The 71,743-nt window shown below is 33.9% G+C and overlaps 6 protein-coding genes, 1 long non-coding RNA gene and 1 pseudogene across 12 annotated transcripts in view; 3 read left to right on the forward strand and 5 right to left on the reverse strand.

Moving 5' to 3' along the window:
- Positions 1-5,844: 5,844 nt before the first annotated feature.
- Positions 5,845-7,514, forward strand: LOC106365769 (transcription termination factor MTERF4, chloroplastic-like). The gene has a single exon (XM_013805255.3). The coding sequence runs from the start codon at positions 6,042-6,044 to the stop codon at positions 7,353-7,355; it is 1,314 nt and encodes a 437-aa protein (XP_013660709.1). The 5' UTR covers positions 5,845-6,041; the 3' UTR covers positions 7,356-7,514.
- LOC106365770 (FK506-binding protein 4) lies at positions 7,481-8,654 on the reverse strand. The gene is made up of 2 exons (XM_013805256.3): positions 8,499-8,654; positions 7,481-8,260 (listed from the first exon to the last, which is right to left on the reverse strand). Exons 1-2 carry the CDS (start codon positions 8,511-8,513, stop codon positions 7,637-7,639), a joined length of 639 nt encoding a protein of 212 aa, XP_013660710.1. The 5' UTR covers positions 8,514-8,654; the 3' UTR covers positions 7,481-7,636.
- A 905-nt stretch (positions 8,655-9,559) lies between these two features.
- LOC125593437 lies at positions 9,560-10,638 on the reverse strand. The gene is made up of 2 exons (XR_007329341.1): positions 10,206-10,638; positions 9,560-9,817 (listed from the first exon to the last, which is right to left on the reverse strand). It is a non-coding gene; the product is annotated as an uncharacterized LOC125593437 (long non-coding RNA).
- Positions 10,639-19,143: 8,505 nt separating this feature from the next.
- Positions 19,144-21,229, reverse strand: LOC106363959 (probable potassium channel AKT5). 2 transcript variants are annotated; one of them, XM_013803608.3, is made up of 4 exons: positions 20,752-21,229; positions 20,098-20,346; positions 19,957-20,014; positions 19,144-19,690 (listed from the first exon to the last, which is right to left on the reverse strand). In XM_013803608.3, the coding sequence occupies exons 1-4, from the start codon at positions 20,976-20,978 to the stop codon at positions 19,310-19,312; spliced, it is 915 nt and encodes a 304-aa protein (XP_013659062.1). In that variant the 5' UTR covers positions 20,979-21,229; the 3' UTR covers positions 19,144-19,309. The 2 variants fall into 2 exon arrangements, with proteins under 2 accessions (XP_013659062.1, XP_013659063.1); XM_013803609.3 differs by having other exon boundaries at positions 19,144-19,786; positions 20,752-21,162.
- A 6,078-nt stretch (positions 21,230-27,307) lies between these two features.
- On the reverse strand, positions 27,308-30,211 carry LOC106362579 (annotated as a pseudogene).
- A 5,946-nt stretch (positions 30,212-36,157) lies between these two features.
- Positions 36,158-41,190, forward strand: LOC106362580 (rho GDP-dissociation inhibitor 1-like). Its single transcript, XM_048770058.1, has 5 exons — positions 36,158-36,541; positions 37,919-37,985; positions 38,181-38,405; positions 38,499-38,623; positions 38,747-41,190. Exons 1-5 carry the CDS (start codon positions 36,356-36,358, stop codon positions 38,816-38,818), a joined length of 675 nt encoding a protein of 224 aa, XP_048626015.1. The 5' UTR covers positions 36,158-36,355; the 3' UTR covers positions 38,819-41,190.
- A 2,215-nt stretch (positions 41,191-43,405) lies between these two features.
- LOC106365772 (leucine-rich repeat extensin-like protein 2) lies at positions 43,406-46,294 on the reverse strand. Of its 2 annotated transcripts, XM_048770059.1 has the most exons (2): positions 44,167-46,294; positions 43,406-44,127 (listed from the first exon to the last, which is right to left on the reverse strand). In XM_048770059.1, the coding sequence occupies exons 1-2, from the start codon at positions 46,133-46,135 to the stop codon at positions 43,592-43,594; spliced, it is 2,505 nt and encodes an 834-aa protein (XP_048626016.1). In that variant the 5' UTR covers positions 46,136-46,294; the 3' UTR covers positions 43,406-43,591. The 2 variants fall into 2 exon arrangements, with proteins under 2 accessions (XP_048626016.1, XP_013660711.2); XM_013805257.3 differs by having other exon boundaries at positions 43,406-46,292.
- Positions 46,295-59,214: 12,920 nt separating this feature from the next.
- Positions 59,215-71,743, forward strand: part of LOC106365775 (phosphatidate cytidylyltransferase 1) — a 15,396-nt gene continuing 2,867 nt past the window's right edge. Inside the window, exons 1-12 of one of the 4 annotated variants that reach the window (XM_048770061.1) lie at positions 59,249-59,463; positions 59,644-59,803; positions 60,259-60,509; positions 60,588-60,739; positions 60,855-60,996; positions 61,196-61,352; positions 61,442-61,489; positions 61,616-61,702; positions 61,832-61,960; positions 62,075-62,131; positions 62,216-62,218; positions 64,261-64,669. In XM_048770061.1, coding sequence (XP_048626018.1) covers positions 59,720-59,803; positions 60,259-60,509; positions 60,588-60,739; positions 60,855-60,996; positions 61,196-61,352; positions 61,442-61,489; positions 61,616-61,702; positions 61,832-61,960; positions 62,075-62,131; positions 62,216-62,218; positions 64,261-64,338 — 1,188 coding nt within the window. In that variant the 5' untranslated portion in view covers positions 59,249-59,463; positions 59,644-59,719 and the 3' untranslated portion in view covers positions 64,339-64,669. Of the gene's footprint in view, positions 59,464-59,643; positions 59,804-60,258; positions 60,510-60,587; positions 60,740-60,854; positions 60,997-61,195; positions 61,353-61,441; positions 61,490-61,615; positions 61,703-61,831; positions 61,961-62,074; positions 62,132-62,215; positions 62,274-63,826; positions 64,181-64,260; positions 65,420-65,490; positions 66,821-71,743 lie in introns of those variants that run through there. The other 3 variants (XM_013805261.3, XM_048770062.1, XM_048770060.1) reach the window with 3 other exon arrangements.

The following is a 71,743-nucleotide window of genomic DNA, read 5'->3' on the forward strand; positions in this document are numbered from 1 at the left end:
TTAGATTGAAGTCGTCCGCGTCTTCTCCGCTAGTTTTTAGTCTTTTACGTTAGTTTTTGAATAACTTGTATTTTTAAGAGTGATAAGTAACTTCAAGATATGTAAAACTCATATTTACAAAATATGTTCTCTCCCTTAGTTTTACTAAATTTGACTAAGTTTTTCAACGCAAACTTATAAAAAAATATGATATGCTTTGACTAGTTACTATTGTTTGTTTCCATCTCTTAAGTATTATTGTTATAGACAATAATGATGACTATTGTTATGAGTTGGAAGAAGGGTTAAATGCTTCTTAAAATGTTGTATCAATATGAAGCTACCAACATTCGTGTTTATTAAGATGAGAAAAGGCCATTGGAGTTTATTATTGCATATGAGAGATCCAAAGATAAGAAAAAGGCTACTGAAGTCTATTATTTCATTGGTTTGTAAATATGTAAACACATTGTTAGCACATTTAATACATCTTGGAAAACATTATTACTGATTTTACAAAAAATTCACAACTAAAAGAGTAGACATGCAATTCACAAAACAGACCACAAACAAAACTATTATAGATCATTCCTCTACAAAGACAAGCTTGGATTCCACTTGAGTAGACAAGCTTGGGAGTCCAGACGACTTTGTCAGAAGACTTTTAGGAAGTTCAGACGACTTCCAGACGACTTTATAGGAAGTCCAGACGACTTTCAGACGACTTTCAGACGACTTCCAGACGACTTCCAGATGACTTCCAGACGACTAACAAGTAAGTCGTCCCAGAAGTCTTCCAGATCTGAAAAACCTGCATATTAAATTCAGATCTTAAAAACCTGCATATTCAAAAACGTTCAAATGGCTTAAAAACAGAAAAAATGAGTGGAAGACTAGATAAATCTACCTTTACAGAACACACAAAAATACATATCTAAAAATAATAGATCTACCTTTAAATTAGTGGAAGATGAGTACCATCTAATTAAAAACCTGTAAAAAAGATAGATTAGTAAGAAAGACATGAGACAAAACTGAAAATTCATATAAAGTTTTGGTGTTTTCAAGTCAAAGAGATTAGAGTGGGTTTGGAGAGTTTTATTTTGGGAAAAAAGTAAGAACTTTATACAACAAGAAGTTACCAAATGAAGAAAAATCAGACATAAGAACTTACCAAAACGCTCAGAAAAATCCAGACGATTTCCTGGAAGTCCAGACGACTTTGTCAGAAGACTTCCAAGAAGTCTAGACGACTTCCAGACGACTTCCAGACGACTAACAAGTAAGTCGTCTCAGAAGTCTTCCAGATCTGAAAAACCTGCATATCAAATCCAGATCTGAAAAACCTGCATATCCAAAAACGTTCAAATGACTTAAAAATAGAGAAAATGAGTGGAAGATTAGATAAATCTACATTTATAGAACACACAAAAATACATATCTAAAATTAATAGATCTCCCTTTAAATTAGTGGAAGATGAGTACCATTTGATTAAAAACCTACAAAAGAGATAGATCAGTAAGAAATACATGAGACAAAACTGAAAAATTCATATAAAGTTTGGTGTTTTCAAGTCAAAGAGATTAGAGAGAGGTTGGAGAGTTTTAAAATGATGAACATTACATTTTTGTTGCAGCCATTTGAGAGGAGGAGAGAGAATGTGTAAATTTTTCTTTATAGAGGGAGACAAAAAATCCAATTAGGTTAAATATTTTTGACTCAGACGACTTCCTAGACGACTTACATTTCAGTCGTCTGTTGAAGAAATTAAAACAGACGACTTACATGTAAGTCGTCCAGAAGAGTTTAATATTTTTAGTGGGAAATTAAATATTTTTAGCGGGAAAGTAAAATAGAAGACTTCGTCTGGTTTAAATTATTCAAGCGGGAAAATAATTTTAAAAAAAAAATTTATTCGGGAATATTTGGGCGACTGAATTATAAGTCGTCTATTTTAATTTCTTCACCAGACGACTGAAATGTAAGTCGTCCGAGTAAAATGATTCGGTTAGGTTAAAACGTACATTGGTAAAATTAAAGGTTCGGTACGATGTGGACGACTGAAATATGCGTCGTCCGGGTAAATTATTCAACAGACGACTGAAATATAAGTCGTCCACACCCTAAACATAACCCCTAAACTTAATTATCTAGTTAAACACTTCATAAAACCAAATCAAACTTGAAAAGTGTTTATTATACACAGAAATAAACACATATAGGTGAAAACTAATTTTTGAAAAAAACATTTTAGTTTTCCAAAATCTAACCCTAACAATACATACAATACTACAACATATGTTTGCCAAACTCCTAAACCAAAGTATTTCATGATTCACTACTTCCACTCATCTATCTTCAAAACAAATCAATTTTATCATATCTTAATTTATATCACTTAAAACTGTTTATAATTACTTGATTTTTATTTTTCACGCATCAAAATATTTTTTTACAAGATTTATAAATTATTTTTAAAATAAGCTGGTACCAGACGACTTACACTTCAGTCGTCCAGACGACTTCTAACATCTCAGACGACTCGGACGATTTACTGGGGCTATATTCGTAAAAATGGCTTTTGTTTTTTTGTTTGGTCACAAGAGGTTGAACTGTAATTTCACTAGGCTTTTAGGTTAGTTTCGCATTTGATTCAAGTTTGGGTATATGTTTGGGATTAAAATCAAGTTGTGGATTAGTTTTGGCAAAAACCCCATGAAATTATTGAAATATTGGTTACTGAGATGAAAGTTATGATTATACAAAAGATACATGCATTGAAGTATTTCTCCACAATTCTTGATTGTACTCCGAATACTATTCGCAAAGAACAAATTACTTTAGTTATCCGATGTGGATGTTATTCAATATCAACAAAGATTGAGAAATTATTTTGACATTTTGATTGTAAAAAATAAATAAAGAAAATAGTCTTTTTGTTTTTTTCTTCACTCTAAAATGTATTGGTTGAATTAGAGTTCTAAAATGCATTGGTTGAATTAGAGTTAGAGTTAGAGTTAGAGTTAGGTGATGTGAATGGATTTAATATAAAATGAAATAATAAATGAGTTCAAAAGAAGTTACTAGAAATCAATGCAAATATTAATTTTCAACAAAAAGTGTTTTTCTTTGTAACGCCCAAAAAATTCTATAAGAAAATTAGACACCAAAAAACTATAAAATACTAAAATGTTAAAATCTCATAAAACAAAAATGACAAATAAAAATGATTCCAACACACTAAGAAAGTTACCACGTCTCCCGTTACGATTAAATTATTGACTTTAAACATCAGCTAAGTGTTATTCTTTCTATTTGTCGCCTGCACTGAAATTAGAACTTATATGAGCTAAAAAAAATCAATAGGTCTGATACCGCACAAAAGAAGTGTTCAAGTGTTTGCACCAACATCATAAATTTCAATTTTTAACTACATATTGTCACATTATTAGATTTATCATCAGAAAATAGAGTAACATCATCAGAAAAGAACGATCATGTATTTAGCAATGCAACATCGGAATGGTACAACTCCAACATTAGTTGACCCAAACTAAATACTACAGAATAGGTACACAATATACATGATAGTGATGCAGTATTGGAATCACGAACATATGTAATCTGCATTCTGAAATTATTTAAGCAGTATTGGAATCAGTTTATGTTGTAAACCATACTTTGTGTTTACCTTTCTAAGGGCCAGCATCACTGTAATGTTTTTTTTTTTGGTTCTAAAAAAACATGATAGTGATGTTGACCCTTAGAGCATCTCTAAAAAGAAACTCTATTTTGAAGTTTCTAAAATTCTATATTTGAAGTTTAAAGCTATTATTCTCCAAAAGCAAAACTTCAAACTCAACTTCAAAACTATTTGTATTTTATAATATGGTCCTTATATTTGTCATAACTAATTTGAATTCATAAAATTTTTATAAATAACTAGCACATATATAAACATATCACAACAATATTAATTAATGAAATATTCTATAAAATATAAAAATTTAAATAAAAATAACTTAATTAATATTAAACTTCAAGCAAAATACCATATTATTCCATAAATGATTTTCGTAATGCATATATGATATATTAGTGTATTTCGAAGTAAAAATGACTCTCCTCATTTTTACTTTGTTGAAATTGGGTGATATTGATACTTGTAAATATATTAGATAAGAACAAGAAAGTAAAATAGAAACATAAAATATTGCTAAAATACTTAATTTTTTTCGATGATATTAATACTCATGAATATATTGGATATGAACAAAAAAAAATTGTACGAAAAAGACATCAAAAACAACAACAACAATCATCTTCGGTTGCACAAAAAAAAGTAATAATATTTGAAAATTTTGAAGGTTCCGGATCAAACTTACCTGGCTACTAGTGTTGTTGTAATATTTAAATTTGTGTAATAGTTATGTCTTCATCTAATTTTTTAAAATATTTTTTGTTAAGTTTCTTTTGTATATTATTGTTTTCCTAGTTAAAATATTTTAAATCTTATTTTAAAGTTTTATTTAATTTTATGTGTAAAATTTAAATTCTGTAAACAAAATTTAAAATATTTATGAGATATAATTTTTTAAGGATTAAAACAATAAACAAAAAAATATTTATGGATCATAAAGGTGATGTGTGATTGTATGGACTAAAATGCAAATAAAAGTTTGAAATTTTGAGTAGTGAAACTTTAATATAGAGTTTCACTCCTTGAAACTTCAAATTTGAAGTTTTGAAGTTTCTTTTTGGAGAGCAAAAAACTCCATATTTGAAGTTATAAAGTGTCTTTTGGAGATGTTGTTAGAAAGCTAAACATAAAGTATGGTTTACAACATAAACTGATTCCAATACTGCTTAAATAATTTCAGAATGCAGATTACATATGTTCGTGATTCCGGCCACAACAAATTGCTCAATAGAACTAACTAAAATAGAATAGCATATTAATACTAGTCTTAACAGAGTGCCTTATCATCATCAGAATCATATCAATAACCATACTAAATAAACAAATTACTATTCAAATCTGAATTCAAATAAGAAGTTTTCTCATTTTATTCTTAAAGTATTATTAACTTTTATAATAACTAACTAGTATGATATAATTCAGTAATAATTTTCAGATCAAGATGTGACATATTGAAATTATACAATGGTCCACAAACACCAATTAATTCATCTCATAAATTCTGAGCAACACCGATCTCTGTTTGATATCTGTGGCGTTTTTTTTGTGTGAACAAGAAGTTTCTAACAATGTATCAAACGAAGGTTAACTCTCCCAAATACTGTGACCAAAGGCTAATCTCGACAAGAAACAAAGCAGTAAAACACAAGCAACCAAAGTCTCAAATTGACAAAAGAATCGGATTGTTTTTTTTTTTTATAACCGTGGAGATACCAAAGGTTTTCGAAACCAAAAACGTTTCGAAACCCTATCTAAACCCCCAAAGAATCCTGAAATCGATTTATCCCCAAATATTTTTGAAACCCTAATTTGAAAATTTTCTCAAATCGGTCGAAATCCGAGAACCAAACCCTTAATACAGAACAAACAAGATGGAGAGTGATCTCTAATCGATAAATCTACGAGTTAAAGCTTCGATTTACCTTACACAAGCCGAGGAAGAGAGATCGAGCAAAATCGTCTCGAAATCGCCTTTCTCTCGAGAAGAAATTTTTTTTTCAGTTTGGCTCGAGAATGATTTTTTTTTTTGACCCTACACAAACCAAAGACAAAATCGACCCACTCACCACGTGACACGTTGCTAAGGATTGAATCCTTAAGTCCGCTGCGACGGACCAATCCTTCGTCGATTTATCGCTAATAATAGTATTTAATTACAATTATGTTTAAGGATTTGTCTTATGGACCGGGTGAAATCCGCCGTTGGACATGGTCTTATTGCTTTGCTAGGAAGGACTCATCTCATCTGTCATTAGCAGATAGGTTCTTTCACAAGGCCCATCCATGTTCTTAATCGTCGTATACGAGAGATTAGGGTTTATCAAGTAAAAACTTACAACAAACATTTGCTCTGTTTCTGTCATGTATTCTCTGATTCTCCGTGGAAGAAGGTTGCAGAAATGTAGACTCTCACTGAATCTCACTCCCTTCTCCTCTGCTGCTCGCAAAGGTCAGAACTTTACAGTCTCTTACCTCGTTGATTCACTGGGTTTCACCCCAAAACTTGCAGAATCAATCTCAAAGAAAGTCAGCTTCAACAACAAGTGTAACCCTGATTCAGTTCTGAATCTCTTGAGAACTCACGGCTTCACAGATTCTCAAATCTCCACCATCATTACAGATTACCCACTGCTCCTTACACTAGATGCTGACAAGTCTCTTGCTCCAAAGCTTCAAGCTTTACATTCAAAAGTATCTTCAGCCTCAGAGCTAACTGAAACCATCTCGAAAGTTCCAAAGATCTTGTCAAAGGACAGGTCTTTAAGCGTGTACTACGACTTCGTCAAAGAGGTCATGGAAGCGGATAAGAGCTCAAAGTTGGAAACTTTATCCCCACAGAGGGGTAAACAGGAGAATAAAATCAGAAATGTGTTGGCTTTGAGAGGTATTGGTGTGCCTCAGAGGTTGCTGTTCCCTTTGCTAATCTCAGAGTGCCCACATATCTGTGGGAAAGAGACGTTTCAGGAGTCTCTCAAGAAGGTTCTTGAGATGGGTTTTGATCCAACTACGCCTAAGTTTCTTGAAGCTCTGAGAGTTGTCAAGGGGCTGAACAAGGAAGCAATGGAGGAGAAAGTGAACGTCTATAAGCGTTTAGGGTTTGCTGTGGAAGATATATGGGTAATGTTCAAGAAGTTTCCGACTTTCTTGACACTCTCTGAGAGGAAGATAACTCTGAACTTCGAGACCATGAGAAAGTGTGGACTATTGGAAGACGAGGTCCGGTTAGTGGTGAAGAGGTTTCCTCAGTGCATTGGTGTTTCAGAGAAGAATATATTGAACTCTGTTGAGACATTCATAGGCTTAGGTTTCAGCAGAGAGGATGTTGCTATGATGGTCAAGCGTCTTCCTCCGTGCATTGGGTATTCTGTGGAGACGGTGAAGAAGAAGATCGAGTTTGTTGTGAAGGAGATGGGTTGGCCACTAAAGGCTGTGGCTTCGTACCCTCAGGTGCTTGGATACAGCATGGAGAAGAGGATGGTACCTAGGTGTAATGTAATCAAAGCTCTTATTGCCAAAGGGTTGATCAAAAGTGAACTCCCTCCAGTGTCAACTGTTTTGGTATGTACAGATCAGGATTTCTTGAAAAGGTATGTGAGGAAACATGATGATGATGATGATGATGAGGAGCTTGTGGCTGAGTTGATGGGTATATTCGCTGGAGAGACAAGAACATAAAGATAGAAGCTTCTGAAACTTTTTTGTAAGTTTTTTTTTTGCTTAGATATGAATCTTAGATATTAGTTCTAAGTGATGATTCTAGGACCAAACGGTTACTTGTATTGTAGTGAGCAAGAGATGAGTTTCGTTTATTTAAAGAGGATTCATTATATTAAACATTGAAAGTAGGAATAAAGAGAGGGAGATGATGCAAAAGGGGCCACCAAGAGTGACAGACTCAGAACAACAAAGCAAAGACGCAACGTACTTATAAAGTAGCAAACTTCTTTCTTTCAGATTTACTCATCAGCCTTCTCCACGGCAACTCCCACCGGAGCTGCGGCGGCTTCCTCGGCTGCTACTTCAGTGGGGTTCTCCTCCTCTGCTTCTGGCTTCTTCTTTTCCTCCACAACAGCTGGAGTATCCTCTGTCTTCACTTCTTCCTCCACTTTCTTGGGCTCTACGACTTCCTCTGTTTTGCTCTCTTCCTCCACAACCACCGGAGCTTCTTCCTCTTTCTTAGGCTCTACGACTTCCTCTGCTTTGCTCTCTTCCTCCACAACCGGAGCTTCTTCCTCTTTCTTGATCTCCTCCGCCTCTGTCTTGATTTCCTCTGTTTCTTCGACGGGGAGGTCTTTAGTGGTTACTTCCACGGGAGCTTCTTCCTCTTTCTTGAACTCTTCAGTTTCTGTTTTGGTCTCCTCTGTTTCTTCCACGGGGAGGTCTTTAGTGGTTACTTCGACGGGAGCTTCTTCCTCTTTCGTCTCGGTTTTGGTTTCCTCTGTTTCTTCCACGGGAGCTTCAGTTTCTGTTACCGGAGCTGGAGCAGACTCAGTCACAACGGCGACTGTTTCCTCAGGCTCTACTGTCTTTGGTGGTGTCATCTCGACGTGCTCAGCTGCGGCTGGAGTCACTTGTTCAACCTGCAAAACCATTGTCACATATAAGATCAATTCAAAACTGCATGAGGTTTTTGTTTGGTATAGTTACAGAATATATAATATTTTCTCATGTTGTGGATCATGTATATATTGTGTAAACTTAAGCATCTAAGTGGATTAAGACAAGTGAAAAACATTGAATCTAGAACTGGATCGCTAATCAAACTTTAGACTAATGAGAAATGGGTTTGAAAAAAATTAAGAACATATGTATGCATACATCAGCAGTGGCCATTTGAATGTGTAGAAGAGAGGAAAAGATCAAAGAAGAGAAGAGAAAATGTGTATTTGTGTGTGTGATGCTTTGATGTGTGAAGAGTGTTGCTCGAGGAGATGGCTTATTTATAGTAGAAACAAATACTAAAAAAGCAGTACTATAGAATCTTCTCTTTTAAATATCTGTAAGGGAAAAATATTTTATAAAAGAAAATAAGTATTAGTTTAATTAATATTCTCTTGCAATCATAATTCATGAGATGAAAAGAAGCTTTTGGTGATATTTGTTTGAGAAAGAAATATCATGTACAGTTTGTCTTAATGATAGACACCACTTGCGATTAACGTCTAGTTGTAAATATTTAAGACAAATCCTTTTTTGTTATGTAATATAAATCTTTTATCAGTATCATCAGTTCGACTGAAAAATCATCATATATAAAACTTAAATGTTGTAGAATTGAATTACAAAACTAATATCACATGTTGTGGTCTTAGGTATGAAGGATCCCGGATTTCCTCCATCTCTTCTTGGTAATCCAAACCATTTTTATATCAGATTTTATACATTTTGGAAGAAAGTGATGATGGACGAGGAGAAATTATATACATGTAAATGGTGGGATTATATCTAGTGTAACACAGTTGAATGATCCGTGCACTGGATTTTTTATACCATAAAATCTGAAATTAAATTTTGAAAAGTTTATACAAAATCGGATTGCTATATAGGTGGGGGTGTATCACGAAACAATATTATGACATAAATACCGAGAACATAGTCACCTCGGTTAGACGACCCGTCCAATGTTAACACTGTTAAACATAGTTAACTAAAATCTCTCAAATGGATTGGTAATGGTCAGAGCGGCTTTCATAGCGATTGTATGATAATTCCAAGGTATCCCAAAAAAACGAAGGAATCTAAAGGTCCTAAACTGAGTGGCACATTATTTGATAAGCGTTACTTTTTTGAAAGAAAGAAAAAAGGAGAGAGATGAGCGTTACTATATGTGAAAAGTTTTGTTACCTCTGCTTTTGAACGACCTCTAGAAGTTATCGGACTTAAGAAACATTTTATAAAATCCATGACTTCAAGTTTAATATACATTGCATGAGGTAGACTGATATGCATGCGGCATGCCTGAAGCGATATAAAACCGCTGAGCATGCTGGTCGAGTTGTTTTGTTTTACTTATTAAAAATACGACCTGCAATCTTAAAAAACCGCCGAGCATGCTGGTCGATTCGTATTCTGTTGGGAAAGCGGACACGAAGCGCAGCGGAATGTAGCAATCGTGTTTCCCCTGACCTTGTGAGAATCTGAGAGAAAAATACTTCGACGATATCAGGATATAATATAAGCAATAACTAAATGAGACAAACACTTTTTACGTGGAAAACCTCGAGAAGGAAAAACCACTGGACCGTAGTACACTCAACAATCCACTATATAAATGTATGTGAGTACAACCACGTCCTCCCTGTTCAACAACCTGAACAGAACATAGACTCAAGCTACAAAGAGCTATCTCCAACACAAGAACAACAACAACAAGAGAGCAACACAAAGCTTCAAAACCAGCAGAAACCAAACGACCTCAGCTCACAAGGATTTCGGCAACCAGAGACTAATCGCACCATACAAATCTAAGATAAACCAGTCAACAACACCTCTACCAAATTTCAGCTCAATCAGAGAAGATCTCACCGTCGGATTTACCAATCACTCAAGACAGCACTGCTGAAGAACTGTGACGACCAGCTTCACTAAAACCCAGACAACAGAAGATCCAACCGTTGAAATCTAAATCCCTTCGGTGAACCTTTAACTCACTGACTGAAGAAGCTTCCCACAAAATATCAGTCCGATCAGGATCCGTTTGACCCTCCAAATCTGCTTTGACAAATCCAGACGAAATTCTGTCTCCTTTCTTTTTTTCTCTCTTTTGTTTTTTTTATTCTTGTAAGTCTCTACATAAAAAATTAGGTCAAGAGACTATATATATGTGTTTCACTAACCCTAAAGGTCCAATACTAATCTCATGGACCAGAAGGAACCCAACATATTCATGATATATGTTTTAAAGTAAATCTATCAAAAACTTTAAGCCCGGTAACTTGTCAACTTAGCAGCACTATTTATAAGTTTAAACCGTCTGAACACACGAGCCACCGTTATGCGCTACTCCTGAAGTTTTCTTCAAGTTCTGTCAAATCATTTTCATCAATTCTTCTCACTGAAATCATACCAAAATTTCGGATCATACATAGTTAATCTAATGTTTAGCAACTTAGTTTTATCCTAACGATTATTATTTAAAAAAAATATTGGTGGTGACCTTAAGGGTCAGAGTATCCTAATAAGACACTGCAACTGTATTCACAAGAGTCCCCATTAATTCTTTGTATTACTATCAGATTATATCATCAATTTTGTCACTTAGAAAAGTTGATCCCTAAAACAATTGATGAAAAAGGTGGTTGGAATTAATATTATTCATAATAGATTAGATGCTTGGTATAAGGTTGGTACTGTTATTAAAATGTTGAAGTAATCGATGAGAACTCTTCTTATATTGTTGTTATATATAGATCGTTTATGCTGACAAAAAAAATATAGATCGTTTATATTTATAATCTATTTTTTTGTTTGAATTGAGATATATTGCACGATATTAGAAAAGGAACGTCATTATAAACTCTAGTATTTGGACTTTTGCGTTTGCTTAACATTGTACAAAGTAAATTATTTACTGATTCAGATAAGATATCACATGTAATGTCAAAAGCACAAGGTCAAATAGTACATATATATGTTTATATCCTGTGAACATGATTTGGCTTCATATGTGTTCATAACACCTGGTAGATCTAGGTATACTAGGAGTTGTTCAAAAAAAAAAAACTATGAGTTAGGACACAATGAAGTGAAATATTTGATTTTACATACAAATATGGTTGTTCTTTTAGCTAAACGTTTCTTCATAAGGGAATATGGAATCGTTTACTTAAATCTTATTTTGGGTTGAAAATGACATTTTTAGTAGACTGAATATTTTGGCAGTGAATAACTGAATATCAGCATAATTTGTTTGCTAACTACCTTTTTCGTTTTACTGATAATCTTAAATTTTAGTTAGTATTGAATTATTGATGTTCTAATTAAAGCTCTTTCCTTCACAAATTTGTTTTTAACGAGTTTCGTGTTAAAATATACTTCTAGCCATCATCGTTGTATTTGCTCAAAAAAAAAAAAAAGCCATCATCGTCGTACATGGCTGGTAGCTTCGGAACCGGAATACGTTTAGTCATCATCGTTATATATTATGTTAAGTAACTCTTGTATAATTAAAGTTCAAAAAAAAAAACTCTTGTATAATCTGAATAATACTTTCAAGTCATAATGATAAAAAGTTATTCATAGTAGACGTAGCAACAAATAAACAATGTTAACTTTTTGCGTTTTATTCACCTGTTTCACTTTATATTCTCGCATCTATTATAACAATTTTTTTTTTGCTTAAATTATTATAACAAATATAATCCGATGTATTATTAAATCATTCAGTTGTTACTTTGTAGAAAATATCACCCAGTTGTTTTTCATTTTTATTTCTAACCGATAACATGGAAAACAATTTGTTTATTTACTTTTGTTGTTATAAATGTAAAAAGAAAAGGTTCTTCGAGTTTTCTATTTCTTTACCCAACAATAAGCGTTATCGTTTTTGTTTTCACTTTTTATTTAATCTACGTGGATTATTGACGACAAGTATAGGCCGGTGGGTGGGACCAATAAATGCAAAAATATGGGTCCCATGTATTGACTGATAATGACATGGCGACAAGTTACTTCGATTGATTTCATTGTGCATGTGTCCGATCGCTGACACTTGAGTGTATGCCAGGTAGGATTCCACTTGAAAATGGGCCCACATATCTGTCGCCACGTCAGATCAAATCTTCACCCCCACCTTTTTTTTTTGTTCAATTGCTTCTTTGTTTTAAACAAAAGATTAAAGAAGTTTTCGGTATATATATTATAATTAAAAATTCCTTCATAGATTTTTTTTGTATTTTTTGACAACATGTTTTTGTATCATGTAAGTTGCAACCATAACCCCTTTTTTTTTTGCGAACTTGTGTCAATATTTTTCACTAGAAATGGTATGAATAGTGTGCATACTTAAAATGTTCCTCAAATTTTAAAGAAAATTAGTTTAGAAATGCTAATTATGAAAATTCTAATCCAGAAAACTAAGAAAAGAAAGGAAGATATGTGACTTAATTCCGAAAGCAAGAAAAATTAGTCAAATCTTAATCGAAATAATACTTAACCAACATGAAAAAGTTAATAACTTTTGAATATATTATCATTTTTTAAAAATGGCTTCTACATCAAAAAGAACGGATCATATTGTCTGCGCCATTAGAAGTTGGAGTATCAATTTATCAAACTATAATTATCGCATAAAAAAAAAACTACAATTATCGCTATTTTTTTTAATTGTAATCAGATTTCTGTTTTTTCAGTAGATGGGCACGGACACGTAATCACCACCTGTAAAGGTCGGCCAGCAGAAAAGCTTATTAAAGAAAAAAAGGTTGGACGGCTAAGATGGCCATGAGTGTGGGACCCACTGTTTTATTTTATTATGGAAAAGGTGTAAATTATCAATACGTCAATAAATAGGGAAATCTGTTTTTTTAGAGCAAAAAAATGGTAACTATATCCCTTTAGACTAATTTATACTACTTTATGTCTTATCAGACTAATTTTTTCTAAAATGGCAGTAATGCCCTTAAAATTGTAATTTTTTTAAAAAGATATATATTGAGTTCGACAAGGGGGATCGATCGATCCCACTTTACAAGTTATAGTGGATCGATCGATCCCGATCATTATTCAGAACAAAAAAAACGCGAAATATATACTGATCGACCTGGTCCATTTCTCTCGATCGGCGAAGGTCGATTTACACAGATCGACCGATCTGTAAGAATAGATCGATCGATCCCGTGCCGAGGAAAGAATCCCAAATCGATTTTTTTGGTTTTGTATGATTATATCCGGATTGATTCCCACTTGATTTGAACCGACCAAGCATGATTTCAACTCTTTAAACTCGATTTCTCTGGGATGAAACCCATAATTTCCCATTCACGAATAAAGGGAGACAAAATCAAATTCTCACCCAAGTTCATTAACCCTAACTCACTCAATTTCACTCTGATTTGAACGATTATTTGGCCTAACCCATACGATTTCGTGAGCTTTTTACGAATCTATCACTCATAGACATGAATCATGGTAGAAATATTGTGAAAATTTTGTGAAAATTTTGTGAACAATCAATGGAATATAGAAGACGGCGAAGAAGGTTGCCAAGGTTTTTTTTGTCGCTTTTTTTTTGTTCCTTTTTCGTTTTTTTTTTTTTTAAAGAATCGATTTTTTTTTAAAATATAAAAGTGAATATTCTCAAATATTTTGTTTCCATATTTTTAGGAACTGATTTCTTATCCGTAGAATACAACTAATATGTAGAAATCAGTTTCTACAGTTTTTTAGAATTATAGTAATGTTTAGAATTTGATTTCTACATGTTTTAGATTTATAGTAAATCTGTAGAAGACGGTTTCTACATGTTTTAGAATAAGATTAATGTGTAGATTTCGATTTCTAAATTTTTTATAATGGTAGGTTAAGCGCAGAATGTGTATTCTACATATTTGTAGAATACTCCTATTTACGTAGATCATGTATTCTAAACATTGTAGATTCAATGAAAAAAGTAGATTTCGTTTTCTACTTCGTAGAATGCCATTTCTACTTCGTAGAATGTCATTTCTAATTTTTTTAGAACATAATCTGAAATTTATAATTTTAACTTTTTTATAACTGGAAAATATACCATTAAGTTCATATAGGTATTTTAACAAATGTTACTATTTTTCCAAAATTTTTTTGTTTGTAAAACTATTTATTAAAATTATTTTCATAAATATTAAAGGGTATTATAGGAAAATATGACACAAAATATAGATTAGTCTAAAAGGACATAGTTACTATTTTTTTGCTCTAAAAAACAGTTTTAATCCCATATGTATATTAACCCCGAACCCTTACGGCATGTTTTCATAGTCATATCTCATCACGATAAAGATTCTTACAATTGTTAGAAAAATAAGTTGATCCATATAAACATATATTATGAATTTTATTAAACTAACTATCAAATTAAATATTTTTTCTTTCCTTAAATAAAAGTTACGGAATTATCTAATACGGTTAACATATATATGACAATTAATGATTATGAATAATACATATTTGATAACAATGTTTCTAACCCCTCTTTTTTTTTGTTTAATTTTATACTATTAAAATAAATTAAACAATCACATTAATCATATAATAAAAAAATTAGCTTTTTTCTTATATGTTATATTTTGAATTTTAAAAAAACGACTATAAATTAATAAAAAAGGTAAAAATCTCACACTGAAAATTTTGTGATCAATGGTTTAACTTTTTTTTGTTCAAGCAAGCTACAAATGATCATATATCGTAGGGATGGCGTTCAGATACACGTTCGGGTTCGTATCAGATATTTCAATAAAAATGTATAGAACTCGTTCGGATATTTCTACATTTCGAGTCGGGTTCTGGTATTTTATGTTCGGGTTCGGATATTTTGGGCCAGTTCGGATATTTAAATTTTGAAGAAAATAAATCAATTATTCATTGTTTAAGTTTTTTGTATTTAAAATATATTTTAACTTAACTGGTTTTCTAATTTTTAAAAGATTAAAATATTAATAGGTTTGGAAATAACACTTTAAAAATAGAAAGACACTAATTTACTTGTTGTTTTGAAATTTTAGATGCAACTTTTGTTAATGCAAGAAACACGAGTTTGATATGTATTTTTAGTGAGTAGTAAATGATTTTGTACATAATTATATGAATATTATCTAATTTTGAGCAATAAGCATCATTAATATAAATATTTTGAATAAAATAAGAGAAGTAAACTAGAAATATAGGGTTAAATATACTTAAGTTTGGTTATCTTCGGATATCCATTCGGATTCGGATATTACCTGTTTGGATTCAGATATTATCTGAACTGGTGAAATAAGTAATTTGTTTTATTGTTCAAAAATTAGATGATTTTTAGACCGAGCTAGTGAATATATACTAGACAGACAATTATATTTCGTGTCTGCACTTATATTCTATAATAGCTTAATATATTAGATTTGAACGCTAACCTGTTAATATAGTTTGCCAATGATTTTTTTTTCAAAATTTTGATTCTTAGATATGTATTTGGAGTGAAACTAATTTTTAGAGATGTCCAACTTTTAAAATTGACACTTATGTAATTCACCGAATTCATAGAAGAAGTTAAAAAAAAAAACTTAACTCATATCAATGAAACAAAGAAGAGAACGAAAGCACAATTTTATAGAGGTAGAAAATGAAATCATTTATGGAGAGTCAATAGTAAACAAATCGATAGGAGAAAATCTAATTCTCTTTCGTCATATACAATCGATGTTGCCTATTTAGTTTTGGTGATTTGTGTCACCCGCAAAACTTAATTTCTTTTTATGCATATGAAATCTTAAAAATAATTAAAATGAGATGTACTATGTTAACAATTTAACAACGATAATATATTTAAAAGACCAACATTTTTATTTGTCATTTTATAATCGATAAAGATTGTAGTGTTGCAAACTGTTAAAATCATTTAATAAACAAACATTATTATAAAAACGTATCATGCGCATGAGCGCAGATTATCATCTAGTCATTAGATAGTCAGAATACTTTAATTAGTAACAGAAGAAAGGACTTATATCCGATATAAATAACGTTACAACTACAAATCAAACGTGCATAATAAAATAACTATATTATAAAAAAAATTGTTTTCAGTATATTTCTTATAATAAATAGATACTTTTTGTAAAGAGAATTATAGAGAAAATATAATCTTATTTCTATTTTTTCAATTACAGAGAAAAATTATATTATATAAGCATATAATATAGAAAAATCCTTTTTGTGCAGTTTTTCTATTTCTTATAAAAATATAAATGTAGATTGAAGATGTTCTCAGAGCCGCACCTGGGTCTAAGCAGATGAAATGCTTCCCGCCACCAACATAATAACTATTTTACCGGCCATATTTGTCTAAAAACTCCTTGTGGTCTAGGGGTCAAATGTGGCCACATTTGTCTAAAAACTCCTTGTGGTCTAGGGATCAAATGTGCTCTGATTCTCTAAGGGAAGGCTGGTTCGAACCCCCAATATTAATTATTTTTTTCAGCCATTATTTTTATTTTGGGTTTGTGGCTCTGAAATGTCTAGGTCCCGGATGTTCTAATACGAAGAAAAAATAATTTTAATTTTATGTATGAAAATATAAATGTAGATTGGAAAAGGCTTGGTCTTCCTCTTACACTTTAAATTAAATTATGATTTTATATTATTATTTCAGATCTAAAGAAAAGGTCGAAATAATTCACTTTTGGCATCGGAATTATGTGAAACGACCCCATGCGGGCATGCCTTGAATATGTGTAATCCTAAAGTCGGACAATATAAGCATAATTATCTCGTAATCCTTGAATATGTGTTAATTCTTAATCGTTAAATTAAGCACTAATTTAGATCAGCGGTCAAAACTTTACCAGGTCGGCCACATGTTAAGATTGGTACCATAATTAAATGTTCTTTTCGGTCCCATCTGGTTAGAATCTCTTCGTCAGCAAATAGTTGGCCACCACAGCTAAAACTCAAGAATAAAAGATCGAATATTTTTATGTTTTCTAATTTTTTTTTGTTGAGAAAATTGATTTTCTTTCTTGATATGATCTGTTCTATTAAGTTGTTTGTGAATCCTAAGCTGATTGTATATCTGTTCTAATATACATTGTCATAATATATTTGTAAGAGGTGTAAATTGATAATCTTGACAAACAATACGTAAGCAGATTATCAACATTTTTTTAGAAATTAGTTATGGTTGAATAAAACGGTGTTATTGTTCTCCCACTGATACGATTTATATAAATAAATAGTGAAATTACAATGTTTTTTTTGAAAAATTACAATGTTTTTTTTTGAAAAATTACAATGTTTTTTTGAACATAAAAATTACAATGTTTATTGATAATTTTGGAAGATATTAACTAAATTCAACATTACAATCGAGTATCACGATGTAGTTTCAAGATATGTTTTTAAAAACTAAAGACAGTATTGTGATACAAGAGAATATATTATTGTCGGTGAATATCCTAGATTTGGATGATACCAAAATACTGTGGATAAAAAAGATGAGATATAAAGACATTCACTGTTGTCTGTAGACTATAGTAAAAAACTTTTAACCAAAAAAAGTTATAGACGTTCAAATACTATTTACCATGCTATATATATTTTTGATTATTTTCTCACACGCAAAACGTAGGAGTCGAACTTACAATGTCAGCATAGTGGTCTTTGCCTCCTAGCTGTGAGTATTATTTATAAAATGGATACTCTTTACTGTTTGAAGCCTAAAATCGAATTAAGGGTTTACTATTTTTTCAATGTTTATTTCTTTGAATGTCCATATATACGTGCAAAAGAATACTGACACCATTCATAACATGAATTTGACTTTATCTTGATTTTTCATGTGTGCTTAATTTAATTAATCTATAATATTTTGAAATTAGATAAATTTGTAGACGTTAGAAATACTATGTTAGTATAAATACTTCTGGAAAGGGCTCGCTAGTCTCTACTTCTCATTGTTATTAGTTATGATTTCTTTAACTAAAGCAAATTCTATTTTCTTGCATCATTCACAACAAATTTGGCAACTAAAATGGTCCCTATAGAAAAGTAATATTACACATGCACAAATGTTGATGATAGGATTCTGAGTCCTTTCGTTCTGCACCGATGACGCCTTAAAGTATTTTTTTTTCCTTTTTTACATCCGGGAAGCTCGGGGCCAATACAACGGGATCAGTGGACTGATAAATAGCATGAGAGCATTATTAACCTAGAGACCCATTTAACATCTCTTAATTTTTTTTAATAGTAAATGCAAGTTAAGAGACTCCGTTAAAAGACTCCGCTAAGAGACGGTAACATTTATGTGTTCCAATGCAAGTATCTTAATTAAAGGTTTTTAAAAATAATTATTAAACAGTTTTTTTTTTAAAATAAAATTTATTTATTAAATAAAACATAGTAAAAGATAAAATTTTAAACATTAATATTTAAATAAAAACATAAAAACAAATATTAGTAAAATAAACGAGATTGTTGTAGAATATTTCATGAGCTCGTTTCAAAACATCATTCTCATTTTGCCCGCTAGTTTTCTCTCGAGTTGCGGTTTCAAACACGCCACAAAACTTGCAGACGAGGTCATTTATTTTGTGCCATGGCAAAGCGAACTTGTAAGACTCCAAAAGCACGCCCGACATCTTTTCGGAAGAACACGAGAAATGAAGAACATGCGTTTGATTTTTTACATGGTTTAGTTTGATCCGGTTTTTAATTCGGTTTATGCCGATTGATCACTTGGACATTTCGACCTTTATGTGGATATAATGTAACCGAACAGACAAAGGATGTAACCATATGTGAAAGACATTGAAGAGTCGAAATATACACAACGAACTTTAACCACTCTCTACCAAAATGTAAATTGTTATGTATGTAGCCTGAAATTCAAAAGGGATTTTTTTTACCGTCTACTTCTTACAAAATGTATACTACTATCAAATTTCACATTATTAAATCCCAGTGAAAGATACTTTACCAAATCCAAGATGACCAATTTGATACAACTCTAACCACACTCTCTCTGCTTCATCTCTTGCACTTGTTCTCGACTCTTCACTCCCACTAACCGACGTCGTTTTATCTTCCTCCATCGTTAAACTTCCATCTCTCTCCACCACAAACCGGTGATCATCATCATCATCTTCTTCTCCCCCTCCCCCCCCACCACATTTCTCTTCTTCCACTGCCATCTCAAACTGACGGTGTTGGTTATTCTGATGATGAAACCCATCTTCAATATTGATTTTCCCTCCCATCTTCAATATTGATTTTCCCGCAGCGTTGTGTTTTGTGTGGCCTCCGCTTGTTCTTCTTCTTGTATGAATTCGTGTCTGAAGGGAAACAAAACTTCGTTTAGTTAATGGCTTGTGTTAGTCTCCAATAGTTTCCCTGTCGCATTTTGTTTAGGAAACAAAACTCTCATGTCTCTGCAAAAGGAAACAGAGGGCCATGCCTAAACATAAGATCAAGTAAAACTTAAAAAACTCGGAAAGCAGAGCAACTTATTAACACACGACATCTAATCTGAAGTACCAAGAGAAAAAATATATAGCAGCTTCTTCATAAATGTAAGCTTGTGTTCAGATAAGTCACTAACCAGGAGAAGCTTTGTGCATCGAACCCAAAAGTAGTTGTATTTCTGATCCTTCTCCAATCTGATAATTCGAAAACAAGAAAGATTATGACAAAGGAAGAGAAGTGTTTGATATTCAAAGAAACACACATTCAAATCAATCACCTAGCAAAACAATTACTGGCCCTGCGAAGACTCCACAGACGCAGCATACTGAAAATGCCATATCCTTGAATAGTTGCCTTGTCCAAGAAGGCAACAAAGAATGTCAAAACGATGTCAATCGCGAAAAATACATTGACAACGTTATCTATAATACTGAGAGGTGCTCTTGGCGTTTGTAGGTAGTCAAACTCAAAAGGAGAAGCCCATGCTGTGTAGACCACCAAAAGCACTAGAAACCAATCCCATGCCCTGACAAAATTCAACTTTAATCATCAGTTCCTAAATCATGGAATACGAGAAGAAGAAAAATAAAAACGCATAACAGAATTCGCATAGTATAAAAATTCAAAATCAAAGCAATATGATTCTATTGAATAAAATCAAACTAAGTGCGATTCGTGTAATGCCTTTGAACACGAGCATTACATCGAACACTATGGATTCAAAATAGTTTCATCGTTATTCGCTTCAATAGAGTAACAAAAACTTAAGGATCTGTTAATCTCGTAAGAGCGAGAACGAGAAGGCAAACATGCAGAAACCTAGCTCCTCCTCCACACAATAACGAATCGTCTACCACAAAATCTCAAACCAAGGATCATCAGCGATGACACGAACAATCACATAATCAGTTAAGCAAAATCGATTAACTACCTGTAGCGAGGATCGAAGGGAGAGACGATGAAGAAGCGGAGCTTAACGTGACGCGTAGAGCCAGAATTAACACCGAGAGGCGGAAGAAGACCTTTGCTAAAACTGTAATGACTTATCGTCTCTTCCGTCAAAACATGCTCCGCCGCTATATCCTCCGCCTCCTTGATCGAAACTCCGCCGCCTTGTTTCTCCGGCCAAAACCACACTTTCTTCTTCTTATTATCCATCTCGAATTCTCGATCGATCTTTTACTATCTCTCTCGATTGGAAACAGAATACGAACGATAGAGAGAGAGAGCCAGAGGAATGAAACCAAAAACGATGATCGTTTTTTTTTCCTTCTCATTAATCCCCTACCCACTACAATGCTTACACCTGCCCACTAAGACCAGTTTCTTCTGAGTCGAAATTAGGTGGCGGTTCTTCTTTTAAACAACCGAAATGTGTTTATTAGTTTCGTTATTTTTTAATAAAAATACATTAATCTGTTTAATCTGGATATCTGTTTTGTTTTAGGTTGTTTTTTGGTTTTTAATCTCCTAAAATATAACTATCATTTTAAATCAATATTTATTTGGTTTCTTCGGTTAAACAGATTGATGTTTTTGGTTTTTTTTCCTCTGATAATGAAAAAGTACTATTATTTGTTTGTTTTCATGTTATGAATTTTAGATAGTCGTGATATCGAACCAATGATTTCATATTATAGTTTCTAAACGGATAATAATTAAAAAAAAGAAAAAAATTATTAAGACAAATCATTTTATTACAATTTGGTCGATAGTGAAAGAAGCATTAAAAAAGAATATTTTAACTTCCAAAAATATTAGATATTTCAGTTTTGGTAAATACGTAGTTAAAAGGTGCTCATGTCAATGTGCACATGTATCTGTATGTAAAAGTATATAAAAATGGTTGATAAATATATAAAGATACTGTTAATTAATTTTAAATAACATTTTTTTTTCAAAATAATACATGAAAAATAAAATTATTAAAATGAAATTATTTAAAAACAAAAATATTGTAAAATTTATATAAACTATAATATATAACTTATATATAATTCTTTAATTATATATATATATATATATGTATATAACAAATCAAATTGGATATCCGTTCCTATAAATATTGATATTTGTGATTTGTTTTTTATACGGATATTGCATTTTAGTATTTGATTTCCTTCGTAGAGTAACATATATCCAGATTTTTCGGTTTGAATCAAAACAAATAACGAATCGAATCAAAATTTATGAATAATTTTCCAGCTTTATTCGTAAACAGTAAAAATAACGTAAAAAAGAACCATGCATATGAGTTTTATATTAAAAAAATGTAAAATACATAGTGTGAACATATTTATGTAAGTTTGGCTGAGAAGCTCTCTACATGTGACATGTGTCTATTTTAGTATGAATACATTTATTACAATGCTTCTACATGTGACATGTGTCCAGTTTAATGTGAACGCATTTATTAAAATGCTTTTTCTTTAATATATAAGAGATTTTTTCTTTTCTTTTAATTCTACTTATAGTTAAGAACCCTCCTAAGATACATGGTTAATGGTGCTAGTCGGGCGGTAACTCCGGGCTAGCGAGTTACCGAAATATCGCGGAGTACTCGGAGATTACGCGGGACCTAGTTTTATATACAATTTAATATATTTATAATATATTTAGTTAATTTTAAGCATGATGATACAAACATAATTATATATTTTTCTTATATATAATTTTTAACAGTCTCTTTTTGATTCGTAAATGGTGGGTTTGGTACGGAAAAAATCCCTAAATGTAGTATGGATGTGTTTATTTTGGGTTTGATAGCTAATTATAATTATTTAGTAATGAATAATTACACAAAATCTGTCAATAATGAGTAAAAAATAATCAACCGTGTTTTAACTTACACGAAAAAAAAACTTAAGCAGTCAACGCGAGATTAGGCGGGAATTAGGCGGTAAACGCAAAAATTAGGCGGTCTTACGCGGGTCAACGCCTGGCTACACCAATTTGGGTATAATCGCCGCGGTCAACCTCCGAACAGCGCCTAGACGGCCGCGTTTTCGAACAAGACGTAAAACTAACTTCTTGCGTTAATGAGTAAAGTAAAACATTTTTAACTGATGGTAAATTTATAGATGTAAGGTGAGTCACCAAAGAAGTAATGGAAGCGTCTATTAGTTAAGATAAAATAGATTTAGCTAACAAATCTTAAATGGGTTTTATTTTATTTAGTGTTATCTTGTATAGCTAAACAAAGTAAGAGAATGGACTTTGGTGTTAATGTCTAAATTAGCCCATGTTTGAAATTGCAATAGGCATAACGCATGTTATTGACCCGGGTTTAGCGCCGAAACAACTAATTGGAAATTAAACGGAGATTAATTGGAGATTTTTTAGGATACTTTATATATAATACATACTAGGGTAGACCCGCTCTGCAGGCGGGGTATATTTTACTTGTGATCTTAGTTTTTTATTTTTTGTATGATTTGGTGGTTTGTGTTTTAGGTTTGCATTTGCAAGAGATGTATATAATAATAAGTGTTTATTGTCTATTAGGACATTTTAAGTGAAGAAAGATATTATATCCATTGTAGTTAATGTTTGATGTTTGCTTATTTTTGTCAGTGGTTTTTGTTTTTTATTTGTTGTCAAATATATTTTATGACATTATACTATTTTAGTTATTATCTTTTTTTTTTAAATGTTTTTATAATGAAAACACATTTTATATCATCTTCGCATATGTCTAACTATTTTTTTTTATTTTTTATTATTCTTGTTAGAGATCATAAAGTTGTATTAGCATGATACGATTTTCATGATTGAACTGGTATACATTTATTAAATGTTTGCTCAGTTTTTTTTATATATAGTAAGTATTATTCGAGTTTTTATTGTTGTGGTTAGGTTTAATATTCAAAACATTATTTATTTTATATTTTGTTTATATTGAATGTACTTGTATTTTAATAAAAAAATATTATTTAGTTTCAGTGTATTATTAGTAGCTGTTTTACCTATTCTATTACCTCCTATATTGTTTCATTGGTTATACCGAGTAATATATTATTTTATTTTAAATTTTTACTATAAATTTATAATGGAACAGGAAAAACATAAGAAACTTCTCCATTTCCTTATAGTAAAAACACTTAGTGCACCCTTTCTCGAGGTCATTGAGCTCGCAGGCTCTTGGTAGCATTATAAGAATCATGTTTATGCCATAGGATCTCCTCTTTATGATTGGAACCTCATGCAACAACCGCTTAACTTGCCTCCACAGTTTGTCAATAACGTATGTGTTGTTTCTCCATTTATGAACGTCTATAAGATTCATCCCTTCAACATGGCCACCTGCGAGTAGCCTAAGTACTGCGTACAGGTAATTACCTTTCTTATAGTGTTTCTTTTCTGAAGAATCCTTTCTTATAGTGTTTTGTTGCCGATATTTTGAGGTGCCTCATTCCTTTGGGACGATCATGTAAAGCAAAGAAATGCTTTATTCCCTCAATGTAGTGTGCCTCTCTATTGCCATATTTAAGGCAAAACTTCATCTCATCTTTGTAACCACGTAGAGTTTGTAGAGGATTTTTGGCGAGGCCCCTCAAAAGTGTATGTTTGAAGATGTTCCTGCACTCCTTGTCTGTAATCTCATCTGGATGAGCACGAAGACACCGGCGGACGTCGGCAATGGGATATTCTCTTGCATGGCTCAACTTCGACATAAGAGGGGTGAGTCGCTTTAATTTTTTAGGTTTGCGATTTGGGATTGTCATATGCCTAGACATGATTGTTGCTTTGTATTGTGTATGAACGATGATATTAGCAAATGGGAGTCTATTTTTTGGTGTGTTTACAATAAAATTATTTTATATTAAAATATATTTAAAATTTATAAATATTTGAAAATTAATTGAACATAATAAAAATAGATTTTTTTCTAAGACCATACTGTAAATTTTTTTTTTTTTTTTGTTTGTTGTGAAAGAACCACTAACGTTTTTTAAAAAGAAAACACGGATTTAAAAAAAATATTAAGAAGTGTATAGTGGTTTATATTTATTCTTTTGATTTTATTTCACTTTGATATGGTCGAAGAAATCTAAGGCAAGAATAACTAATACTTTTTTTTCTAAAATTGAATATCAGGATGGAAGTGAATCAAAGACAGATGAAAAACTAATGATCTGAACGAAATAAATTGGATCATAAACACTTTTGAAAATTGAGATATTTGATTTGTGCCTACCTTTAATTACAAGTTTTCCATTCTTGTTTTGACTGAAATACTCATATTCTTGTGCAGTTATTTAACTCCCCCCTCTATGATGTTTTACATTTGTAGGGTTGTGTAAGTTTGAAGACGAATGATTGAGTTTCTTGTAACAACGTAATTGGATTTGCAAGATTATAGCTCGTATCTATCATAACCAGTTTTTTTGGAGCATAGGAAGGTGACTAAATTCATTTAACAAAACAAAGCCATGATTCTGTCTGCTTTCACTTACAAGGTATCTCCATTGATTGTTTTTCTCTTTCGCTAATGAATCGTCTGAGTTTATGCCAACATTTTAGTGAATAATTTTCACCAGTTACTAAGCTGCTGCTACTCATTTTCACAGGTTACTAAACTGCTACTGGGAGTATAATATACTCATTATATAGTGCTACTGGATTAGTTAGGATTATTCACTCTCTAATGTGTTTGAAAAAAAAACGCTTGTATTTGAATTTGGATGTTGGAATTAGTGTCAAATATCCAAATAAAAACACTTGGGGAGCTTTGCGAAAGAGGAAATTATTTTACCACAATAGCTATTGTTATAACCAAGCGAAGAAGATAAGTTACAAAACCGACACAAAATGATTCAAATAAAAAACGCAACACTAAACAATTTATTCAAACTTAAGATAAAGATAACTCTTCTGCAGCATCAGTTGTGGGCATTGGACATGGCCACTCTCTAAAACCCGGTGTGGCCTTCCTCCTCAAGTTGTTTACCCTCAATAGTGATCCTACCAGGCACATGATCGAATATGATTGATAAAGGTTAGTTTTATTATAGTAACTATTACGTATATAATTAAATTGGTATGAGCATATAAATCAAAAATAATTGTTATTAATTATTTACAATTATATTATGGTAAATAAATCTAAACAACATTTTGATCTATTTTATATGATATATAATTAAATTTAAATGATATTAACATAGATGTATAGTATAACTTAATATAATTATTCCCGTTCTCGGGTTATAATTTTTTGTAAGTTGGTTTGTAATCAGATCTTTATTTCCGCTCTTTGGATTATTAAAATATATAATTTATAAAAAATTAATATGATTATTTATTAAATAAAAATGTATCAAGTAAATGGTACATTTTTCTAGTGGTAATGTCCGCGCGTATGGTTATATATATATATTTTACATTATGTTTATAGTTGTTTTCTCTTCATTTTTTAAAACTACATGCAACATTTGAAGTAGTGTGTTTGATGTGAAATCATGATTTTGAGTTATCTTAGTAGTTTTATTTCACATTATCATAAGTTCATAACTATAGCCTATTTGTAATTCACAAAATGATTTCATGTGCACTTTAAAGAGATTACGTGCCTTTCTTTAATTTTTGATATCTAATATATCATTTTAATTTTTATATTTTGAGAAATTTAGAGTACATATGAATTTAAATTTTTTATAAATAATTTTAATGGGTTTTCCAAACCCGAACCAAATCCGCAAAGATTTCAGCTCAATCCAAACCGAAATTTATAAATATCCGAATGAGACTGAAATTTTTAATTCCGAAAACTCGAAACCCGATTAGACCCGAACCCAACCCGAATAACGTCGACGCCTAGATAAGTTGGTCATAATAAGTTTTAAAAGAAAAAAGATAAATAAAACATTAAATTCATATATATTAACTCTTATTATTTATAAGGGTACTATTGATCACCAAATATATTATATATATATATATATATGTCTAATTAATATTATATTCTAATTAATATTTATTTGATAAAAGTATAGGATAATTAGTGTTATACGTAGGATTACATATCATTCGTAGGCAAGATCTTTATTATATCCGTATTTGGTTGTTAGGTTAGAAACTATAAAATTGGTTAATATCCAATAATTTGGTATGAACATAACAAAAATATCTATTTGTTTCTATTTAATTTTTTTTTATGATAAATGTTATAATTTAATTGGAGTAGGATCATTAAAAAACTTAATGACAACTTTTTAATAGTAGATAATTATAGGATTCTATTTTAATAGATTAGATGTTAGAAGACGTCTGTGTCGTGTGGAAATGTAATATTTTGTTTCAGTCTTGATGTGCGCATCCAAATCGAAAATGAGAAATTTTCACATAAACAAATAGCTTAATTTTTCGTCCAGCTGACTTTCGTTAACTATAAATTCTTCAGTAAGAGAAAGGTCCCTCATCTTAACCAAGGAAACAAATCAGACTTCCAAAATTGTACAACTGATATACAATAGCATAGTGTCCTTCACATGAAAAATTGAAATAAATAGTTTTACTGTGAAAAACTGAAAAATAAGACTTGACCACTAATAAAAGGTATTACTATAGATTTTTATCCAAAAGAATTTGTCCAACTGGCATAGAACCCTCCAACTGAGAAATCTTCAAAAGTCCAGAAAATTGGGAGTTGACTTATCCGATTTCTGTAGATTAGTAGAAGCAGTCTCTAAATTGTATACAAACAACATGCCAAGCTTAGTGATGACATATACCAAGTGAAATTGCGAGAGACCTGTGGAAAAAAAAGGTGCTATGATTTTTCACCAGAAACTACGAAAGTTAATTTCACTTGTAATGCAACTACAAACCTACATGACTACATGAAAATCATCGGCAATATCTGGGGAAAAGGGATCTACCTGCTTCTTTGAAACTGGTGGTTTTCCTGGCAAAAAAAAAACTATATCCCATCCTTAGACGTCAGATGATTACGAACTAAGAATATAGGGATAGATGCTAAATAACCATGAAAATATCAAGCAGTGGACAAACATAACATGTTTGTGCACCAAGCTAAATGACTGATGTTATCTGTCCAACATTAAAGCTCTTGATTGCAAAGAATATAAGAATAGAAGGATTCACATTCCCAGGTACATATCATTAATAATGTTTTTTCATACTGCAGTTAAAAATTAGAGTACTTGAAATGAATTCACAAAGGAACAACATAGTTTACCTTAGACTCAGAAAATGAAGCAGGATATGCTTCGATAGCCTGGCTCCGCTGTAAGTTTCTTCTGGTCTAAGAGACTGAGAAAAATAAAGAGGGCGCATGACAATTAATAAACAATACATACTTAAATCTTAACTTACTTCCAGTTCAGTTCAAGTACATTTTTTTTGGTTAATACATACACCCTTCACCACCAGTTGAATTTACTGTACACATGATTTTAGACTATTAAGTCCAAGGGATGTAAAAGAACATAGTAGACACACTCTAAAGTTTCAGTGTATAGGACACATCATTCTTATGACTCTTCTTCTAGCAAATAAAACAATGCTTACCTCAGAGACTTATTTGAGTAGATGCTTTAAAGACATTATTTGACTGAAGATCTATCGGTATGTATGTAATATTTCTGCACAAACCTGCAAAGTTAGATATGATGGTATCAGAGACAATATTTGAGCAAAAACCCTCACGATCTAACTGTCCTCTGAAACAATGGCCGCTTTACCATCTACTTCCTTTTCGTCATCCTCAGACATGTCATCTGTTTCTTCAGACTCTAATCGCCACCGAAATGATCACCGTCGCTACACTATTACTGTTATGTGTTCCATCAGAACCGTCTCTCCTGTTCTTGTACTTGCCCTTGTAATTGTAAGATGATGATGATCTCCTCCTCCATTCTGACCACTGCCATTGTGTCTCTTCTTCTTCTGCTTTCATCTTTTCGGAGTTCACTCTCTCCAGACCTTCCTCAATCGTCCTCCTGCTGCTTCTAATCTCTTGAGCCGTTTCTTCTATCTTCTAAAGAATCTCCTCCTGCAACGTTTCTCTTGTTCTTCTTCCACTGGCGACATATTTGATTTCAGCTATTGCAACTGCTTCAGCTGCTCTAGCAGCTTCCTTCATCTTCCTAGTTCCTACCAGCGACCAAACGCATCTCAGCAGCTTTGATCTTGCTCCTCGTCCGTTCGATCTCACACACAGCATTATCAACCGCAAAACGCGCTTCGTCCCCTGTTTTACTAAACTCCAACGCATCATCACTTAGTCTCTGAATCTCCTTTGATATCTCTGCCGCGTTCACAGAGTTTAACCTCTCTCGTGTCTTCTCGAGCGCGGCTCGCTCCTCTTCAAGTCTCTTGTTTAGTAACTCGACGGACTCGCGTATAGCAGTGAGATGTTCGGTCGTCTTGTAAAGATTCATCTTGGCTTGGTTTAGCTCTTTCAGAATGTTCATGTCGCAGTTCTCTTTGTCTTCTTTGCTGTGTAGCTTTGATTTGAGCTCTTCAACTATGGCTTTGGTCGACTCGAGCGACTTCAAGACTTTCAAATCTTCTCCTTCTTTGGAGATCAGTTTTTTCTCTAACTCACTCGCCACAATATTAGCTTCGTCCACATCGTTCTGTAACCAAAGTTTGAAACTTTAAGCTTTCGCATCACGAAAAGCAACTAAAGAGAAGATCTTTTTCTAACAAATTCAATAAATAAACCCTAGAAACCAAGATGAGAAAGAGAGAGAGAGATGAGACCTTGGAAGCTTCGGGGATGTTGTTAAGGGAAGAAGGTTTCCAGAAACCGAATCCGCCAAAGCGAGTGGCGGCTCGATCAAAACGAAGAACCCTAGATACATAAGTCGTCATCCTTGACGAAGCCGAAGGCGACTACTGGGCAAGCTTTAGTTTTGGTTTAAGCCCAGAAACGTTATTCAAAGCCCATAACAAAAATAACTCGTGTAAACCCAAAACTTTATTGAAACGGTGTGTTTCGGTGAAGGGGACAGGTGTCGAAGCCTCCTTCCTCTATTTGTTGCGTTGGCGCAAGGAGAAGAGAATTATCTTCTACTTTATGTTAATAGATATATATATATATATATATTGCATATGTGAGTTACTGACAATGAGATCACATATCATATCACCCATGTCCCGGTTTTGAACCAAAAGCAATGCATATCACTCATATTTGTAAGATTTTCATTTAATGAGTACAAAATGACGATTTTGACTTCATCTTCGACATTTTTCTCTACGATTTTCAGACCTATACTATCGCGTTTTTCAAAATTTTCACAGTCTTGAAGCTTTTACAACTGATACTTATGGATTTTATTGAAATATGATAGATCTATAATATAAACTAATATTTAGCACACAAATTGTTGATTTTTGCAAAAAAATATTTCATCGCCTAAACTCACTCCACAACACCTCTTCGAACCAGTGACCTTTTAATCACCCTTTAACCAGGCGAGTTCTCAACTAGGCGGGCGCGTTTTCGATCATGGAAATTAGCTAAAGAACACATGTGTTTAATCATACTATTAACTGAGAATACACTTAACGACATATATTATAATTTGATTGGTTCTAAAATATGACATGACAAAATGACGTATATTGATGAATCAAATGTGACTCCATTCCCCATGAGATTATGTTCTAAAATTTTAGCTTAACTAAACCATTCTTACTTACCACAATTTTAATCTTTGTTCATTTTAAATCATGTGGTTCTCATAATCAAAACTTTATAGATTATATGCTTTTGAATTCTGGTTCGAAATCATGTTATAAATTTTGATGTATATTCTCAACATATACTTCTCCACATATATGGTTTATGTATTGCATTTTATGGACTTTAACCCTATCATTTCTCTTGTTTTAGGTTCATATAGCTTACATAGGTTCATTTAGATTCTTTGCACTTTCATATTGCATTTGAGTACTCTTGGAGCATGTATACATGTTATGGGAGCATTTGGAGTTGGAAACCAAGCAAAAGAGATGATTTGAAGAAGTTTGAGTCGTGGACACTTGTAGCAGCCAAGACTAGCGGTCGAGGAGTGACCGCTAGAGAACACAACCACAAGGCCCAATCCTAGCGGTGTCTACGTAGACTTCTAGACTGCTATGCTCCTTCACATATCCACATTTTGACGATGCATCACATAAATTGAAGCCAGCTGTCTTACCCTGACCATAAGAAGATGGATTCCTTAGTGGTCTGGTCTAGTGGCCTCTACCTAGGCCGCTATAATTGTCCTGAAGACGTCTCGAAAGCATGTAACAGCCTAGATAGCTGCCAAGACCACTACGACCACTTTAACCTAGTTGATTTCAAGTTTTTAGCCTTTTAGTATAAATATGACTTGCTTTAAGTGAACAAGATCATTCTTTTATCTATTGTATAACCATAAAACCTTTTGGATATTTTGGTATTTATGCATTTACTACTTTCTCTCTTGTGATTAAATGCTTCTTAAGCTTGATTATGCTTCAAATTATTTTGGGTTGAAAGTGTATTCAAGATGATTTGTGAGTAGTCACCTCTTGAATCTATGGGATATGCTAATTTATGGTGATTTGCTGAAGGGTTAAGATGTTTAGTATTAGATTTACATGTGGATTTACATGTTTCCCTACTATCTTACTGTTTTTAAAGCTAGATTAGACTTTCTCGGTCTAGATTCTAGATTATCTTATGCACCAAAGATGTATGTTAAAATGCTTGAATGAACTTAGTTATGCGCTAGCTTGACTAACTAAAGGGATTGGATATTAAAATTACTATATGGTTAGTAGAATTATTTCAAATGCATGTTTGATTGTATTAGACCAAATGGATTTAATAGTTAATGTTGCAAAAAATAATGTATGATTTTGTCTCTTTTGATAAAGCTGTACTGTGTAATTTTTTTTTTTTTTGATCAAACTCTACTGTGTAATTTTTAACTTCATTTACTCCACAATATGTGACATTCTTTCTCTACTTTAGTTATATCAACTACATATGTGTCATATTTTTCAAATATTGATGAAATTTAATCAGTCGCCATTGTAGTTTTAGTAGGAAGCCTAACTTATGCTAGACTGCTTTATTATCGTTAAGCTCTTCAAATGATACATTTTCGTGGTCGTGTGATTTTTTTTTAAAAAAATTAACTGGTGTAGAGCTGGAATGCCAAGCTTCTAGAATTATTGATTTGGAATTTCTAACCCAAAATATGATGAGACTAAGAAATGACATTGCAACTTTCATACCTCTTATATTTTGGTGGCTCATTTATAACGAAAAAGGTTAGTATAATATCATAATTTACTATGGTATTATTTAGTATATTTAGCTTTTCTGACATATTTTGACATTTTGCGTTTTATAACACTTTTATTTTTTCTATTTTAAGGTAATCTGAAGATTATAGACGGGGTAATGTGTTCTAGGATCATCTCTAATCAACCATGCACTAGAGACATATTTAAATTTTAATGTACTCGGTTTATAATATTTTATAAAACCTAATTCAATAGAAGATTCCACTTTGAACCCCTCAAGAACTTTTATTAATATAAAATGATGCTTAAGATTATGTTATTTTGATAATATTTAAAAGTAATATCATTAATACAAATAACAAATGTGAGTATTGATTGTATATGTTTTAATACTATCATTTTTATAAACCGTATGTTATTTAGTATTATAAAATAATATTAGATTACAATTACTATATCTTATTATCGAATGATATTCATATGAATGTTAGTCATTTACATTAACTTTACAGTTTATCATATGAAAAAGTTGACGGAGTAACTTAACATATATTTGATTATCTAGACAATTATTAGGCAGTACAAATGGTATGAATGTTTAGACTAATATGAAAATATTTTTTTATTATAGATATCAATACTATTAAAAGGGAAATAGTCCTAAAAAATTTACTTAAAAAGAATTGTTGCACCCTTTAATTTTTAGTCCAGCCTATAACATGTAACTAAATATTATAATAGCCTTTATTATAACAACCAGATAAGATTCTAACCAATCTTATCAAGATCTTTCTCTAATAGCTTAGGTAATATATTAATTCTCTAATTGTTAGGTATTTGTTCATTATTTAGAAAATCTGTGTGACATATCTGGTCTATTAAAATATATTTCTCTAGATATTATGGTTACCAAATAACAATTGAAAAGAGATTTTGTATATATGTCGATATGTAACATTGCATTCAAATATATAGGTTACTTTCGTGGTTTTCAAATGAATTAGCCCAAATCTTATAGTTTTCTAGACTTCTTAATAATATAATTGTACAATATTATACTATATTTTTGTTATATCAAACATTAGTATATTAGATATATATTTACTTATCCCATGCGGTAATATAGTACTCATTTTCAAACTGTACTGTTAATCAATATTCATTGTTTGGCTTCTTTAAAATGTTGGTTAGGTAATTTAAAATATACGAATAATAGCCAATAAAAAACTTCATGTTCTAAACTAATATTTGATTGTTTAGAGTTGTACCAAACTATCCTAGATTTTTTCAATTCTAATAATAATAATAGTAGTAGTAGAAAAGAGAGTAGGCTTAGGCATTCGATCTTCAGGTCAGGTACGGATCGGTTTCTTTCGAGCATGGATCTTTCGGATTTTAGATATTTAGACCTAAATAGGTATTTGATTTTTTTTTGGGGTTCGTGTCAGTTCTTTTCGGGTTTGAATCAATAATTAAGATACATGTAAACTACATATAATTTTTGGATACCTAATGGGTCCGGATCAGTTCAGATATTTAGGATCCAAAAAAGATTTGAAGTACCCAAAATCTTTAAAAATACATGAAACACAAAAAAATATCCAAAAGTATTTAAATACTCAAAAAAACCGAAAAAAACCTAAAAATTTCAGCTAAATACCCAAATATATTTTAAATTTTAAAATTTTACCTGAAGCCTGAAACTATAAGCAAAAACCAAAATACGAAAATTAAAATAATATTCGTAGTACAAAAACATATAAGAAATACCTAAATATATCTAATATACACAAACATTTCATGTACGTTGGTTATTCGATTGGGTCTCGAGTAAAATCCAGACTAAAACAGAGACCCGCATGTCTAAAAAAAAACTTAATAGGTACTTTACCTTGGGATTGGATCCGAACCAATATCAATGTATCGTTAGTCTGTATATATTTTTAGCTATTTTAATATTCGATTGATACACATACATTATCTTATATAGAAATTATATAAGAAGAATTTATTTAATTTCAAAAATAAACCCGCGCTTAGATGATCAAAATATAGTAACCTATATTATAACTTTTAAACTTAGAAAAAAAGAGATTATATTCTAAGGCAGCCTAATACTTTAAAAAATATTATATTGGTGGGTACATTTGATCGTCAATATATGTAAATCATCATTTACATCATATATTTTGTATTTATTTATTATATAGAAAATTGTAATAAATTAATACTAAGTCGTTTTAGAATTGTGCACATAGATTAAGAAAATCATTAATTTTTTGTATTTTCTAAACAAAAACATCATTGTCAGTGATGCTTATGTTTTTGATTTGTTTTCTTTAACCAGTTCTACTGGTCTGCCATGTTTGCAAACTTGAGCTAAGTTCTCATGTTCTTTGAGTTAAACAAAAACATCATTAATTATTTACCTAACCACAAATCAAACACTAATAATATAGAAGTGAAACTGAAAACTTCATATAATTTGGAATATAAAAATTTCTCTAAACGAATTATATTAGAAAACAGAAGGAGTATATTCTTTTCTTTTTGAAAGGCAACGTACACTAATATATTATCAAATCATACTATCAATAATATATATCAATGAATCACCATTTTAGTTGGTTACGCTAACGATGTGCGTAAACATTGGTACTCATTCATACAAACTTTTGCACTCTTTTTATTCTTATCAATAATATCCTAAGAAATGTTAAAACCATTCAAACGTACAAACTCAAACATCTCAATCAAATTTCATAATTTTCCAAATATTTCTTACTTATCAAAGAAAATATCAGGAATTCATGGCAACCAATAACACTTAATTTCTGACCTCAATGAAGAATTAACTAGTGTCGACGTTTGGGCAAATATACTATGACAAACAAAAAATCCATTAAATCTACAAGTGATGCATCTTATTTTTTGGTAACTTAAATGTATGTTCTACGTAATATCTTATATATTAAAACATAAGTCACAATCTTGATTCATGTGTGATTTTTTTTTAAAATGGACCTAATGTACGTATTTCTAGAAAGTCATGTTACATTTAATCTCGAATCTTATCATTTAAATTTTGGGCCTACCATAAATTTTTATTGAGCTATCAATAATTGTATTTAAACAATAGATGATCCATTGGATTTATAGATAATATAAATTAAATAGATATAATTTAATGTTGTAATACTATACCTCCATATGTTAAATATTTAAATATTTGTCGATGTTAACTTTTAAAATTATAAAGATTTTTTAAAATAACAAAAATCATATTATCTAATAATGATTAATCTCTACTACCTTAAACCAATGGATTTTTTTAAGCTATATAGTTTATTTTAAAAATTAAACAAAAACTAAATGTTTAATTATTTACTCGATAATATAAATCTATAAGCGAAAAATTTAATTTTTAAAAAACTTTCTAAATTTGTGAAATGTTGCAATATCTTTGAATAAGAAAATAAAACAATATTTTACTAATCTTTATATATATAGTTACGATTTTTAATAGTGAAATAATAATCCGAAAATATATATATAGAAGAAAATACAAATACATGTGAAAGTTTAAAACAATCTATTCAATGAAAAAATATACCGTAAATTTATTACATATATTATAATATATACCAATTTAGAATTGAAAACAAAATATTTATATAAAAATAAATGAAAACAAAAATCCGCACGGTTGCGCGGATTGAGATCTAGTTTATTTGTTTGTTTTTCCTTGATTTATTGTATAGAAAATTTTGTTTACTTTTGACTCACAATCACATTATCGGGACTGAGAAGCTGCACATCTCACAAGGAAGCTATTATGCTTGTAGATGAGCGAGCTGATAAAACTAATAAAAGAGCCCAATTGACTATTACCCTCCCTCTCCTATTTGGCGAATTTATTATCAGTATGTATATGTTTAAACTCTTTCCACTGGCAAGCCAGCAAGCAAGAGACCATCCTCACAATGTGTAACCATGCAAATATATTTGCAATGTAGACTCGTACATATTTAGCAAATTTTGATTTCCAGAGTGATATTTACAAAATTATAGGATCACCACATGACCATTTCTTCAAGCTCCATATATAAACATACCTCAACAAAAAGCACCAAAACTCTTCCTTTTCCTCTCTCTTCTCTCTAGAGCCATCTTTGCATTTTACTCAAACCAAAAGGTTGGCATTATCTAAGATCTTATTAGACCAAGAAGGTGATCTTGTGTGTTTTTTGTCTGTTTTGTTTTGGTTGGAAGAATCAATAATGGAGTTGGAAGATGAGAAGAAGGGAGGGGAAGCTTCAGGACAGACATCAGACAAAGAAATGGGGCTAAGCAGAAAGAACAGTGATAGCTCTTTGTCTCCGACAGAAGATGATGACGAAGACGAAGAGAAGAAGCCCCAACTTGGTCCCATGATCGCTCTCAAAGAACAGCTTGAGAAAGACAAGGTCTGTTATTTTTCAAGTTATTGATAGACGAAGATTTAAATTAATACAAGTTTATATATAATGGTTGGATAGCGATTTGGTTATTACTAATTAAAAAGGTTAGATTCCTGGCATATTAATGTATGAACAGCGTACATTTAAATATTTCATTTCATGCTATGGTCGGGTAGATTTTAGCCCTGGGACGGATCCGGATATCCGGATCTCCGGATCCGGATCCGTCGGATCCGTGGATTTAATATCCGGATCCGAATTCGTGGTTTCTGGATATCCGGGTTTCGGATATCCGTCTCAATATTCTATTATCCACGGATATCCGGATCCGGATCCGGATCCGGATCCGTCAAAATAATTAAAAATAATTTTTTTAACAAAAAATACTATTTTTTTTAACAAAAAATACTAATTTTTTAACAAAAAATACTAATTTTTTTTAACAAAAAATACTAAATTTTTTAATATAATACATAAATTAAATATTTATAAATATATTTATATATGTTTATAATATTGTAAAAACTAAAATATAATATTATAAGATAATTCATGTATAAATATTAATATATCAAATATAAATATTAATAAAATTTAAAAATCTAATGTATTTTAAAAATACGGATCCGGATCCGGATATCCGGACCTAAAAATTAAGATATCCGGATCCATATTTGGTTTGCACGGATCCAAGATTTTACTATCCGGATTCGGATCTGGGCACCCCGGATATCTTATTTTCGGAGCGGATCTCGGATCGAATCCAGATCTCGGATAATAAGTCCCAGGCCTAGTAGATTTGATGATAAAGCAGTAGTAGTATACCGTAGAAGCTATATGTTTTTATTTATGTATTTAATAGTGTGATTGGTAAAACAGTAAATGATTTAGGTATAAAATAATAATAAAATTAATATATGATATGTAGTTTATTTATTTTTAAATAACATAGATAATATATATATTATTTAATGTGTTTGTCATTAAAAATAATGAATCATATTTAATTGTATAAATAAAATTATATTTTAAATGTGAAATATTATTCTTTTAGAAAGGTTAAAAATATTTAATTGCAATTTTTTTTAAACATAAACTTTATTGTTGGATATAACAGATTTTTTATATTATAATAAAATATATTAAATTATATATATTTATTTTAAATTTTATAATATTTTATATGCAAATGCTAATGCTCTATCAAAACTTCATATAGGAGCATTGAGAACATTAGCATACTGTAAATGTTTTTCTAATAACTATTGATAGGATAATAAAGAGCATAATTTTTATAATGTTCTGTCAATCAAAGATTATATAGAACTACTATTAATAAAAAAAAAATAAAAATATCTTATATTTTCTGCCAAAATTTGTTAGGATGATGAAAGCTTGAGGAGATGGAAGGAACAACTAATCGGCGTGGTGGATTTGGAAGATGTCGGAGGTAAACCAAATCTAAAATCCGGTTTAGATCTTATGATTAAAACGCAACATATATATAATTTAACGCTAAATACGTGGCATAAAGTCCATAACTATAGAATTTCAGCTGTGTAACATATATATATAAGTGGATTTTTAAAAGGGAGACACTTAAATTGTTATATCAACACACAATTAACCAAAAAATGAAATGCAGAGACACCAGATCCAGTAGTAAAGATACTAGACTTAACAGTTAGGTCTCCAAACAGAGAAGACATGGTATTAACGATACCTGATGATGGATTGCCTAACCCTAAAGGTCCTTGGTTCACCATAAAGGAAGGATCTAAGTACACACTTGTCTTTAACTTCCGTGTCACCAACAATATTGTTTCGGGCCTTCGCTATAACAACACCGTCTGGAAAACTGGTGTCAAGGGTATTTTTGTCTTTCTTCTTGTGTCTTAGGTAGTGTTAAAAATGTTTTTAATGTTCTATTTTGATGTTTTGGTGTCTCTTTCTTTTGGAGCAGTGGATAGTACGAAAGCAATGCTTGGGACGTTTAGTCCTCAAGCTGAGCCATACCAACATGTGATGCCTGAAGAAATAACACCCTCTGGTATTTTCGCTAGAGGATCCTATTCCGCAAGAACTAAGGTATATGTTTCATACACATGAACAAAAAATCAGGAAAATGCATCTTAATATGTTCCAATGCAATTATGATTTGCTTTGTTAATAAATGTTAAGATTTTTTATTTAGTTTATTGTTTATTTCAGTTTATTGATGACGATAATAAGTGCTACTTGGAAATCAACTACACATTCGACATCCGCAAGAATTGGCAATGATCCACCGAATTCAACATTCTCTCCAGTCTAAACCTATATGACTAAAGCTCTTTTGATAACACATATATTTTCTATCTTACACGCAACTTTTCAGACTAGAAAACTTAATTATTTATTTTTAATTAAACAAGCATTAATAAGAGATTTTGTTTGAGTGTTTATGGAGTTTTTCCTCTTCTCTTTTCTTGTGATCTTTCGATATCTTGTTGAGCTTTGAGAGCAACATTATTTTGAAGTGTAGGTACAGTAACCGGTTATAAACTGCACCAACTTTTAAATTAAAAAAAACTGCACCAACTTTCTTCTATTTATCTATACTTTCTCTATTTAATAATAGAAACAATTTTAAACGATGGATAATTATGCTATTAAAAATTATGAAAAATATTACAGACATTCCACATCCGACATTTTCTTTAAAATGAGTTTGTATTTTACTTCAATGGCATCCCTCAGTTTTATTCTCAAAATAGAATATTTTAGGTATATTCTATTATTAATACTTACTATTAGTTTTGATAATGCTTGCTATTTTAAAAACTTATAAATTTTACCCAAAATAATTATATTTTAACTATATCTTTATTATTTACACTAAGTAAGGAACTCATGCGATGTTGCACGAGAACTCATTTTATATAAATAAATATTCACATATTGCAATAGAAAAATTTATAATGTATCAAACATATTCAACCTATTTTTCCCTTAAATTTATTCAATCATATTTTGAGTCTTTAAAGTATTTTAATTATTTATTTCCAAGTTTTTTATATCAAATATTACATAATTAATATATATTAGTTTCTATTTATATCATTTCTAAAGGGTGCGAACAAAAAATTATGATTGTTCAAACGTAACTCTATCATCTTTCAATTTTATGTTTTTATAATATGCTAATATAAGAAAATTTATTTAATATTTTTAAATATGTCTTTATCAATGAGTCTAAAAAATATTTCATTTTTTAAATCAAAAAGTAAAGAAACACCAAAATAAACAGATTATTTGTTATCTGAAATATAATTTAAACTTTAAATATTAACCTTTTGAAAGGATACAAATTTACAACATTTTTAGTATTCTTAAAGGATGTATCTCTTCAACATAAAAAAATCCTTGAATAAACAAATGAATCATTTGCATGAAAAATAAAATAAATTTTGATTAAATAGAGATAAAATTGATAATTATAAAAATAAATACTCATAAACTATTTAATTGTTACATGAAAAATACACCACAACTAAAAGAATATAACCAATTGGTAATGACATACACATTGAAAATTTTATGCATCTTTTAAGTCATTATCGTGAACTCATTAATTTTATTTAAAAAGTATTTGCCGTTTTGTATAATTTATAATTTTATATAAAGTATCGTATTTTTGGTTTCAAAACATTTTATGTGTCACAAAAGAGAAAAAAACATACCCATAAAATTTCCAATATTTTTTAAAAATTATAATATAAGTAAACATGAGAAAATAACCAAAAACATATCAATAAAAATATTTTAAATGAAAAGACAAATAAAAACATATAATTGTTTTTGATGGTCTTTTGACAATAAATCTCTCTTTTTTCTAATATATTTGTGACTGTTGTGATTTGTCAATGCCCACAACTCCTTATAAAGAAGATTAGTTATTGCAATGGTGAAGAAAAAAAAATTATTGCAATGGTTGGTTAACACCAAAAATTGCAATGAATTATCACCAAAAGACTACAATAATCAATAATTGCAATGGTTTTATCACTACAAATTATATCTATCAACAGTTGCAATATTTCATTTAAGAATTTGTAACTGTTCCACTAAACACTTGCAGTGATCACTTAAACTTATGCAAAGATTCACTTAAATTGTTAATAATCTTTTCCAATTTACGTGTAATAGTGATTCACTAAATAAATAGCACATATAACTAACTAATGCATAAAAAATGTTATAAACATACAAATATTAATATGAAAATATACATTGTTAGGATGAAAAGACACATTTTTAAACATGTAATTCTTAGAATGAGAAGACGCATTGTAGGATGATAAGATTTATGCATACATATATATATAAACATAATTTTTTTCCCAACCCCTTAAATACCTAACAAATGTTATAATGAACATACACATGTTAGACAAGAAATAACTCCTAGAAACCTACACAATTAAAGAATAACTAGATATGTATTTAGACATTTTAAAACCTTTAAAACCTATTCATTTTAAGGATGAAAATACACATCATTATCAAAAGAGACATTCTAAGAAATTTTAAATAAACCTCTTGAAAATATAATTTCTATGATGAAAATACACATTTAAAATCATTTACACTCTTAAAAATAGAAACAAATCTAGCGAAAGTTATATTGACTACATTAAGAACTTTCTACAGTTATCTATTAATTCATGTGATTTATCTTAGAAAAAGTGTTCTCTACATAGATTCACCATTGCTTAGAAACTACTACATTTTAAGATGAAAAAACACATCATTATAAAAATATACATTTTAAAACATTTTATATTTTCTTGTTAAAAAATGCAATTGTTAGAATAAAAAGACACATTCATAGATATTTAATATTTTTTAAAATAATATAACTATTAAAATGAAAAATACATTGTTAAGAAGAACATGCTTATATATTTTGATAACTTCTTTTAAGTGCAACTTTTAAAATGAAAAAAAAACACAATTTAAAGATGAAAAGACACAACCTTTAAAATTTGTTTGAATTACATTATGTCATTTAGGATTTTTTGCTAGCCAAACACTAATGACCCTTCATACAATTTTTTGTTGACAACAATTGTTTCAATAAATGTATATGAATTTATTTACAAATAGTATATATAAACATTACTTTAATTTTAAATATGTATGCTAATATCCTGAATGTGTGAACTAACAAAATTATAAAATGGACATGCATACAAATATGTAACACACCATAAAAAAACACACGAGGAATAAACAATATGTTATTAGAAATGGTGCTTATTAATGCACTAATATGAAACAAACCAAGAGAAACCAGTTGTTTTAGTGTGATAAACATGCTCAAATACAAAATTTACCGGTTTTGTAACATGATCAAAAATTATAATTTAACCAAAATGCACGAATATATAGGGCATAAATCATGTGTTCATGGGAAAAATTTGTAAAAATAAAAAGAAAAACAAACATTTTCATCTATTAGAATAAAATTAAGACTAATAAATTCATTATTACGTTTCATTATTACGTTTATGATTTTTTGCTAGCCAGACACGAATGATCCTTCCTACAATTCTTTGCTGGTAACGTTTCATTTGAATATTTTCTAATTATTTGTAACATTTACATGTAAGAAAAACATGACTCTTTACATTAATTAAGATTTCAAATATATTTTAAAGATAAAAAATTATATCTAAACAATTTAACGTGATAAGACATTTTAAAACATTTTTCCTGACCATTTCAATAGTTACATGCTTGAAAAGATACAATGTTTCATCGTTATATATTTCCAATATATTTTAAAGAGAAAACATATCTAAACATTTTTAACATGATAAAGACATATCTAAAAAAATTTCTTCAAACATTTTCAATAGTTACATGCTTGAAAATACACAACTTTTCATCATTAATTGTTTTCAATAGTTATACTTATATGATTAAAAAGACGCAACCTTTCGTTTTCGATACATATATTAACAACTTAAAAAAAATCTAATATGTTTCTTACAATGGAAAAAACATGACTCTTTACATTAATTGAGATTTTAAATATATTTTTAAGATGTGAAGATATATCTAAACATTTTTAAGATGAGAAGACATATCTAAATATTTTTTCTCAACCATTTTCAATATTTACATGCTTAAAAAGACACAAAATTTCATCAGTAATTGTTTTTCAGTAGTTACATAATTGAAAAGACACAACTTTTCAACATTAATTGAGATTTTTATTATTAATAGATAAATTTAGTTTCTAAAAGAATAAAAATGAGCATTTAGATGATGCAAATGTTCTCCAAATGCTCTATATAAAATTATTTTAGTTTATATAATAATATCACAAATATATAAAATCTTTAAAAAAATTTAATAAAATTATTTTCGTTTATATAATAATATCACAAATTATATTTATATCCAAAATCTATAAAAAAAAATTTTAAAAATTATTTTTTAAATTGTTTTTAAAAAAGATTCAAATTAAATTCTTTTATAAGTTTAGTTTAAAAATAAACTAAAAACAAAAGAAATAATAATTTTTTTAAAAAATATATTAAAAATAAAATTAAAATTTTATTTTTAAACTTTTATTTAAATAGTTATTTATTATATACATAGAGATCAAGGGTATAATAGTATTTTGGTTTTTAATGAAGAAGATATTTTTGAAAATATCTCTTTAGTGGTGGTAAACATAGATAATAATACCAACAATGTGGTAAACACAAAAATTCTTCAATTTTATTAAGCTAGAAGAGGTTTTTGTGAAAGGAATTTTTATTTATACTGAACATTTATGGAAGAAAATATATATATGATGGGTACCCAATTATAAAATAGCCGAAAATATATACTCCATTCTCTATTTAATCAAGAAATATAAAGAACAAAATATTCATGGGGAAAAAGAATAACTCAAATGTCTCTTATCAACCAAAAACACACAAATAGGTATGAAGCCAAAAGAATTTGATCATTGTGACTAGTGTCTGCGTTGACCACTAGTTAATGCATTGTTTAAACTTAGTAGTATGGGATTGATGGTGGAGGAGGAGAGGCATAAGAGACACCGTGAATTGGGGGTAGAGGCGTGTCGTCGTAAGATGGAGGCGGTGGAGAAGGTGGTGTTGGTGTTTGGTAGTGATGTTCGTTACTTGGACCGTCTTTGCATCCCTTAGGTGGTGGTTGTGGTCGAGAGTGGTTTGGAGTTGCCGGAGGATGGTACTCAACCGGCGGTGGAGGTGGAGGATTTTGTGTTACTGGTGGATAGTAAACTGGTGGTGGCGGTGGAGGACTTTTTGTTACCGGAGGATAATATACCGGTGGTGGTGGTGGTGGTGGACTTTGTGTTACCGGTGGATAATACACGGGTGGTGGTGGTGGTGGACTTTGTGTTACTGGAGGATAATACACGGGTGGTGGTGGTGGTGGTGGACTTTGTGTTACTGGAGGATAATACACAGGTGGTGGCGGTGGTGGACTTTGTGTTACGGGCGGGTAGTATACCGGTGGTGGAGGAGGGCTTGCTACTGGCGGATAGTACACCGGTGGTGGAGGAGGGCTTGCTACTGGCGGATAGTACACCGGTGGTGGATGAGGAGGACTTTGTGTTACCGGGGGATAGTACATTGGTGGTGGTGGTGGAGGGCTATGTGTTACCGGCGTGTAGTAAACCGGTGGTGGAGGTGGCGGGCTTTGTGTTACCGGTGTATAGTAGACCGGTGGTGGAGGGGGAGAATTTGTTACTGGTGGGCAGTCAACGGGTGGTGGTGGCGGTGGAGATTGAACGGTGTAGTAAGTAGGCGGTGGCGGAGGAGAGTTGTATTGATAGTAAGGTGGTGAAGGTGATGGATAGGGTTCACTTGGTGAAGGAGTTTGCCAATATTGTGGTGGTGGTGGTGGTGGACTTTGCGTTGTGGGTGGATAGTATTCTACAGGTGGAGGTGGTGGAGATGAGTAGACGTAGGTTGGAGATGGTGGAGGAGGTGGTGGAGATGAGTAGATATATGGTGGAGGAGATGGTGGCGGAGGTGATGGTGGAGGAGGTGGTGGAGATGAGTAGATATATGGTGGAGGAGATGGTGGCGGAGGTGATGGTGGTGGTGGTGGTGGAGATGAGTAAATATATGGCGGAGGAGGTGATGGTGGTGGTGGTGGAGGGTATGCTCTAACAGTAGGTGACATTCCGGAAGAAGGAGGAGGAGGCGGAGATGGCTCATACTTAGGCGGGGGAGGTGGATAAGCCTTGACAGAAGGCGACATTTTAGAAGAAGGCGGTGGAGGTGTTGCTCTAAAAGTAGGCGACATCTTAGAAGACGGAGGCGGTGGCGGTGTTGCTCTAAAAGTAGGCGACATCTTGGAAGACGGAGGTGGTGGAGGAAGTACTCGGACGGTGGGTGACATCCTAAAAGACGGCGGAGGAGAGAATATATTATTGCATCCAAATTTGCTACAATCAACAGGGCGTGAGGCTGGAGAAGAACACTCTTTAGCTGATCTTTGACGTTCTTTACCGGCGATACAATTCATCGATCCATTAACCGCCACATTGTCTCCCGAAAGAGCTGCACATCTCGGAGCATCACCGGTGAAGAAGTTGGAAGAGTAAGTGAAGTTCTCAAGGTTTGAGAGCTGACAAATGCTGCTTGGGATAACTCCAGTGAACCTATTGTTAGCAACATTGAGCTGCTCCAAGCTCTTCATGTTTCCAACGCTAGACGGTAACGGACCACTCAACCGGTTGAAACTGACGTCGAAAACCGTCACATTCTTAAGATTTCCAATCTGTGGTGGTAAGCAACCGGTTAAGTTATCGTTAGAGAGGATGATCTCGTTAAGGGTCTTCCCCATTAAACCGATACTTCCCGGTATGCAACCTCCAAGATCGTTATCAGCAAGAACCAAAGCGGAGACCGGAGAGTTTCCCATGTTTTCCGGTATCCCAAACCGAAACCGGTTATGGTTCAAGAATATGGCGTCAAGCTCTTTATCGAAAAGCTTGGACGGTATAACACCTTCAAACTCGTTGTAACGGAGATCCAAGAACTTAAGGGAAGGCAAGGACAAGACAACCATAGGGAACTTCCCTACAAAACGGTTGTTACTCAAATCAAGCTCGTAGAGAAGCTTCATGCGTTTAAACGTGGTAGGGACTGTTCCACAGAACCGGTTCGAGTTGAGATGGAAGAGAGCCAGATCAGTGAGAAGACCGAGCTCAGGAGGTAAATAACCAGCCATATCGGCATGGTTAAGATCAATGCCCGCAACAACTCGGGTTTTCGGACGAGAAGGAGAAGAGGCACAGTAGACACCATTGTAAGAGCAAACATCCGAGCCATTCCAGTTAGCTGTGAAGTTAAAAGGGTCAGAGAAAATAGCTTGTTTCCATGATTGAAGAGCAATGTAGGCTTGACGAAGACTCGGGTTCTCGAACTTGAGACTCGGGTCAACCTTGATATTGTCACCACTTATATCACCTTGGCCTTCTTGAGCTCTTGTATGTAAGAAACAAGCGGAGAACAAGATGAAGAGGAAGAAGAAGAGACGAAGAGAAGGTAACAACAACATTGTTCTTTGTTTTCAAAAGTTTGAAAACTCAAAACATGAAAATTGAAAAGTTTTGAGAGGGAGAGAAAGAATAATGTTAGAACATGGGACAAGAGAGACCCACCTCACTAGTTGTGACATCTAAGATCTCCATGTGCTTCTTTATAAAAACAGTCCGAAATGATTTCAGAAGTCGTATCTTTCTATTTGTTTATGTATTATTTGTATTGATTAATGACAAGTTGGCACGTCGAGGAAAATACAGAGGAGACAAGAGACTGACCTTTAATTACGCGGCCATAGATAGAGCCACCGTCACCGACTTTACTATATAGCTTGGATGCATGTCCCTAAAGATTCTCGCTCAAAATATAATAACCCGTCACAGACCTACAAAACGCGTCTATCGATAATTCAATCCAAAATTGTTTAATAACTCAAAAGGACATGGAATCACAACTGGTGATTACAAAAATGTCGTGGCCACGGAACAAAAACTTGGATGCATGTCTGTTGCAACGTATATTACGTTATATATATAACATATCTTCAAATATAATTCATTGTAGAGTACTAATTAACACATGTTGTTGGTAAGCATTCCTCTGTTTTAAGCTACAAATGAATTTCTTTAACTCATTATACAAAACGCTCTGTGCATTGTAAGAAAAGCTTAGACTAGCCCAGGGCCGGCCCTGAGAGTTTGGAGGCCCAAGACCATTTAGTAAAGGTTTCAAAAATTTGGGGGCCTAAAAATTTTTTTTTTACAAATTGTGGACCTATTTACATATAAAAGAAATTCAAAATTTTTGGGAGCCCAAGGCGAATGTTTCATTGGGCTTGGCCCAGGGCCGGCCCTGGACTAGCCGTTACTACACTATCTCTAGCATTATCACCATATATTCTAAATAAGGCGCTTCCTCGTGAGATTTTTTTTTTTTTTTTTTTGGTAATCCTGGTATCTGGACAGCCACATTCCCAACTATCCCTCGTAGGGGGTCCAGCGTCCCAACGGAAGGGATGTTAAATCCGCTGTGGCCGGGACTCGAACTCGTGATGGCAGACACCTCAACCGAAGTTCCTATACCACCAGACCACGAGGGCCGGTTCCTCGTGAGATATTTGGGGAAGAGTTCCTCTGTCTGTTTAAAAATAAGAAAACAGAAGAACACGAAAATCGCAACCCAAGCGCATTAATATGTCTAAAAATGCAAACTTATAGGAGGCAAAACATCAACGTGAAATGTGAATTCTAAGAGAGAAGTCTATGTGAAGTTTATGATACAACGTTCCAGAAAAGTAAAGCAATGTGAATTAAGAAGATTAACAAGAACACTAAACTAACTTGTTCCTTCTAACTCTAAAATAAATGGAATTAAAAGAGTTGAAAACAACAACAGCATAATATAATTTCTCAAAAAAAAAAAAAAGCACATAATACAATTTCAAGAGAAATTAAATCGGAAGTTCCAATCTTTAAATATCTTTTTTTTTTAACATATCTTTAAATATCTTTAGCTACTAACAACCAGCATTCTATAAAATCCAGCGTAAAGATACCACAAATGAAGAAAACTCGCTTCACCTGCATTACTATATTAGTAACATTGGACAATGAAGGTTAGCAAGTGTCTTAAACCAATTAACCAAAACATAGTCAAATGCTAATATAGGACTAGGGCATTGTTCCACTTAAACCCTTATACTACTTCTGTATGGAAGGAACAATCACACTGAATTCCTTTTTTAGTTACATATGACACCACGTTCGAGAAAAAAACTAGGATAACTACTTTTAGGGCAACACGCTTTCAGTTTCAAATCAGCTAATCTGAAAAGAGAAATTTGACCACACTAAGTCTTTTAGTCGGTGTGTAACACTTATTACATGAACAGAAGATACATAGTATTCAACACAAATATTATGATAAGAAAAACAAACAATTAAAATTAATTTAAATGAAAAGTGAAGACAAACAGAAATAGAAAAGATCTAGCGTTTATTTTTTAACTCAGGATTTTCGAAAATTTATAACAACGAAGATTAATTTGATTGTAGTCTGCCATGTTCACTAATCTTGTGAGTTGAGAGCTATAATGTGTATCACATAACAACACGTCTATTTTTTCTCCTATATATGATAAATTACCGTAGGGATTCAGCTGAAGACATAAACGATATTTAAGATCAGTTGAGAATGTTATAAAACAACCACTTTAGTTCAAAAACTTTATCCATAAGTATTACTGTTACTATACACTATTTCCATATAAGGAAAAAAGTGTGGTATAAATACATGGACAATTCTCCTAAATAGACTATTTTCAAGTTTTAATCACAAAAATAGATCACAAGGAGGAAAATGACCAAAATGTTTCATTTAATAGCTAAAAGGACTTTAATACTCTAGATATATTAAAAATTAAAAAATAAAAATAAAAAATAAAATAAAATAAAATTTTAGATTATATGTTTCAAATTCGAACTTTTTAATAAAAAAAATTTTGAAATTTTTTTTCCGAATTTTTTTTTCCGAATTTTTTTTTTATTTTATTTTTAAATTTTCTTTTTGCAATTCGAAAATACTTTTTGAAACTATTTTTAAAATTTTTATTTTCAAATTTTTAATATTTATTTTTTATTTTATAAAATTTTAAAACTCAATCCTAAATCTCCACCCCTTAACTCTAAACCCTAAGGTTTGAATTAGTTAACCCTAGGGGTATAAATAAATGTATATTTACCTCTTCAATGAAACATTTTGGTCATTTTGATCCTTAGAGTCTATATTTGTGACAAAAACTTTTTTAGTGCTATCATAGGGTATTTCTCCGAGTATAAACCTTTTATATTTTAAATCAATTTTGTAGTAAGGTTTTCAAAATTGTTGGTTTAGTTACGGATTTAAACGTGTCATCCTTCGACAGGCCCACAGGGTCAAGCTAAGTTTTCTAATTATGCATCACTAGTATTATCATCATCCCGTGCTATATGCACGGGCTAATTTTGCTTGCATTCAAATTAGTTTGTTTTATAGATTTCAAATATTTTACTTTTATATAAAAATTAAATATTATTTTTGTCACATTTCTCTAGAATTGGATAAACGGGTAAAGCTAAAATTAGAGTGTCGCACATTTGCACTGAAACACAACAGTTTAGAACGTAAGTTGAATTTTTTTTTCCAGAGATCCATTTTTGGAATAAAATTTTATCGAAAATAATAAATAAATATCAAAACATAAGAAATAGTTAAAATATCATATATGATCCATTTAGTTTTGTTTATAATTTTTTTGTAAATAAGTATTTAAAATATAAGTATATTTATTGTTAGTATATGAAAATTAAAAACTAAAATAAAATCTTTAAAAAAATATTTTTTATTGAAAAGTATATTCAAAAGTATTGAAATCCCATGCCCAGTAAAAAGATAAATGTCCTATTAAAAATAAAAGAAAACATATCTTGGGATTTTTTTTTTGTGGACTTGAGTTTTGGTATTGTTCTCGATTCCCTTCTTGTGAAATCATCTCTAATCTGGAACTTCAAAGATATAATATATATATATTAATTGATTTGTATATAATAGACACATACACAGGTTTTAAGAATATGTTATGCTATATTAAAACTATATTTGAAAACTTTTCAAACCATAACTAACGTAAGTACTCAATTCATATCAGATTCAGATATACTTACTGTTACCAAGATGCAGACAAAACTCTGAATTCTTTTGAAAATTTGCTGTAGAATTTGAATCATGCAAAGAGAAATTTTTTTCCAACTCATGCAAAGAGAATTAAAAAGAATTAGAGAATGTTAATTTGAGAAGGAAAGAAAACAAATCTGAATAAAGGCCAAACATAAATTTGTATGGATTTTTTTTGCTACATTGAAAATAAAGAAATAAACGATAGAAAGAAAAAAAAAAAGAGAAGGAGAATAAATCCTATGCAACTTTGGAGTGTGATCAGACCTCTACTTGGTGTCTAAACTTCGTGAAAGAACTGATGAGGGTTTGATGTTGTTGTTACCTACTGGTACTGGCACAAAAAATTTATACTTTAACCCTTTATTTGCACTCTTCTATTTTTTTTTGTCCGGGTTTTTGTTGAGCCTCTGTATGAGGATGAACCTCTATAGTGCTTTTCTATCATTTTAATGGAGTTTTCAGTGACAAAAAGAAAATTGCTTGGAAGCTAAGAGATAGAAACTATCAGAACATGTGACGTGATTGGAAGTTATAGTTGACATGATTTTTTGAAAAATCTGAACGTGTTAGTGATATGAGAAATTTAAGGCTTTAGACTTTTATGGTTGCTAAAAAAATATGATCGAGAGTAGATTTTTAATTGATCATTTTAAAAAATATATATATACGTGTCAGAATTTGATTTGCCTAGCGATTTGCGCTTTAGTATATAAAGGATTCTGATTTTGCTAAACTGACGTTTTAAATCATTCTTGCTGAAAGAGGATTATATCATTTCAAAATGGATGGATTACGATAAGAAATTTTTTTTTCTGTGAAACAAAATTACGTGTCAGATTATTTAATTTTCTTTGTCACATCATATAGTTTATAATAAATAACGGCTAGCTACTAAAATAATATTATAATATTCGGGAGACAATGTATCGAATTAAACAGACCCAGACAGGTAAGGCCATGTGTCCAGCAATTCTGAGATCATTTGGCTTCTTCTCTATTTATTTTGGGATATCCAAATACTGTACTCATTTCATTTCTAACAAAATTATATCACAAACGGATAGAAAATAATAATAACTAAAATTTTATTTTATACAACTTATATGTTTTTTTTCTAAGTATTAGTAGTATTATATTATCTCTTTATAGAATGAAACTGGAAATCAGTTGTTGAAATTATCAGTTTACATTTTCTTTACTAAATTCTAAACAGTTGTCTTTAATAAAAAATGTTTTTAGAAAGAGTCTTTATGAAAGTTAGGGAATACAATTTTTTTCTGGAAAGCGCTTTGATGAAAGCTAAGGAATACAAACTATTCAAAGTTGATACTTTTGGTCTCCATACATATAAGAAAACCGCATAGAAGACTTCCAAAGTGAAAACCACTTACAACTACCATTTTTAACATATTTATATACCACAATATTTTTTTAATGTAATTTATTTGTTCATTACGTCAAAAATTGATGAGTACTATTCATTTACTAGTAAAAAAACGAAGACTTGATAGTTTTTTTTTTAATTTTAAGATAAATAAAATAAAACTGAATAAAAATATATGTTATTTGTTTTTTTATTTAAATACTTAAATAACAAGAAATCTCAATTGAAAGTCAACTAAACTTTTTTGGTTTTTAGTAGCAGCAAACATTCTCGGTAGAATTTCCAGGAAAACCACAAGCAAACAGTTCTACGATTTTGTTGGTTGATTGGATATATTAAACAGTATCTATGTGTAAAAACTATATCAATATCTCATAGTCTATAGTTCCAAACAAGAAACCTAGACCGGTATCAGAATTTTCGTACCTATACGAACTTTTAATATGATCGATTTTTCCAGCTAGAACAAAATTTTGATTTGCTGCCTAAGCCTTTTTTTTATAATTGTAAAATTAAATTAATTCAAAACTTGTTTCTTTTTTGGATATAATGTAAATTAGTTCGTAATAAAAAAATGTTTTTGTACAACTTGTTTCATCATTTTTTTCTACTTGTTAGTAACAGCAAAACTACAGACCAGAGGCAAGAAAACAGAGGGTTAAATCTGAACAGACAACTCAAGGTCTTGCTGCTAACGAATTTTCCTTTCTGATGGTGCTACAAAGAAATGAGGCGATTCCTGGCATGTTTGTCGATCTAACGAATGAGTTGTTCCGTTGTGGCTGTCCTGAGTGTCATATCTCTTAGGATTTCGTTCCCGCCAGATGGTATGAACCTTGCTAATGACCGTTACGAGATGATCGCGTGTAGAGTCCATGATGAAAGCCATGATTTGAGTCCATGATGAAAGCCATGATTTCCCTCCAGTCTGTAGTAAAATCATCTCCTAGCAGGGTTGCGCGTGAGAGAAGTCTAGATAGTCTGAGTGAGAAGGAGCATGAATATAATGTGTCGATTGTTACTAAATTTTAAAATGGTTTTTGAAACCATTTTATCTTCCGATCAAAATTTTGAAAAAATAGATTTCCTAAAAAAAATGCTTTATCAATTTTTTTTTTTTGAAAAAATAGATTTCCTAAATTTAGGGAAACTAGTTTTTGTAATAACTACCTAATTCTAAACATAAACCAAAAGCTGTGTTTTCTTAGTTTAACAATTTACGTTGGTTTTTGTATTATTGTATTTTTTTTAGATATTTTTATGTAATAGCAATTTTTCTCATATTTATCCATGATCACCCTCCTCCTTACATTTACATCTATTCACCCACGTGTATAAAATAATCTATATATTTATGAAAAATATAATAGAAACTAATTTACATATAATTCACCAATTATTTGTGTTCAATGAGAAAGAAGAACATTGACAATTTTTTTTTTTGATGATCTAGATATCCAGAAACCTTAAAGAGCTTGACTAACGCCTATTAACACTGCCGCCGAAGGCATCCCGGAGGACCGCCGATCTCACCCCATGTTAATCTGCGGTGACTACATGCGGGGTTAATAATCTCGTACTAGAAGAGAATCAATCCTTAACTTGGACCAACAGGGTGACTCCTCCTCTAGTGAAGACCACTAGACCACCACAATATGGTTTATAATTAGACTTGTAAATAAATAAATTTAAATTTATATCAAGAACATTTTTTATAAACTTATCAATAAAATTAATTTAATTGTTTAGCATTTACTTTATTGTAAACTAACATACATTGTTAATAGTATATCGGTACTATTTTATTAAAAACTGAGGTATTTTCTTTTAGTAATTGTAAGATTTTAAATAATAACTTGTAAGTCAAATTTTTAAATAGTAGATATATTTAAAAATAATAACTAATTCATAAATTTTAGAAAATCTAAAAATCTAAAAATTATAAATTCTAAAAATTAAATCAAAAAGCAAAAACTAAAAATCTTTGGTCTCTACTGGGTCTTGCCAGAAACCACAAACGGTGCTGAAATCAGCATTCCACTTGCCCATTCTGTCACATGCTTCTGGTCGATTGTGGACTGCAAGCCAAATGCAGAACGTCACGAGGAATTGCATGGGCAAACCATATACTTCTATGCCATTGAACCTCCAGTGATGTGATGAACCCGTAGATGGGTTCCATGTTTCTTTTGTACGAAATCTTCGTTTGTAGGCGTCTCCTTTAGCTTTCCATAGCACTTTGTCTTCTACCAATTGGTCTTGCTCTTGATACTTAGCTAGAAGGAGTTGCTCAATTCTTGCAACTGATCATCCCTGCTCAACATACTTACGTTACTGTTGTGTTGATTGGTGTACCCATATTGATCAATCCGCTCCTGCCTATAATATCCATTAAACAGCCTTGTTATGTCCAGTTGTCAAATCAGAAAGATGCCTTGTGACCATTATGTACTTCCACTTTATAGAATTTGTTTTGCTTTGTCTCTATACTTGAGTAACTTTTGCCACATCCAAGATCATGTTTGTAAAGGAAAAAAAAAACTTGTTTCTAAATGTTGCATCTTTGTTTTTGGACTGTGTTATAAAACATTTATTGATAATTTGAAGGATTTATATATCTTTGGATCATTTCGAAAGAAAACCATGCATCTAGGGGTGTCAAAATGGGTTCAAATTAATGGATCAATCCAAACAATTCCAATCCATGGATCTTAATGAGTCAGAAATTTGGATGTTAATGGATAAATGGGTTTAGTCGATTGGTGGGTTTAATGGATTGGGTTGAAATGGTTTGGATTCAAATGAGTAAATGGTCAACCCAATCCAAACCATTTTAGTCGAACCTAAAAAAAAAAGTTTCCAATTTCCCTGCACGATCTCATCTGGGTTTATGGCTTACTTCACGATCTAGTCTCCATCTTTCAGGTCTCTCTCTCTTCTTGATCCTTCTCTGATTTATCTTGGATTTATGTTTAGGGTTTGTGAACACTTTAATATCTTCGAATCTGTGTTTCTGTATATGGCTTTGATTGTTTGTGTTGATTAAGAATCCGTGTATGTATTTTGAGTGATCTGATGGAGTTTTATTTTGGGATTACGTGGTTAATAGTTTGATTTTAGCTGATTAATATCTAATGAAGCGTTGTTCATTTCCTTGTTGATTACTTGTTACGATGCTGTGTTCCGTTTCTCTTTGTTTAGTTGTGTTTAAATAGTAAATCGAGCCTAAGATTGTTCTCCCTCCGGCTTTGGTTTTTCACCAGAGCTTAAATCTCTATAAAGATCTCAAGTAACTTCTTTGATCAAAATTCATGTAGTTTAGTTTTCTTACAATGCTTCTGTGATTCATTTAGTTTTCTTCCTTCTGAATAGTACTGCAAATTTGGCTTAATTGGGAGGTTTTTACAAGACAGGTGGTCATAATTGTAAGGAAAATTATACTGTGAGAGGCAAGAACCAAAGGATAGAGTTCAAATCTACACTTGGAAAGATGCCAATCTTTGCGAGCTAACATATTTGGTATGTCTTTGTTGTATATAATCTACTGTTGTCTCCAAGCAAATACTCCAAAGAAAAACCATGATTTGTTCCAGGTGAAATAAGTCTCTGAACTCTGAAGCTGATAGGAGAAGAGACGCGGAGTTATCTTTTGCGTTTCTTTATCCATACAAGAATGACTGCTTCAATGTGAGACAGGTAAAAACTCTCTGTGATTCTTTACTCTTGAACATGCCTTTTGTTCATTGAGAAGCATGTGTTCATTGAACAAAACTTATGCACGACAGTTTTTGAAACACTTGTGATAAGGTCTCTTTGACTAGTTTATGAAGAAACATTTGTGGACTTTGAAACTTTGTCTTTTTTGGGGTTTTGTTTTTGTAACTTACGTCCTAATCAATTCTTGTTTCCAAGAGTTTTTTTGTTCCTTTGCTCTTGACCCATTTCCTTTCCAAGTACTTTTTGAACTTTTGTTATACAAGAGAACATAGTAAGAACCCGTGGGAAGATATTGTTCTTGTGATATAGACATGTCTTTACTGTGTTCAGAGAAAGCTCTGTTTCTTCTCTTGCTTGTTTGTACTCGAAAGTTTCTCTGTTCTTATTGTTTGCAAAGTTCTGATTCTTCTCTTGCTTATGTACTTGATTCATCCTTACAAGAACTGGTCCTTACTGTTGCTTTAGTTGTTAAATTGGATGAGTTGATATTGTTAACTGGTACTATCTTGTTGATATGTGTATTGTCTTGGATGATCTTTTGTTCTATGATCATATGATTTTCTGATGTGATATAATGATGTTCAGAAATAAGTTGAGTACGAAGAAGAGGTTGAAGAGGAGTCTGAAGAGGACATGATCTGATTTTCGAAGAAAGAAGCTGGGTACGAAGCTGATTCTATGGTTTTAATTTCATAAACTTGCTGATAATATAAAATATGTATGAGTTATGGATTATATATTATTGTGAAACATTTTCTCACATACATTTTCTTCCAACGCATTTGATCCTAAATTTTATAAACTTGCTGAAAACATAAAATGCGTATGTGTTAGATTATATATTATTGTGTAATATTATTAATATATGATAAAGAGTCGACTCATTAAAACCATTAGCCCATTAATTTAGATGAGTTATGGATTGACCCAAACCATTAGCTAGGTAAATGGTTTAGGTTTATCCATAATCCATAGTTGGTTTGGTTTTTATGGATATGAGTCGGTTTGGATTGGTTTATCCAATTTGACACCCCTACATGCATCTATAGCACTTTCTTATGCTCCACCTCCCATCCTATTATGTACTTGTTAGTCTATGGTTTAAATGAGTCGTATTGAGGGCTTATAAATGATTCTCATGTCTTCTCCCATTCCCCTCACGTCAACTTGAGTTAACTGTGACCTGGAAAACGTAACGAATAAGGAACTGATAGAGCTGGTCTCGTAAATTATCCACAAAATTTCACATCTCTGACTGGCTGGATAGCCGATAGGATCTATTAAAAAAAAATTCCAACTTTACTGAATTGTGCAATATGAACCAAGAAGCTATAGATTTAGATCATTCCATATCTTCTATCAGTATCTACAACGAAAGTATAGGTAGTCTTGAGTTTCTAGCGGATCCTTGGTAGAATATATGAACTCAATTCTGTAAACATCCTTTTTGTGTATTGGCTAGGCTAAGTGATAACGTAGTACTTGGGAGTGGCATACAAGAACCAATTCTCAATTTAATGTATACTAGATCTCGACCCGCGCAATCGCACGAGTTTTTGTTTTCATTTAGTTTTATATAAATATTTTGTTTTCAATTATAAATTGGTATATATTATAATAAATATATGTCTATCATTTTTTTAAACATAATAAGTTTACTGTATATTTTTTCATTGAATAGATTGTTTCAAACTTTCACATGTATTTGTATCTTCTTCTATATATATATTTTCGGATTATTATTTAATTATTAAAATCGTAACTATAAATATAAAGATTAGTAAAATATTGTTTTATTGTCATATTCAAAGATATTGTAACATTTCACAAATTTAGAAAGTTTTTTAAAAATTAATCTTTTTGCTTCATAGATTTATATTATCGAGTAAATAATTAAACATTTAGTTTTTGTTTAATTTTTAAAATAAACTATATAGTTTAAAATTTTTTTGCATTGGTTTAAGGTAGTAAAGATTAATCATTGTTAGATAATATGATTTTTGTTATTTTAAAAAAAATCTTTATAATTTTAAAAGTTAATTCGACAAATATTTAAATATTTAGCATATGGAGGTATAGTATTACAAAATTAAATTATATCTATTTAATTTATACTATCTATAAATCCAATGGATCATCTATTGTTTAAATCCAATTATTGATACGCCAATAAAAATTTCTGGTATGCCCAAAATTCAAATGATAAGATTAGAGATTAAATGTAACATGACTTTCTAGGAATAGGTCCATTAGGTCTATTTTTTAAAAAAATCACACATGAATAAATGTTGTGACTTCTATTTTAATATATAAGAAGATGGTGCGCTGCTAAAATTAGCTTTAATGTATCTCCTTTTCCTTTTCAAAACCTCACATCATCTCTTGGTGTAAAGTAGGCATGGGCACAAAATCCGGAAACCGAAATCCGAACCGAACTCGAACCGAAAAATCCGACCCGTTATCCGACCCGAAATGTAAAAATATCCGAACGGATCTTGTAGGGTGGTACAAAAAATATCCGAACTCGAAATGTTATTAACTGAACCCGAACGGATAACCCGAAAAATCTGAAATTAATAGTCAATATAAATATTTTGAAATATATATAAGTATTTCAATTATTAAATTCAATATTTGTGGTAATATGATATATAATAATAAATATTAAAATTTTAATAAATGCTTTAAGTACACAATTAGTTATAAATAAGTATTTTATATTTTTCTCATTGAAATAAAAAGTTCACTCTCTATAAGCTATACTTATTGTTTACGAATGATGTTTGTTTTCAAGTTTGATTTAACATTTTATTGTTATTTTATCAATTTTATGTGTGACAGATTAATTTTTATTTAATTTAGATGTTTTTCTTTATGTTTTGCTTCAAAAATTTTGTTTTTTACTTCGGTTATATATGAACCGAACCGATATAATCAGAATCCGTACAATATATGATTACTTTATGGGTTTTAGGACGCAATACAATTTTGAATTGAACCCGGAGTGTTATTATCCGAACCCGACCTGTACTAATAAAATTTTAGTATGAGACCTAGTAGCGCAAACCCGAAAAATCGAAAATCCAAAAAACCCTATCCGAACGCCAACTGGTACCTGAACGCCTAGGCCTGGTGCAAAAGCCATGTGCACGCAATTTTGTATATGATATTTGATCATGTTCAAACTCGTAACTCGATGACGCCTTCTTCTGTGAGTCTGAACAACCAGCTCCACTTGAATATCCAGACTGATACCAAGTTTAACGCGTGTTAGCTCGATCAAGTTCTTTCTCACGATCTTCTCTTTATCAGTTTTTCATCGTTTCTACAATAGTTGAATTAAATTTAGCGACTTTAAAGGGTTTTGGTTAGATATCACATCGCAAGACGCAAAGACGTTTATCTTTTTCCTCATCATCATCAATTGAAAAAGAACGATCACTTGCCGTCTTAAGATGACTTCATCAAAAGGATTATAATTGGCTAGTAAAAAAAATTTAGTGTGCTTAAAATTTAAAACGTCACCTTTCATCCGTACAACTCATGATGGCCCTGAGTTAGTGAAAAATTCTAAACAATCTCAAATTTTTCTAGTAAATACCAAAACCACCTACTTTTGGCTTGTACGTTTTTCTTTCCCATGCAAACTAATGAACTATAACTCTAGTCTCTAGCAACTGAGTTGTTTAATTTATGTATTTTTTTAACACGTTTAATTTATGTATAGAAAATCATAACAAATCAAACGGTTTTTTATTTACAGAAAACATTGTGGAAGAACAAAGAAATCACTGTATAAATTAAACCATGTAGCAAATCACTTATCACATTTGTGTCCACGAATGAAATTTACCAGTGGCTTTCTTTCAATGAATGGTTGTAGAATAGCAAAAGAGATCCTGGCAGGATTGAGAGAATAACAGCCCAACCAATAATATGGAGTTATAGAGACAGTTGTAGTTTTACCAACCTATATATATGTTTTTTCAAAAAAAACAAAACCTATATATATGTTGAATATAATATGTAATAAAAAAAAAACTAAAAAAGCTTAAAACAGTTAGGACTGATGGAATGGTAGAAGTGGACAGAAGATTACAACTAGGTTTCTTATATAATTTGAAATCTTCTTTTCATTTTCATGGATAAAACTATAGAAAAAGCCAACAAAATAGAATTTTCAGATGTGTGACTAAAACAAAAATAAATTCCAAAACGTAAGAAAATAAATAAAATACTAATTCTTTAGCTTTGTTACGTTCAATAAATAAAATCAAAATGATTTTTTTTTTGCCTTTGTGTTTACTCTCTCTCTCCGAGAGAAAGGAATAAAAAAAAAAAGATCTCTTGCTGATATATTTTCTGCTTGGCTTCGCTTTGCTTTGCTTTTCTCTCCACAATATTCTCTCTCTTTTTTTTTTTTTTAATATTCTATCTTTCGCTTCTCTGCAAATCTCATCGTTCTCGTCGCTGTGTGTGCTTCTCCGATCTTCGCCTATTCAAAACCTTGGGGGGCTCTCGCGAAAGAGGTATTCGCCACACTTCCAATCTCTTCACTCTGTATAGTATTAAGTTATCTCGTGAAAAAAGCCGATTAAATCCTCTCTTGTATTGGAAACTGAGTTTAATCGAACCCTGGTTGCATGCGTTGAACTGTTCCTTAGTTCGTCATCTTCGAATCTGATGGTTATATGTTGTTTTGGTTTAAGCTCTTTGGGAAACAGATGTTCTCCTCTTAGATTCAATTCGGCAAAAAAAAATCAAGAAAAATACACAAAAGCCGCTATGGAAGAAGAGAGTAACGTTACCAGCTCCTCCCCTTCAACACCAGTACAAAGGCTTAGGCATCGAAAACGCTCTTCTACTGAGGTTCCTTTCTTTTCCTTTTATTCATTTATAACTAACTAACTGTTGCATATGCTCTTTGAATCTGTTATGACTCGGTTGCATTAGTTAGTTGGAGATCTGTTATATAGGCTGCGGTGTTTAGCTTAGTCACGCTTACTAAGGTCTCTCTCTGCCTACGAGTCCGTTACTCTTTTATACATCTTGTGTTCTTGTAACCTTATGAAAAGTTGCTTCCAATAATAAAGATCTCTCTTTAGTCTGTGGACGTAGCCAGTTCGATGAATCATGTTAAATCAAATCTCTGTGTTGTTTTTATTTATCGCAATTTATTCATCTGTTTCCACTAAATCGCTCTTGCATCCGTTATAGCAATAACACTCATGGTAAATTAGCTCATCAATGCAAAAAAAAAAAGAAAGAAAGTAAAAGTAAGTTTGATGAGTTTTTTTTTGTCTTGGTTTGTGGTGTTTTGTTAGGTTCTTGATGGGGACAAAGTGAATGCAAGCCCTCTGCTTGTTAATGATCGAAACAAGTACAAATCTTTCATGGTCCGGACTTACTCTACACTATGGATGATTGCGGGTTTCGTCATGGTTGTCTATATGGGGCATCTCTATATCACTGCCATGGTGCTTGTTATCCAGATCTTTATGGCCAAAGAGCTCTTTAATCTTCTCAGGAAAGCACCTGAGGATAAATGTCTCCCCGGGATCAAACAGCTGAACTGGTACAGTTATTAAGACTAATTGCTCAGACGATGTAATAATCTTGTTAACCCGTCTTGCTTTGTTCGTTTTTCCTGCAGGCACTTCTTTTTCACTGCCATGCTTTTCGTGTATGGCCGGATCCTTAGTCAACGGTTAGCTAATACTGTGACTGCTGACCAGTTCCTCTACAGGCTAGTCAGCGGCTTAATCAAATACCATATGGCTATCTGTTACTTCTTGTATATTATAGGTTACTCTCTTGCTCCATCATTTTGTTTTTTTGGTTTTTAATCATCTGCGAAAATGGGTCTTAATCCCTTGCTTATGGAGTCTCTGCTTTAATGTATAATTATAATGAATTGCAGGTTTCATGTGGTTCATTCTAACATTGAAGAAGAAGATGTACAAGTACCAGTTTGGCCAATATGCATGGACCCACATGATTTTGATAGTCGTCTTTACTCAGTCCTCCTTCACTGTTGCCAACATATTCGAAGGAATCTTCTGGTAAGTTTGTAAGAATTTCAGCATATGAGATATTTTGTGTATGTTTGCTATAAAAACACGCATGTATTCTATTTATCGCCAAATATAATCTTTACCATCTTGCTTCCTACACTTTCACATTTTTGCCCCAATCTGGTTTACTTTTTGTTCTTTTGTTTAAAATATAATTGTCTACTCAGTTTCTCCTTTTGAACTGCAGGTTTCTTCTTCCAGCATCTTTAATTATAATCAACGACATCTTTGCTTACATTTTCGGTTTCTTCTTTGGAAGAACACCATTAATAAAGCTATCTCCAAAGAAAACATGGGAGGGATTCATCGGAGCCTCTGTAACAACCATCATCTCTGCATTTGTTGTGAGTATTGGTTACCTCTGGCCCTATTCATTTCATTGTATCTTCACCAAACCTCTGCCTGAATATGTTATGTTCGTGTAATGTTGCAGCTGGCAAATGTTTTGGGTCGTTTCCCATGGTTGACATGCCCGCGTCAGGTTAGTCCTTAAAGAAAGAAAAATTGACACTGATCTTAGTTTTTTGGTCAAAAAAAAAGTAGTTGACACTGATCTTAAACCTGATCTTTGAGGGAGTTTATAGTAAATTTGTGAATCATTCTGCAGGATTTGTCCACTGGCTGGCTACAATGTGATGCTGATCCATTGTTCAAACCTGAACCTTTTACTTTACCCGCGTGGATTCCGGGATGGGTAAGCTTTAGTATAATGTTACATTGCTTACAAGAAACTCAGCCATGTTCTAGAAGACATATTATAACTGTTAACAGTGGTTCAGACTTTGTGGAAACTTTATCAAAACTCTTTACTACACTTTTGCAGTTTCCATGGAAGGAAATGGAGGTCCTCCCTGTTCAGTGGCATGCTTTATGCCTCGGTTTGTTTGCATCAATCATAGCACCTTTCGGAGGGTTTTTCGCCAGCGGGTTTAAAAGAGCATTCAAAATCAAGGTTTGTATTTAACAACAACCAACTTTGATCTAAGCTTCACGTATGAGTTAATATACACATCTAATCTATAATAAAACCTTTGCTTATTGCTTTATCAAAAAACTGTAATCGCAGGACTTTGGTGATAGTATTCCAGGACATGGTGGAATCACTGATAGAATGGACTGCCAGGTAACTCCAATGAAAGGAGAGTAGTGTCTTTTTATTACTCTCATCCTACGTACCCAGACTCAAAACCTTTTACTATTGTCACAGATGGTAATGGCAGTATTTGCTTACATATATCTCCAGTCATTTATCGTCTCCCAAAGCGTTTCTGTTTAAACTGAGACTGTCAATAAACTAGTAAAGAGAAGAGACGAGTTCTCGTCGGTGGGTCAAGACAAAGACGTGTTTTATTAGATCAGTGAGTCGAAACCGAGTTACAAAAAAGGGGAGAAAACAGAGGTAAGAGTCCGGCGAAGACAAGTTCGTCGGACCGTACAAGTCGGCGAGATGTAAGATGTAAAACCCTAATTCTAGCCGAAAGTGAGTGTAGTAATTTGCGGATCCCCTCCTTGTTGCCTTCTTTCCTCCTTTTATAGGTGAACATTCGTTGACCTAATGTGTCTTGTCTCGATGGGCCTCCTCGAGTAATTGGGCCGACTCGTCGGGCCGTTGTGTCAGGTCGGCGAGCCGATGATGTTTAGTCAGTCGTCTCATCGACTAAAAGTAGTCTGGAGCCGAGCCGAACACCAGCTTACAGGTCGACGAGCCGATCCTCTTTGTTGTAATCATGTATCTGGGTAATTGTCTTGCGGGCCTTTTGGGAGGGCTAGGCCCATACCCAACAGTAAGTCCCCCCAGTTCGCTGGTGAGTAGTGCAGCCGACTCAGCGAATTTGTTAGTAGGGTTTGCGAGACAACTATCCCAAATTTGTGATTTCGATCGACTCTTCGACACTCCAATCAACTCCTCGTCTGTCCAATCGACTCCTCGACTGCGCAGTGGATTTGGTATGCCCACGTTTGAGGATCTGACTGATTTGAATTTGATGATGATTGATTTTTTTATTTAAACCGGTGGTTCGTTCCGGTTTTGATTTGAACCGATTTCGGTTCTCCTCGAGAAGCTGAAAAGTCGCGACGTTTGGTGAGCTCCACGCGCCTTAATGGGCCGACTCTAGGCCCATCTAGGTCTAATAATGACGCCTCGGGGTGCGATGCGCTCCTCTCTCTATAAATACCTCTCTTCCTTCTCATTTTCTCCACTCTTCATCCGGCTCAGGTACTTTCTCTCTCTAACTCTCTGCTTCTCTCACTAACTTTGTAGTCTTAGATCTGAGAATGTCGTCGGGCGGTAGAGGTAAACTTTCTAGGGCCCAGAAAGGGAAAGCCGCGGTGAATGCGACCGAATCGAGTCCGGAACGTGTCGTCGAGTCGAATTCCTCGCCCGATTTTGAGACGATTCATCGTGAAGCCATGATGGACACGGAGAATATGGACACGCCCCAGCGAGTCCTCGTTGCTGATTCGGCGCGACAGCTCCGCGAGGAGAGAGAAAACGTAACATTGATTTCGAGAGACGGTCAGGGTGGGGCTGACGTCGGAGAGACTTCCCTCCCCGATTTCGTTCCGTGTTGTTACCATCCGGGAGGAATCTTCGAGGATCTTCCAGCTTTGGCGATTGAGCAGATGCGTCCTTCTGTCGTAGAGGGACAGTCATGGGAGAATATCGAGGAGACTCGTTCGACTCCTAGTAGCGTGAAAGCTTTATTGAGGGAGTGTGGAGGAGCCGGGGTGACCTTTCTGATCCCAACTAAATCTCAGAGGCCGTGGTCCCCTCCTTTGGGGTTTCAGTGCGTCTATGAGTCATACTTTCATGACGAGACCAAACTTTGGTTTCCAATTCCTCGACTTGTTACGTCTTACGTAAGACGTCGTGACGCGGCGATCAGTCAATTTTTCAACGGCGCGTTCCGTACCTCGGTGGCATTGATGGTGACTGCGGCGGAGATTGACGTTTCGATGAGTGTCCGGACGCTCGAGGAGCTGACCTATACGAAGTCGATGGGTGATGGTTTGTTCTCGATTCAGATGAGGCCCAACTACAACGTGATCGTCGATCATCCATGTAGGACGGCGCACTGGCAGCGTTTCTACTTTTACGTCAAGTCTGACGGTTTTGCCTTCGAGGAGCCGCCCGACGATTCCTTTCGATTTTTGTGGAATCATAAACTTGGTAGAACGTTGTTGTCAGCTCATCGACTGTCTCTTTTCCTTGTTTTTCTGACGTTTTTTTTTTTTTTTGTTTATTTGCAGTTGATCACCCTGACACGGCCTTTTATCCGGAAGATTTCGTATCTGATGCTCGTGCAGTTGTTTCGCGCGTCCAAGTAAGCTGGAAGGATATCACCATCGAGAGGATTCGACGAGTGCTCGACAGAATCTCGAGGAGTAAGTTTCTTCTTACGATCACATGTTTTCCTCCAACTTATGTCAGTCACGAAATTTATCTCATCCAGCTTGCTACTCTTTTTCAGAGGATTGGAGGTCTGATCTATTACCTTTGATTACCGGTAACAAGCGACGGTTTTCGATATTCAGTAGTGCCGAGCAAAAGATCATCAACGCGGCCAGAGAAATGAAAGAGCTTCCAGACTTGAGTGCGCTAATCAAGAAAAAGCTGAGCGAGGCAAAAAGGGGATCTTCTGCGACTCCTAGCGAGACAACTCCTAGTGGGACGACTCCTCGCGAAGAGACTCCTCGTGAAAAGACTCCTCGCGAGAAGACTCCTCGTGGAGCAATTCCTCCCGCTCCTCTTCCTCTTGTAGTTTCTCCCAGACCGTCTTCGGGCCCAGTTATTGTCGGCTCCTCGAGGGAGGATCTCACATTGATCTCTGAACGAGAGACTGCTGAACCATCGGTGACTGGTGGCAATAAGAAGAGATCTGCTCCTGACTCCTCTACGCCGGCTACCTCTCAAGCAAGGACCGAATCCGATGGTCCTCCGAAGAAGAAAAAGAAAAATGAGAAGAAGAAGAAGAAATCTGCTGAGGAACAGTCGGAGCCTGCTGAGGACACCGGGAATCGTGAGACTGTTATCGAGAAAAGTCTTTCTCGCGATGCTGCGGCTCGGGGAGTCGTCGATTCGGATAACTCCCCGTCCATCCCTCTGAAGAGGAAAAAGAGCTCCCGCAGTCATGAGTTGTCTACTCCGGCTTCGTCTGCTTCTGCTGCGAAGATTCCTCCAGCTGCACCTCAGACTCTTGTTGAAGGCGGTTCGACCTCTGAAGATCGTCGGGTCAAATTTCGTGACCACGTGGAGTTCAAGTACGTCGGCGAAACTCCTCTCTCTTTTGCCCCGACTGACTGTGCTGAGCTTGTTCGGCAAATTAAGGGTGGTCGCAAGGACCTGCCCGCTGTCAAGGACCTTATTTTCAAGGACGCGTATGTCGATGCGGCGAGGACTAAAATTCTGGTAGGAATTATTCTCCTTACTTTGTCAATTTTTCATGTTCCTGATTCTGATCTTTTCTTTCGCTCATGCAGAGCGACGGGAGCATGAATTACGTCGTCGAGTTATATGATTCAGCCCTTAAGGAGGCCACGTCCAAGTTAAAGCAAGCCGACAAGCTCGCTCGAGCGAAGGATGTATCTCATGACCGCAAGACGAAGGAATTTAAGGCGACAATTGATAAGGTCGCGGAGGAACGGGCTCAACTGATTGAGAGGAAGAAGGCTCAGAAGGCTCATTTCCTGGAGAAATTCGGGGAGTTGAAAGATAAATTTGATGCTGCGGGTGTAAAGATACGAGGACTTGAGGAGGAGAAGAGGGCCTGGTTAAGAGAGAAGGCAGCCATGGAGGAGAAGATGGTGTCCACCGCGCTGAGGCACTTGAAAGAGGTCAACAGACTGAGGGACTCTCGGGGTCATGAGGTTACTCACGAGCGGTTTCGTGTACAGACGGCCATGATTGCTAAGAGCAACAAGCGTTTCTCCCAAATTCGAGATCTCGAGAAGCGTCGTAGTGAGTTTGAAACAGTTAGATCCTTGCAGAGCCAAGCTTTTGGGACAAAGAAATGCCTCGAAGCGCTTAAGGAGAGCGGGATCGACATTCCGCAAGAGACGATTGACTTGTTCGCCGAACAAGAGAAGGAGTACGAGACTGCGGCTGATCGACTAGCTGTCGGAGGAATTCCCGAGGAGCTTCTCTGTCTTTCTCCTCTTCATCTTCGATCTCCTTTTCTAAACGAGAATGTGTGGGCGACGATCGACCCATATGGATCGAACGCGGGCCTGATTGATGCTGGGACCGCTGCTTTCCTTCAAACTCCTAGTAGTTCTCAAGGAGATCATGCGAACGAAGAATCTGTAGAACCATCTGGAAGAGAGCTCGGGGAGCCATCTTTTCATGAAGGTAGGATCGTTGGTGAGGTTGCAAGGCTCGAGGATACGACCGTTGCACCTGCTTTGGATCCGACTACGCTCTCCACCAGCATCGTTGTGAATGAAGATCCGTTGGTCCCGGCTCTTGGGACTGGTGCCGAGACGAGGACAGAGGCTGTTAATCTTCTCGAACTCTCAGATTCTTCGACTGAAGAAGAGGGTGGCGAACACCCGGAGGAGACTGAATCTGGTTTAGTTGGTAACCCGCAAAATGAAGAGGGAATGGTCGACAGAATTGACAATCTACCAGTCCTTCCAGCGGACGTGACTGCTCAGGTCGTCGAGGGAGGTTCCAACCGTGCCGAAGACTAGCTTAATATGTTGTTGTTGTTTCTTTTAGACTTTTGGTTTTTGGCCCTTGGAGGCTTTTGTTGATGTAATATCTGGATTTATTTTGCTTTTGCGGCTATCTGTTGTTTCAGACTTTCAGTAAGTTTGCTCTCCTTAGAAGTTATTTCTGAAACAGAATTTGCCTTAGTCATAGAGAAATAGTTTCGTGGACTCGAGGATGTGAGTTAGCCTTCGACGAGTCGCTGAAATCTATTTTAAATGTTGGATTTAAACGATTTGGTTTGGCAATCTGGTCGATGTCTTGAATTAAACCGGAAAGTCGATGACTTGGTTTTATCAAATTTTTACACATCATGCCGTCAGTTCGAGTCATCGATAATCAACACAAATTTTCGAGTTTCGAAGACAATCGTTTATATTTTCGAGCAACAACGGTTTTCTAATCGATCTTTAAGTAATCCAAAAAAGAAATATTAGGTTGGCCAATCCCGGCTTTAGAGGATTATAAGATGACTGAAAGTTGTCGTCTCGATCGCACGGGTCGGGACCGCGATACGACCGAAGAATCCCTCGAGCACGTGTCTGATCAGGACATGCCCGTTAGTGGGTGCGAGTGCTAGTACGTTTGTCCGAGAGACAAGGTCGTGCTCGTGCGTAAGCATCGCTTAAAACAATTCGCGCTCCTACTTGTTGGGAGATTGTTTTTGTTATAGCTGGACCCGGTAAAGGGCTGCCTACGTACCTCTAGGAGAGGATCAAGCCATTCGTAGTTCGTTTTGGTTAGTGAAAGTGGCAGTGGATGCGCATTCACTGGTTTTTTTTTTTTTTTTTTTTTTTTTTTTTTTTTTTTTTTTTTTTTTTTTTTTTTTTTTTTGAGTGAAAGTGACAAGGGTGTCATTCACTCGTTTGTTGAGATGGGACTCTTAAGAGTAGTATCGTCGGAGGTGCATTGAGTTCCATGCTCTGGGAACAGGTTCGCCGGTCGACGTCTCGAGTCGATAGACTCCTGGTTTAATGACTTGAGAAATTTTGTATGGCCCTTCCCAATTAGTTCCGAGCTTGCCTGCGTTTAGTTCCTTGGTGTTTTCGAACACTTTGCGTAGTACTATGTCACCCAGTTCGAGAGGTCGAGACTTGACCTTCTTGTTGTAGTAACCTTCGATCTGATGCTGATAGTTCTGGATGCGAAGTAGTGCCTGGTCGCGGCGTTCTTCTATAGCGTCCAAGGCATCGAAGAGCATACTGCTGTTGAGCTCGACGTTTGGTGGCATCCTCGACCTTCGAAGACTGGTTACGTTGACTTCGGCGGGAGCCATGGCTTCGACTCCGTGTGCCATCGAGAAAGGAGTTGATTTCGTTGCTCCTCGAGGAGTCGTTCTATGTGACCAGAGGACGCCGTCGAGCTCGTCTGCCCAACATCCTTTTTTGAGATCGAGGCGTTTTTTCAAACCGTCAATTATGATTTTGTTGGTCGCCTCGGCTTGGCCGTTGCTCTGGGGGTATCGCGGACTTGACGTGTTGAGTCGGATTCTCCATCTCTCGCAGAATTCTCGAAATTTATTTGATATGAATTGGGAGCCGTTGTCGGTCACTATCTCGTAAGGTAGGCCGTGGCGACAGATGATGTTCTTCCACACAAATCGTTGGACTTCCTTCTCTGTGATGCTCGCGAAAGCTTCTGCCTCAATCCACTTCGTGAAGTAATCTGTCAAGACTAGGACGAAGCGTTTCTGTCGAGAGCTCGGCATCGGGCCGATTATGTCCATTCCCCATCGCATGAAAGGGTAAGGAGCTGTCATTGTTCGCAGCAACTGTGTCGGGGAGTGGATCGTCGAGGCGTGTCGCTGGCACTGGTCACATCGCTGGGCGTAAGCTTCGCAGTCTGCGTTCATCGTTGGCCAGTAGAAACCGAGACTCTTTACTTTTAAAGCAAGTGCTCGACCTCCAGAATGATTTCCCGCAGCGCCTTCGTGCGTTTCAGCCATGACTAAATGCGTCTCTTCGCCATTGATGCACTTCAGAAGTACCTTGGTTGCGGTCCATCGGTGGAGCTCTCCGTCGAGGACGACATAATGAGCACTCCGCGTCTTGAGTCGTCTTGCAATCCATTTCTCGGGAGGTAGCTTTCCATCGACCAAATAGTCGATAAATTCTGTTCTCCAATCATTGGTGTCGTTTGACACCTCTTCGAAGACTTGGTTCGCGGGTACGGCTTCGGTTATTGGTGCTACGATGGCGGTCTCGATGGGGGTCAGATCGATGCTTGGTTTGTCGATCTTGTGAATAGGGATGGTACGTTTCACCTGATCGCGCAACCTGCTTCCTAAGGCAGCGAGAGCATCAGCGCATACGTTCTCACCTCTGGGGACTTTGGTGAGCTCGAAGAATTCGAAATCTTTGGCGAGTGTTTGAACGATCTTTAGGTACGCGTCCATTCGTTCGTTGCGGGCATCGTAGTCACCACTAAACTGACTAGTTACGAGTTGCGAATCGCAATATGCGCTGAGGTGTTTTGCCTTGACTGCCTTGGCGAGTCGTAGTCCTGCGATCAACGATTCATACTCTGCTTCGTTGTTTGAAGCGGCGAAGCCGAAGCTGAACGACTGTCTGATCAGTTCTCCTGTCGGAGATTGTAACTGTACTCCTGCTCCTGATCCTTTGTTTGTCGACGACCCGTCGACGTGAAGTATCCAATTTTGACTTGGGAGGATTAGATCTTGCTCGAGCTCTGGTGCGAGCTCGATGAGAAAGTCTGCGAGGACTTGAGATTTTGCAGCTGTTCGATTCTTGAAGACAATGTCGTGCTCGCTGAGTTCGATAGCCCACTTCGATAACCGTCCGGATTGATTTGTATTCTGCATTACCGTTCGCAATGGTTGATTTGTCAACACTTCGATTGTGTGCGACTGAAAGTAGGGACGCAGTTTTCTTGCCGATGTTACAACGGCAAGAGCCATCTTCTCAAGGGTGGGATATCGAGTTTCTGGATCAGTCATGCGCTTGCTCGTGTAGAAGATAGGCTTCTGTTCTCCTCGATCCTCTCGGATGAGGACGCTGCTGACCGCGGTTGAGGATACGGCGATATAGAGTGAGAGTGTGTCGCCAGTTTCGGGCTTGGACAATACGGGAGGAGTTGTAAGATACTCCTTGAGTTGTTTGAACGCCTCTTCGCATTTCTCGTCCCAGATGAAGCGTTTGTTTCCTCGTAACAACTCGTAGAAAGGAAGGCATTTGTCCGTGGATCTGGAAATGAAACGATTCAGGGCCGCGATCCTTCCTGTGAGTCGCTGGACTTCTCTGCTGGTTTTTGGGCTGGGAAGATCAAGTATGGCGGAGATCTGTTTAGGATTTGCCTCAATTCCTCGCTGGGTGACGATGTACCCTAAAAACTCTCCTGAAGTGACGCCGAAGGTACACTTGGCTGGGTTGAGTTTCATTCCGTATTCGTTCAAAGTCTTGAAGCACTCTTTAAGATGATCCAGATGGTCCGTTGCGCGGAGTGATTTTACCAGCATGTCGTCGATGTAGACTTCCATCGTGTTCCCTATTTTGTCGGCGAACATTCGATTGACGAGTCTTTGATAAGTTGCACCCGCGTTCTTGAGACCGAACGGCATTACTTTGTAACAGTACGTCCCTCTATCAGTGATGAATGCTGTCTTCTCTTGATCGTCCGGATGCATCATGATCTGATTATAACCGGAAAATGCATCCATGAAAGTCAGGAGTTCATTCCCGGCAGTCGACTCGACGAGTCTATCGATATGCGGAAGCGGGTAACTGTCTTTTGGGCAAGCTCTGTTCAAATCAGTAAAATCGACGCAAATGCGCCACTTTCCGTTCTTCTTCTTTACGACGACCGGGTTAGCGAGCCACTCGGGGTATCTCACCTCGGTGATTGAGCCAGCTGCGAGGAGTCGCTCCACTTCTTCGTTGACGGCTTTGCTTCGGTCGTGACCGAGTTTTCGTCTCTTCTGGCGAATGGGTTTGATGGTTGGATCGACATTCAACTCGTGGGATGTGATGGCGGGGTTTATTCCTTTCATATCCGATGTTGCCCAAGCAAACGTTGAGACGTTCTCCTTGAGGAAGTCGATGATTGCGCGTTGCATCTCATTGTTGAGGAACGCTCCGACTCGGACTACTTTGCTCTTATCGGAGTCATCGATGGGGACTTCTAAAATCTCATCTTTCTGCGGTTGGATTTGCTTTGCTATCGCGTTGATGCGAGGAGTTGATTGTTGCATCTTTACTGTTGCGATGAGTAGTTCTCGAGCGGCTTGTTGATCTCCGCGAAGCGTCTGCACTTCTCCGTTTGGTCCGGGAAATTTCACGCATTGATGATATGTCGAGGATACTGCCTTAACAGAATGTAACCAGGGGGTTCCGAGGATCGCGTTGTAAGGAGCTTTCGTTCGGATGACTGAGAATTTAACTGTGCGTATTACTCCGCAAGCGTAGACGGGGAGTTTGATCGTACCAATCATTGTCTCGGAAGCACCGTTGAATCCTGTGAGGGAGCGAGATGATGGTTTCATGTCGCGCAGGTCGACTCCCATCTTATCGAGCGTATCTCGAAAGATTAAATCGACTGAACTGCCTGTATCGATCAACACTTTAGCGACGTCACACTTCGCTATTCCTACCTCGACTAGCAGTGGATCGTTGTGAGGTAAATGGACGCCGACGGCATCGTTTGGTGAGAAAGTGATTGAGGAATCATTCTCAGGTTTCGATGGCCATTTCTTCGAGGTTACTGCCTGTCGTCGATGGTCCTTTACTGACCGGACAGAGTCGCCGCACGGAGGCAAGCCACCCATAATTACGTTTAGGAAGTTAGACTCGACGACTCGTTTATTTCTCAGTCGAGTCCTCAAGTCGCTAGGCGAGTCTTTGACAACGGGCGAATTTTGGACGTTGGGCGAGTCCTCGACCGCGGTTGAGCCCTCGACAACAGATATGCGTCCATCCTTATTCTTGGGCCTCACCTCCTCGATTCTTCTTCGTAAATTTAAATGTTTTGGTCGGTTGAGCTTGATCCTGAGGTCTTCCGACTTTGAGTTGA

Source organism: Brassica napus, chromosome C9 (assembly GCF_020379485.1).
Source record: "Brassica napus cultivar Da-Ae chromosome C9, Da-Ae, whole genome shotgun sequence".
In the NCBI taxonomy this organism is placed as follows: Eukaryota; Viridiplantae; Streptophyta; class Magnoliopsida; order Brassicales; family Brassicaceae; genus Brassica; species Brassica napus.

Bases quoted from the DNA above. Each gene is read 5' to 3' on its own strand.
- LOC106365769 (XM_013805255.3), top strand. From the start codon at position 6,042: ATGTATTCTCTGATTCTCCGTGGAAGAAGGTTGCAGAAATGTAGACTC.
- LOC106363959 (XM_013803608.3), bottom strand. From the start codon at position 20,978: ATGGATAATAAGAAGAAGAAAGTGTGGTTTTGGCCGGAGAAACAAGGC. The intron at 20,015-20,097 runs GTGATTGATTTG...TCGAATTATCAG, and splicing joins GCCAGTAATTGTTTTGCTAG to ATTGGAGAAGGATCAGAAAT. The intron at 19,691-19,956 runs GTTAGTGACTTA...GTTTCCCTTCAG, and splicing joins GATGCACAAAGCTTCTCCTG to ACACGAATTCATACAAGAAG.
- LOC106362580 (XM_048770058.1), top strand. From the start codon at position 36,356: ATGGAGTTGGAAGATGAGAAGAAGGGAGGGGAAGCTTCAGGACAGACA. The intron at 38,406-38,498 runs GTATTTTTGTCT...CTTTTGGAGCAG, and splicing joins CTGGAAAACTGGTGTCAAGG to TGGATAGTACGAAAGCAATG. The intron at 38,624-38,746 runs GTATATGTTTCA...TGTTTATTTCAG, and splicing joins CCTATTCCGCAAGAACTAAG to TTTATTGATGACGATAATAA.
- LOC106365772 (XM_013805257.3), bottom strand. From the start codon at position 46,135: ATGTTGTTGTTACCTTCTCTTCGTCTCTTCTTCTTCCTCTTCATCTTG.